This window comes from Anser brachyrhynchus, assembly GCF_964034855.1.
Source record: "Anser brachyrhynchus genome assembly, chromosome: 4".
NCBI lineage: Eukaryota > Metazoa > Chordata > Aves > Anseriformes > Anatidae > Anser > Anser brachyrhynchus.
Window position 1 is genome coordinate 65,832,928 of NC_137698.1, and position 71,593 is coordinate 65,904,520.

General features: G+C 43.2%; 1 protein-coding gene and 3 long non-coding RNA genes across 6 annotated transcripts in view; 3 read left to right on the top strand and 1 right to left on the bottom strand.

The window, feature by feature from the left end:
* Positions 1-8,708: 8,708 nt before the first annotated feature.
* Positions 8,709-10,110, top strand: LOC308193785. Its single transcript, XR_013949918.1, has 2 exons — positions 8,709-9,322; positions 9,579-10,110. It is a non-coding gene; the product is annotated as an uncharacterized lncRNA (long non-coding RNA).
* Positions 10,111-28,046: 17,936 nt separating this feature from the next.
* Positions 28,047-51,656, bottom strand: LOC308193765. Its single transcript, XR_013949907.1, has 4 exons — positions 51,080-51,656; positions 32,839-32,933; positions 31,442-31,579; positions 28,047-30,262 (listed from the first exon to the last, which is right to left on the bottom strand). It is a non-coding gene; the product is annotated as an uncharacterized lncRNA (long non-coding RNA).
* A 1,657-nt stretch (positions 51,657-53,313) lies between these two features.
* Positions 53,314-56,417, top strand: MSX1 (msh homeobox 1). Its single transcript, XM_080588963.1, has 2 exons — positions 53,314-53,893; positions 55,420-56,417. Exons 1-2 carry the CDS (start codon positions 53,425-53,427, stop codon positions 55,848-55,850), a joined length of 900 nt encoding a protein of 299 aa, XP_080445089.1. The 5' UTR covers positions 53,314-53,424; the 3' UTR covers positions 55,851-56,417.
* Positions 56,418-67,781: 11,364 nt separating this feature from the next.
* The window catches only part of LOC308193696, a 4,537-nt gene continuing 725 nt past the window's right edge, over positions 67,782-71,593 (top strand). Inside the window, exons 1-4 of one of the 3 annotated variants that reach the window (XR_013949860.1) lie at positions 67,790-68,221; positions 68,323-68,488; positions 69,789-69,900; positions 71,584-71,593. The exon at positions 71,584-71,593 is cut by the window's right edge and continues 725 nt beyond it. This is a non-coding gene — a long non-coding RNA (uncharacterized lncRNA). Of the gene's footprint in view, positions 68,489-69,788; positions 69,901-71,583 lie in introns of all 3 variants that reach the window. The other 2 variants (XR_013949858.1, XR_013949859.1) reach the window with 2 other exon arrangements.

Genomic DNA, 71,593 nt, shown 5'->3' on the forward strand with positions numbered 1-71,593 from the left:
TGAGAGAGGGTAGAAGTAACACAGCCAGGAAAAAAAATAATTTAGTTTTCAGTTGGATCGATTCCCTGGTCTGAGTCATTGTTCAGCTGTACAAACTCTCGTGCTGGCACAATGGAAGGAATGACAAAGGCATGGAAAGGGCCTGCCAGGGTAAGGAGAGGGGGATGTTCCACAATGAGAGTAGTAATGTTAGCAGCAGTGCTGGCTTCGCTGGCTTCACGGGGCTGAAGTGGTGGCTTCAGTTTCCTCACAAGTTTTACCTTAGTTTCACATTGTACCGGAGCTGCTTTAGTATTGGTAATGGTACCTCCTTTTCACCCTGTGCTGAGCGTGCATGTATTCAGAAGGAAACATTCAGCTGTGTGAACAATATTGTCCTCTGAAGCATCTGTGTCCTGTGGCTTGGAATTTAAGAGTTGCAAAGCCTAAGAGAAAGAAGCCTCCACAAGAAAGGTTCAAAGAAGGAGCAGATATTATTCGGGTTTTAGGTAGTATCCAGAGATGAGAGGTACCAGGAATCATTGTGTTCTCTGCTTCTTTAGAGGGTGTGTGAAGTGATAGAATTCAACAGGTATTTGGAATAAAAAAAAACTCTAATTTGAAGTACCTTGGGTATAGTTATTATCTGATGAAAACACAAAGTCATTAAAAACAGCTACTTGTGCAGATGAGATGAGTTTAATAATAATGACATTGTTCTCTAAGAAAACTTCAGTTTTCTATCTATCAAAGAACTATCAAAGTACTGTTTTTTTCTGATCATTTAGTAACATGTCCAAGAATATTGGTAGAAATGATCTGGTAAGGAGATTTCTGTGAATCACTAACTAAAATTTAGTTTATTATACTTCATGGTGAACCTGAAAGAGTGATTATTACTATTTTGTTGTTGTTTTTAGATGAATAACCTCTATAGTTTGAATGTTTCCAATTAAACTCAAACAGGATCACTTCACATTGTCTGCTGGATGCATCATGTCAGACCATGTTTTGGCCCCGAGTATATTTCCCTGCTCACAGAGAAAGGGAAAAAAAAAAAAAAAAGAAAAAAAATAGGAAGGATATTTCCAAATTCTCTTTTTCAGCTGGGAGTTCCTTTCCAAAGCTGTTGAGCCTGGGGTCTGAGACACAAAGCAGAGATCCAGCAACAAGGGGTACAGAAGAACACTGTAGATTATGAAGAAGCCGTGCCATGTTGCAGGAGACCCCATTGCAAGCGAGTCAGAGCTCTCAAGAAAGGTCTAAGAACTTTGCCGAGCTTTGTCACAGCCTTTGCAGCTGTGAAACATGAACCTTGGGCAGCATTAAAGAGCACAAGCAGAAGACAGAACACATCTGATTCGTGCATCAAACTAAGCTGAATGTAAAGCTAAGTAAGTAATTGGGTTCCATTTAGGTTTTGGATGCTGGTTCCAAAGCCCACTGAATTCCTTTACTGGCCTTTGGATTTATTGCACTTGTACTTGCATCAGTATCATCTCATAATTTCTGTAGACAAATTTTTTAAGCTTTTTATCTTGAGCAATGGTTTTGTGTCCTGATTTTATTATAAACAGGCAGTAAGGTCCATGTTACAGATCACTGTCTTGAGAAGCAGACTCCCCTGCAGGTTTATTTTGATCTATCATAAATGTTACAGACCCTTTCTTTTTTGTAGTCTGCTGGTACGCCCCGATAAATGAATTATAACAAGATCTAAACACCAGGAAACTCCAAACTAGAATCATGGTATCATCTTTGTAGTATTTGTGCATTATGCTGCCAGAAATTAATAATGGCTATCACTCTTTCACTCTGTGATTCTAACAATGGCTCCCTGATTATTAAATCAGCTGGTGAGCTAATATTCTCCCCAGAATACCTTTTAGAAATTCCAATGACCTATTTTTGAGTCTGCCCTTTTATCACACATTTAAAACAAAACAAAACAAACACACAAACAAACAAAAACCAATACCATTCATATTCTTTAATTTAGTGATGATCCTTAATTTTGTGATCTACTATAAAGTGTTTTTTATTTTTGTTTTCCAATATAAGATGTGTTTCCCACCACATTTTTTTTTCATTAAAATGTATCATTTGGGAAAATACATTATGTGTTTTGAACTGAACGATAGATTTTTCTGAAAGAGGAAAAGGTTTTATGAAAGAGAAAAAGGTGGGAAAAACTTTCATTAAGATCTACTTTTTTTTTTTTACATTAGTGAAAAAAAATATGTCCAATAAGCAAGGGTTCTTCTCTTCAATAAAAAAGCGACCATCAAAAAAAAAAATTTTTTTTGGTTGAAATCACTTAGTAATTTTTAAACAAAATTTTCTAATGTTAATTCACATTTCCTTGTAATTAAATTTCCAGAGTGAAACTCTTACAAAAATGTCTTTATTTCACATTTGCTTTGTGAAAACAAAAACTGAAAAACTGAAAGTCTTAAAATACTGAAATGTACCACTTCAACAGTGCTTGAACAAAGAAATTAGATGTTTTGATTCTGAAAATTCTTTATTTCTCTTTTAGATAGTACTACAATATATATGAAAAATCAAAATGAGCCAAATTACTTATTTTAAAATTAATGCTTTGTTCAACCTAAAATATTTTTTCTGGCATTTTCTTTCATGTATTTTGTTTATTTTGTTTTAATCTGGAAGGTTATATGGCCAATTGTGAAACAAATATGCTGAAAACCTCATAAAATAAAAATTCTAGGTTTGCCTCAGTTCTAATACTCTTTGCTTGCCAATACAAAAGCAGGTCTGCCAAGCCTGCTTACCCACTCAGGCTAGTGTGGCTGTGGCATTTCAGTTTTGTAGACGATAACAGACAGACTACAATAGTTATCATTATACCCCTGATCACTCTGCCTGTAATGATTATATTTAGGGACCAAAAAATATCAAAAATTGATGAAAAAGCTTGTTAATATATGAAGCTTGCATAAAAGTTGAATGTTTCCATTTTTAAGCAATCAGCTTATCATGGTGCTAGAGAAAAGGCAGCATATTTTTAGCTGTTGAGCCAAGTGTGGGGATAATCTCTGCTGCTCTGTATTTACGATCGTTATCTTGTTTATCTTTGCTTAAAAAGTTCATGATAGGCATCCAACTAGCTATAAAATGATAAAGTTTATCATAAATGTTGAGAAACATGCTGACCCTTAGGCTATGCAATGTTGTGCTCTATCTGTATACAATAGATCCTAAATTAATCACATTTTACAATATTGACTTATTGTTCCCCTTATGAACTATGTCACAGAATAACAAAGTGTCATAAACAGTACAATGCCTGTTTCCTTCTTAACTGTTATTTTTAGTTTCTTATAATTTGTTGCTTTTAAAACTTTTACTAGAGAAATGTAGAACCTGTAATAATCTCCGGGGTTCGAAAGTTTCTCATACTCAGATCTAATGCTCACGTTGAGCAAACTTGAGCATGTATCTAAATTCTTGCATGTTGTAAACTAGAATACAAAGGAGATGTGTTGCCAGTCCACAAGCCTGCAAAGCAGAGAAGAACTCAATTCTCAATTACAAATTTCTGGTTGTTTCTGTATATAAGCATCTTAACATGAGGCTCTTTAACAGTTTTCCTTGGTTCTTTGCGTATGTCTTTTGCCCTCCCTTGGAAATAACTGTATGTCTGCTTCTCCAATCTAAGCACCAGAACTAAACTAATCTAAACACATCCAAAAACTAATAATACAGCTGTCATTTTGTAGAAGTTTCCTGAAAGGACGTGAAACAGACTACCTGATGTGTGCCGGGGAATCTGGAATCTGCAAAGAGTGTGGGATCATTGCTGACAGTCTGACATTCCTGGTTCGAGCGGGTAAACGCCAAGTCCAGTTTTTCCTTCCTGTTTCTTATGAAAGGACACATATGGCTGCAGTCTTACTGCTTTTGGCCGTGAGCTCCTCAGATGTTTTACAGTATTCACAACTGTATTTGGTCATTAGAATAAGTATAGGGATTGTAAAAAGGTAAAAGCACATTGTCAATTAGTTGTGTTGGTGAACACACTGGCTAGTTCTCATTTTTCCGAAGAATGAATTCTACAGAAACTCTATATTCCTAGCTACAACTACCAAGAAGACTGTGCAGCAAGGATTGCAGGCTTGTTCCAATATTCTAGCTATATTTCACTTCCTGTATTTTATGAAACAGAGAAGGGGACAGTGAGAGAATCCAGAGTGAAACAATCAAAGCAAGAGCTAGGAGAATGGTCTGTACAGAAGCATTTTAGATTATTTATACGTAGGACAGACCTTCTTTTTTCTAGTCAGGTGGAAAGGATATAATAAAGAGAATTGAGCTATTGGAGATAAAACTGCTATGGAATGATAGAGTTCTGTTACATTCTTTATAAGAAAAAAGAGAAAAAATCAACAAGAAATCTGGAATCTATCATGATTTAATAATGCAAAAGGAAAACCTGACATTGTGACCCAAAGGCCAAGAGTTTACATTGACCTAAAGAAAAAAAATCACCCTTTCTTTCCCCCCTCCTGATTCTCCTGAGAGTTAGCCAACGGGTTCTATCTTCACCTCCCTCTCTTCCTCATATAGGCCAGTATCTTATGCATTCACAGGGCAGCACCACAACCTCTTCACTACTCCACAACTTCTTGTACAAGATAAGGTTGATTGGCCACATCTGCCAGCCAGCTGTGTCTGCTCTGTGAGATCACGGAGCAGGAGAGAAGCCACAACACGATGTTCAAAACAGAATCCCATCGTGAAGCACATTCCTCACTGTAGCACATCACTGAGGCCTCTGCTCTGGCTTTGCATCGACTGTTACAGGTATTTCTCCTGGTACATCATCCAGTACATTGTCAGCTCATGCACCAGTATACAAGAAATGTCAGCTCTGCGTAAAGTTATACATTTCGTAAGTCTGAGGCACTAAACCCAGGAACTGGGAAGAAACAGCCTAGATTCTGTTGGACTGTAGCTTACAGTGAAGATGCTGCAACATCAATCTTGAATAGAGACAGTAGGGGAGTAATTTGGAAAGTATAGATTTTACTGGCTTTTAGTGTCACCTAAACCTAATGAAGGTTTTGTAGCCTCTGAGTTTTAGGTGTTTGGTGCCCAGGATGGAGTATAGATGTCATGTGTTTAGTGTATAAGCTTTCTATAAAGCTTCTGGCGAGGGTTAGGTGGCTCTGATACTTTTGTCATCACAGTGAGGATATGTTCTTTCTGCCGTTGCTCAGCTCTGGCTCATACATGTCACTTCAATCTAGGAGCTGCACAGACACATCAGTATGGCACAGGGCATGAACTAATATAGCTTCTAGGCAACATCTGGCTAAAATGCTTCTATGAATACATTAACAACAAAAGGAAGACCAAGGAGAATCTCCACCCTTTGTTAGATGTGGGGAGAAACATAGAGACAAAGGATGAGGAAAAGGTTGAAGCGCTTAATGCTTTCTTTGTCTCAGTCTTTAGTAGTAAGACCAGTTGTTCTTCAAGTACCCAGCCCCCTGAGCTGCTAGACAGGGACAGAGAACAGAATGAAGCCCCCATTTTACTTAGTAGCATGGCTGAGTGGTGGACTTCAGTACTAGGTTAAAGGTTGGACTAGATGACCATAGAGGTCTTTTCCAACCTGAATGATTCTATGATAATCCAAGAGGAAAAGGTTGGCAGCCTACTACACCACTTAGACACATACACACACAAATCTTTGGGGCCAGATGGGATCCACAAGAAGGTAATGAGGAAGATGGCAGAAGTGACCACTAAGGCACTTTCCATCATTTATCAGCAGTCCTGGCTATCTGGGGACGTCTCAGTTGACTGGAGGCTAGTACAAGTGACACCCATCTACAAGAAGGACCAGAAGCAGAACCCAGGGAACTACAGGCCTGTCAGTATGACCTTAGTGCCAGGGAAGGTTATGGAGCTTATCATCTTGAGTGCCATAATGCAAAACACAGGACAACAAGGTGATCAGGCCCAGTCAGCATGGGTTTCTGAAAGCCAAGTCCTGCCTGACTAACCTGATCTGCTTCTACGACAAGGTGATGTGCTTAGCGGATGAGCAGAAGGCTGTGGATGTGGTCTACCTAGACTTTAGTAAAGCTTTTGACACTATTTCCCACAGCATTCTCCTGGAGAGACTGGCTGCTCATGGCTTGGATAGAATTATGCTTCACTGAGTAAAAAACTGTTTGGGTGGCTGGTCCCAAAGTGTTGTGGTGAACGGAGTTAAATCCAGCTGATGGCTGGTCACTACTGGTGTCCCCCAGGGCTCAGCATTAGGGTCAGTTCTCTAATCTCTTTATCAAGGATTTGGACAAGGGGATCAAGTGCACCCTCAGTGAGTTTGCAGATAAAACCAAGTTTGAAGGGCATGTTGATCTGCCTGAGGGTAGGAAGGATCTACACAGGGATCTGGATAGGCTGGATTGATGAGCCAAGGCCAACTGTATGAGATTCAACAAGGCTAAGTGCCAGGTCCTGCACCTGGGGCACAACAACCCCATGCAATGCTACAGGCTGGGAAAGAGTGGCTGGAAATCTGCCTGCCAGAAAGAGAACTGGGGGTATTGGTTGATAGGTAGCTGAACACAAGCCAGCAGTGTGCTTGCGTGTCCAAGAAGGCCCACAGCATCCTGGCTTGTATCAGAAAGAGTGTAGCCAGCAGGACTAGGAAAATGACTGTCCTCCTGTACTCAGCTCTAGTGAGGCTGTGTTCATTTTTTGGGACCCTTGCTGCAGGAAGGACATTTTGGTGCTGGAGAGTGTCCAAAGAAGGGCAACAAAGTTGGTGACGGGTCTACAGAACAAGTCTTTTGAGGAGAGGCTGAGGGAACTTGAGTTATTTAGCCTGGAGTAAAGGAGGCTCAGGGGAGACCTTATTGCTCTCTACAACTACCTCAAAGGAGGTTGTAGAAGGGTGCAGGTCAGTCTCTTCTCCCAGGCAACAAGCAATAAGACAAGAGGAAATGGTCTCAAGTTGCACCAGGGGAGGTTTAGTTTGGATATTAGGAAAAATTTCTTCACTGAAAGGGTTGTGAAGCATTGGAACAGGCTGCCCAGGGAAGTGGTTAGGCAGCCTGTTCCAATACCTCACCATCCCTGGAGGTATTTAAAAGAAGTGTAGATGTGGTGCTTAGGGACATAGTTTAGTTGTAGATTTGGCAGTGCTAGGTTAATGGTTGGACTTGACGATCTTAGAGGTCTTTTCCAACCTGAACGATTCTGTGATTGTAAGGGAGTAGAGAAAGGCATTAGTTACACCCTTCTCTGAAGCGTAAATACTTCTATGCTTGCATCTGAAGAGGTAACTTAAGATCCATGTTTCAGAAATCAGTCTTGAGATAAGGACTTGTTTGGCTTCAGAAGGCCCAGGCCTGTGTTTTAAAATATGGCCAAATGGGGAAACACAGGTACCACTCCATTGATTTCTGCTGCAATCAGCAAAGAATGCAACATTGTTGGGGTTGGAAATCAAGTGCAGAAGGAATACCCACAATGTAATGGTGGTCTGAGCACTCAGCAGAGCTTAGAGAGACCTAGGTTCAGTGTTTGAGGCTGGATAGTTCTTGTGCTCATGGCAGAGTATTCATACTACTAGGCTGCTACACAAAGTGGAGGAGAGATGGGAGCAGAAACCAACTTTCTTCATCTCACTGTATTTTGAAATTAAATTATTCTATTGACGCCTGGCTCATCTGCTGTGGGAATATCAAAGATATCAGGCTTTGCATGTGCACAGAGCCAGAATTTACCAGTCATATCATCAGTGAATTTGGTGAGATGTCAAAATGCAATGATAGTCTTTTTGGATTTCCACTTTATCATCAGATACTTCAGTTCTGCTTTAATCTTAATTTAGGTACTCAAGCCCTTTATTGGATCTCCTTTTATAATTATTATAATTATTGTTCTAAATTAGTCAAATGGTAGAAATTACTTTTTTTTTTTTTTTTTACCAATTCATTTGGAAGAATGTGCTCATTGAATCATTGGTCAAATTTCAAGAACTCCATCCCATAAAAAGCAACAGAACATTTAAACAAACAAAATTACTTTTATTTTTAGTTTCTTTACAAATCAGGTATTGAATAATTTCTTTCAGAGGTTTGAAAGAAGGTGGGAAGGAGGTTTTGAATTTTGCATTTGTCATACACAATGAGCTGAAATTCTTCTTTATATTATCCTGTGTAAATCGGGAGCAGTTCCAATGAAATCAATTGAGTCACGCAATTGTAAAATTGGTTAGCAATCACAGTCTGGCTGAGTAGACCCATGGCATTAATCACTTTTAAAGATCTGGTCCCTAAGTACTTAATTTCTAGGAAACAGCAGAATGTGACATTACAAGGATCCTATTTAGAGACACACACTCTGCAGATCAAAGCAGGAACTACTGGAAATGCTTTCTGAAGGTATGTGTAACTATAAAATGTTTTGAGTGGCTGCCAGTATTTTGTAATCAGTGTTGTAAAGTTTTGTGATACTCTTGATGTCTGCAGATGTTATGTGGCCCGTGGCACAGAGCTGATGTTCTAAATTACCAATTATATACCTAATGGAGCCCCGAGAACCAACTCCTGCCCTCCTTTGGGTACCGGGGCAGTCTTTAAATGCCAGCAAAGGACCGATGCTATAAATAAAACTCTGTCTCCATAGCGACAGGCAGTTCAGTGCTCAGCTTTCAACACTTTAAGAAGGTAATTACTGTCTTTTTTCTTTATATTTTTCTATTCTTGGTTTATAACAGCAGTAATAACCTCCTGAGTTGGGCATTTCCTGGCAATTAATGACTGACAGTGTTAAGAACACTTGGCTTTACCTCAAGCCCTCAAATCCTCCAGTCGGTCATTAACTGCCAGGAAATACCCTTCCCCATAGTCATTATTGCTTAATTATGTAAACCTGGATTAGAAATTTAATTAGATGACTTTAACATTCTCTGATTCTCTCCCCTTCTTTTTCTCCCATATCCTAAGAATCGATATTTGCCACACATATTAGATGGTGGGGCTGACTTTTACTCCAAAATAGTGACAGTATAGCAAGCAATATATACAGTCTCTGGGAAACAAGACAGATTCCTTTTTTAGCCCTTGATCAACAGAATTTTTCTACTTATTCTTGTAAAAAATATATTAGATCAAGTTGAAGGCAACTTCTAAGTCCTATCTGCTACTGCTTTAAGTGGTGACTGAGAGGAGTTCTCACTGGGAACTGGATGACTCTTCAGTCTGATGAATGAAGGAAGGCATGTAATGGACATCTCGGAATCTCTGCCTTAGCTTCTTGATGCCAACTGTACCTGCTTCAAGCAAGAGTGTTCCAGGTATTGCTATGTTTTGTCCCATTACTCTTAACAGCCCAAGCGTATAATTGCTGTAGGCAAACACTTAAAAATGGGATTAGTGGCTCTGGCTCATTTCTAACCAGACAGCCCTTGAAATTGCTTTCCCAGATCCATTTCCTTTATCTTGACATGGGACCAAGGATTATCTAAATAATGGCTAATACAACACCCAAGTGAGGGTGTCAAATAAAGATGCTCCTCCTTATTTAACATGTCATTATTTTTTAATCCACAGTTCTTAAAGATCTCCTACACAGCATAGCTACTGCAATGCCAAGTCCATTGTGATAGAGGAAAGCAAGTTGGAATGCATTACCTCCCTAGCCTCTGTGCCATTGACTACTGTGGATACCTGAAGCACCTTATATCAGCATCATCAGTATCTTGTCAGTACATTAATGAAATTGCCTAATTATGCCTTCTGATTTTAGTCCCAGAAGCTTTATTTGATCCCTAAACATGGATAGAAAATGAAGCATACCATCCCCTTATATCTGGACAAAATAGTATTCAACCCTAAAATCCATACTTGTAATTTGGGGAGAAGCCTTCCTAAATTGTTGATTTGTTTCTGACTTCTGTGCAGGCTGTATGGCTCCATTTAATGACTTAGTGTCTCTGATACTCCATACAGCCATAACTACTCAGATGCTTCATAAAGTACTTCAGTGTTAATTGTTTTAATGTATAAAGGGCATATAATTTGGATCAAAGGGCACTTTCTATAAAGTCTTGTGTTGCAGCACTGGTACAAAATATTAGAACATGACCTATATGTCAAGAAGTAATAAACAGAGAAGCAGCAATAATGTGGACATGAAAAGTAATTATTATATTACTGAATCATCTCTTTAATTTGAAGTCCTTTTAAAAAAGCGCACTATACAGACTGCATCCTCCATCAATCCCTTGAAGAAGCATTAGCACGTTATGACAATGAAACACAAAAGCATGAGTGTCTTTTGAAAGGTCTTTAGTGTGAAGCATTCCATTCATTTCAGCTGTGTATTTTAAAAGAAACAAAAACAAAATCCCCACACAAATGGAAATAACCTAAAAACAATGCAAAATAACATCATTTTTAAAACCCTTTCCTCCTTTTAAGAGTTTATAAATTTTTAGAAAAATCTGTTGAAAATCCCATTAGAAAGGTAAATTATGGATTCTAGAGCCAAAGTTTTTATATATGATTTTAATTAAGCTATTAAAGTATAATATTCCTTTTTGTGTAACATATTACACCAACTGAGATATGTATGCTGGTATCATGTAACTTTTTCTGTGGTAATTAGCTAACTAAATAAAGCTGAGACTCGCCTGTTTTGCAGGTGAAGGAGGATTTTCTTCTGATACTTGAGGTAACTGATTTCCATCTGCCATTTTAAAGGCATACCACATAGGATGGAGTTCCATTCTTTTACTCACTTGCTAATGGAAAAAATGGGACAGGTACAGAAAGCTGAATACTTGCAGTTTGCAGTGGTCTTGGTTTTCTCTTTCTCCTCCTCATGTTCCCTTCCCCTGTACCTGCTTTGCACAGCTGTAAAGCTGGGCTTGACAGGAACCACATTTACTTTTATAGCATTGCAGGGGCACAAAGCCAACCTGGCTCCTCCTGGCAAAAAAGGAGAGAAAATAAAAGTGACTTTAAAACTGCTTTTAAGAAATTCACTTATGATCATGGTGAATTGGTTCAATCTATATTATCAAGTTAAAACAGGTGATAGAATTAAACAAGCATTCCTTCCTTTCTTACAACAGGGTGAATCAGAGAATAGAGCCCAAATTTGGGATGTGATAGACAGTTGTTCACGTCATGATGCTGCTACTGACATGAGTATACAGTTTTGTGCCTTAGTTTCCCAAATACGTAATATTGCTTACTTCCTATATAACAATGACTCTGGCATATACTGACAAAAAACATTAAATAATCATTGAGGCTTATCATACTTTCCAGGTAGTCAATTCAATTTTTAAGAGACTATGAATAATCCATTATTTTGATGATTCACATCTAGGATTTGAATTTAACTGCAGAAATCTGATCAGTTCAGAGGAGGGAATGAGAAGGCAGAAAAAAAAAAAAGTGTAGTTTATACATCAAAAGAGGTAGATCATCTTTTGAGAAGCTTCATAATCTATAACAGCTGAACCTCCGGCACAACAGGAATACAAGTTAAAAAAAGCTGTTAACTTCAGTGAAACAGTGCATGTTTCATATTTTGATAGTTTGCTAAAGCATCAACATCAAAATGCAAAGTAACACTTCCTCATATTAGCATTCTATACACTTTATCTTAGTTATTGATGGAAGCATAAAACCACATTTTAAATAGTGTATTTTGTGAAGGCTGAGTGGCTAAAATATTCATTAAATGGAAAGAAACTTAATAGTTAGTACTAACAGGTCATTGCCAAGCAAATTGGAGTAGACAGACAAATTCAGCTGATAATGAGATTGCTAATCTAGTTTGCCACATCAGAATTTAGAGTGAATAGTAATGACTGGGGGAGGCAGGACAAGTAGTACAGAAAATGAAGATTTCTTAATAACATTTACAGAAGAAAAAATACTTTTCTTCCTGTTCTCCCAGGACAGGTATAAAGCTCAATGGGAGCAATGGGAGGTGTTGATTTAGCAAGGATTACAGGACTGATCCTCACATTATACAACAGAATTTATCCCTGTCAGGAATCACTTCAGACTCTTTTTGCAAGACTCAGTGATGAATGAAAAGGCTATTAGCTGCTGTGGTTCATATAATCTTCTGCCTCTCTTGCATTTCAAAAAATGTATTCAGCTGAGATGGTTTAAGCATTTGTCTGCAAAGAAAAATATTGCCAAGATAGCCTATATTGCTTTGGTTTAGTTGATATTGTTCCAATTAAGTGCATTTGTGCTGTTGTGTCAATGTCCACACAGCATGGTACTATATTTCCACTGCAGACAAGGTATCCGAGCCTTGCTTGGTATTGTCTCGAGCTGCACTATATTCTGGATAGTTTTTACAGTATGCTGTAGGGTACCTTTTGGCACCTGAACGAGCAGTGCTGGCAGTGACAGCTTTCTGCCCCAAAGTCACCTGGAATATTATTCCATTTCCAGGTGGTTCTTCACTTGCATGACTGAAGCACAGAAGAGCATAATGCTACATCCTTTATCTAACAGGGAAGCAAGCTGCTTCATCAGAGGGCTGCAGTGTCAGTAGACAGCCTTGTTTCTCTATCTTCAGATTCTGATAGTTCATGGGAGAAGATTTACAGATGGGTGAAAGGAAATAATCCACCACATGAGAGTGTCTTTACATTGTAATCTGTCTGAAAAATCATGGAGGAGAAGTTTTCCTGTGCAAAGCCCAGAGTAGACATTAAGGGGTAGTGCTGTCACATTTTGAATGTTTGTGCTGCTCTCATTTCTTTGATGTTTGATGTCATCCCCTGGCAGGCCCAGGCATGGCCACGATGTATGTGTGGAGAGGCTGGGAAGCTGGGTTTCAGAGTTTCTGCATCAAGTTGTCCAGGGTACGTGTTCCCCACATGGCAATGAGGGACCTGTGACAGCTTCTTTAGCTTTCCTGATAAATCATGACATTATAAACTGCAGGGAAAAATATATATATATATATATATATTTATGGTGTCTTATTTTTATTTTTATTTTTAATTGACTAATGTTGTGTTTTGCTTTTTTTCTCTTTGTTTTTATTTTTGCTAGGTAAAAGTGGAGAGATTTCTGCAAAATTTTCTGTGTTTTTCATCACATTTTCACGGAAATGTTATGTGTTATTATATGTGGTCTATTTTTTTTTATTATTTTTTACACAGCTCTAATTCTTGGAAACAGGCAATAGAGTACTGGACTTTACAGCTGGAGCATCTCCTTAACCTGCCACAAAAACTTTTGGAATAATATTGACCTCTGTGTCTCTGAAATAAAAGCAAGCCTCCTATTTGTTGCCCTTCCTTTGAGCATGAAGGAAGCCCTCTGTAAGAGGTAATTCAGGACAAGAACGTGTCGGATACTGCACGAGGCCCAAGTGTCTGAGCCACACAGTGTGGAGGAGCAGCGTGTACGCAGGGCTGCGCGCTCTGCAAGGCAGGCTGTGAGGGATGCAAGCAATGTCACTATTGGTAAAGGAACGGGAATGAGCCAGCTGATTAAACTGATAGGAGCCAAACAGTGCGGTGCAGCCTTTGATGGGTGTCAGAGGTCACCTCCATACAGTTCCCCAAGTCCCCAGGACACACAACCTTGCTGACCTAGTCACTAGATCAGACAAGAGCGCTGAGACTCCATTGGCAAACAACAACCTAACAGATTTAGATAACTGATAGACTACTAAGCAAATGCTGTAAAAGGGAGTGAAGGAGAAGGAGCTTGTCAGGAAGGAAAGACTTAGGGAGAGATGGAAAGAAGTAAGAGAGAGAAATTACTTGTTCAGAAAACGTCTACTTCTGTGTCTGTGTTTAACAGCAGTACTGGGATGCATGAGAAACTGAGGACAAACATTGACAAACATCAAGGTGTGTCAAAACTCCTTGAAATTGGTAAAGTCTGTATTCATTCTAATTCTTCATCTGCTAAAGAATTTATGGAATTTTAGGTATTTTTTTAGCTGTCTGGGGGGGTTTCAGTATTTACATACCATTTTAAAATGAATGAGGTATCAACCTAAAAATATAGTCAGCTACACTGTAGACATTCATGCACCCATTTATCTTTATTTTGTAGGGCAGATTTGCTTTGCATATCACAGCATGGTGCAAAAGAGTCCAAATCTACCTTCAAGCAGTTGTTATGCAGAGATATTAGCTCTGATTCCTAAAACAAGCTGTATTAGTACAGCACTGTGCCAAGCTACTAAACTTCATCTGTTAGAATGGTTAGTTATTTAGGAGCCAAAACAGCCCTGGTGTGGCTACACTGGTTTTGGTACGACACTTATCCATATCATAAACACTCCCTGATACATCAGTAGACTCAGAGTCTGTGCCTTCCCATGTGTTTGTGTAACAGGCAATGAAATATTCACCTGTTTGGGCTGGTTTTGATATGACCATGATAATAAACATACCTGGTCTCAAAAGTTCATTATGGTCATGAAATGATAAAAAGGCAATGACAATTTATTTATTTATTTATTTATTTATTACATTTTAGGAGCCATCTGAGATATTTTACTGAGGCATACAGTGCATAAATAAAGGTGTCAAGGGCTGTAGCAGACATCTTAGGGTGCCTGAGTGATTCACGTAAGGCTGGAAGATATGACACAGAACCTATGTGAGACCCATATCACATCCTTCTGGAAGGGTGATTGAAGAGGAAAGATGCCCTGTGTCATCTCAGGATGCTAGGAGCCTGTTTTGGGTAACCTAATCACTGGGGCAGGAAGGTTGTCCATGTCTTCATTTCACAATCACATTGTCAGCACAACAGTGAATAAAAAATCCACTCAGGTGGCATGAGCTACCTGCCTCTCCCCTTGTGAGCTGACATGCTGCAAACCAGATGTGAGCTGGAAGCCATTTAGACAGGTTTGAGTCCTGCTGAAAAGTAACGTAATGTTGAGAAGCAGTGCTTTGCTTGGGCACAGTTCTGAGCTAACACATCTAAATGGCTTCCAGAGCCCAGCTGGCTCACCAGCAAGTCTAGCTGGCAATTGTTTGCACATGGCAAAGTGGTCAGACCCAAAGAGGATGTGTCAGGACTCTGCATCACTTGTCCATCAGACTTGTCCACTGGGTTTGCAAGGTAGCTTGTGATCATGAGTGAGCCAAGGTGAATTGGATGGGCAAAAGCTCATCTGGAGTCTGCAGGAGTCAGTAGCAGGAAAGTAGAATTTCTTGTGCTTAAACTGAGAATATTTGAAACAAATATGCGGAGTGAAAATGAATGGGATCCTTTTTACATTTGCTTTTTATAATGTAAGACACCCTGTAAGAGGAAAATTTGAAAAGTGTTCTGAGTGAAATTAAACTGTGCAGATGAGATACAGAAGTTACCCAGCACAGCCCTTCCATTCACCATCATAGATAAAGTAATTTTTCAGAAGCTTATGTGGTTTGTTTAGTTAAACAAATTTCCTTAGAGACATGATTGACTATTTTTAAGCTGAACACTCACAGTAACAATTACCTGTGTTCTCAATGTCCAAGAGCCTCAATAAACAGCCCGTGGATTTATGTCTTAGTGAGAACCAACCTATTAGTTTCAGCCATAAATCTCATGTGCCTTGTGTGCAAAGTGAATTTTAATAAAAATCATATAAGGAGCCAGACTTGCTAGGCAGGGTTTCACGTGGCTGCCAACATTTGAAAACAATTAATAGAGACCTTTTGGGGGAGGGTAAGTAGAACCAGGTCTTTAGCTCCTGTTGAAATACAGTGGACGCAGTGAACTTGCCTGAAGGACAGAACAGAGAGGAGTGTCCCCCACCCTCCTGAGCAGTAAAATACATAAATAAATAAATGGAGGCCATCACTTATAAATAAGGGCAAATGGAATGGGAAGGGTCATTCCTCTGAGTCTGCAATCTCATCCTCTCCAACACCCTGCTGCCAGGGAAAAGACAGTAAGTACCTTAAAATTAAACAGCAAAATAAAATAAATATACATCAATAAATATACATCTGCACTCCCTGTCTGAAAATAGGTTCTGGTCCCAAATGAACAGAAGTAACATCTGTGCTCAGTTTCAAAACCCTTGCCTTAGGTGCTGCTTGTGCACTCCTCTTCTGAGTCTACAGAATGTGTTATGTTGAACAGAGTCAAAAAAAAGTCAAATCTGAGAGTCAGTGCTCATTTTTATTCTTCTGGTCATATTAGTTTTATAAGCAAATAGTTCATACCTTGAAAAATAAATATGAAATATTCAAAGAGAAAATGCTAGGTCCTGAGCTTCAGATGCTTTGTACTGTCTCTGCAGCCCTGAAGGCTGAAAGGTTGCTCCAGAGGGGAGGCCAGGGGTTTCTGCAACACACAAGGAGCCTCCCAGGGTCTCAGTGTTATGTCTGCCCAGTCCATACAGGACTAGCAGCTGGTGTAAATTAACCCAGCTCACAGGCTAGAATACCTTGCTACAATACACTGAGGAATGGACGTCTTATCACTAGGCTGGTAAAGGATCTGGGGATTGAAAGGTACCTTTCCTTCCCATCCATTCATATCAAGTTTAACCAAATACAGCTGAGTACAGGTCCACTTTATTCCTAAAACCAATAAATATGTAGGCCTGGTCCAGGTAGGAAATGCTGGCGGTGATAAAGGGATAGCTACATTCTACCTGACTGCTCTTAAGGAAAACATGACATGTCTGTTTTGAGTTACAGAAAAGGCACCTACCAGTACCTATGTATACTGTGCTGCTACTCACATACTCGTGTTTAAATCCAGGTTGGGATGTTTATAATAAAACTAATATTGTAATTACAGATGGAATCAATCCCTTTCCTTGGAACTTCTTGCTGGAAAAAAGTGGCAGACACTGGTTTTATGGTCAATTTTCTTAAGCAGTCAAGTGTGGATCCCATTATCCACTACTAGGTATATATATATATATATATATATACACACATATCACATTGAAAACATTGAAGCTTGGGTAAATCATTCAGGAATAAAAAGATCAAATCTAAATGGGTTGAATTTGAGCCAGCTCTACCACGTCCAAACAGGAAGACCTAGGTCCAACCAGCATGTCACTGGGGCCTCAGTGCTGTGAGTATTGTCAGTCAGTCAGTCAAAAAGTGCCTTCCTTGGGTTCACACAGTCCTTCTCAGAACACAGAAGGAAGGACCAAGCTATTTTCCTCCCCACGTAGCTCTTCTGCAATACTTTCCTATTCTTGCAGGAGTATGGTAGGGTATTTGATTGACTTTGCTAGTCTCAAGTAGTGGCAATGAAGATGTCTTCACATCTTAAAGCAAAATAACGATTAATTAGAAATATATAGAAAACCTGTACTCTTCCTTGGTCAGGAAGTACTAAATACTGGTTTCTGCCCTCAGATGTAGGTACACTGTGCTGATTATAGTTACTGCCTGCCAGGTATATGTAATTAAGCTCAGACTGGACTGAAATACTCGTATGGCTAGACATGGGGGAGGCAGTGGGAGCAGAACTGTCAGGAGCACTAAGAGAGCTCGAGGAACAGGGTTGAGTATAGAATCCCACTCGTGCACTAGTCCAGGGTTTACTTAGGATTGTAACATATCCTTTAAGACTGTTAAAGGATTGATCCAAAACCGGGAGGTGTTTTTCCATCTACCTCTGTGGTCTTTTGTACCTGGGAGTCTTTTGCTATCTTGCAGTAAATGCTCAGGTATAAGCTGCAGTTTCAACCTTTCTTTTCTTGTCTCTGGAGATCCTATGGAGATTGCTCAAATTACCCAAGAGTTTAGGGATAGTATATTGTTTTCTTGGACTTAACTTTGTGTAATTATACGCTGGTAATCCTGGTTTATTTCTGTTATCCCTTAATTGAGCTGTAAGATTTTTTAAGCTTAAAAAAATGCCACAGGCTTTCTAAAGCCTCTAAATTAAAATGCAACAAAACAAAAAGAACCCTCCTCAGTTAATTCTATTGACCAAAAATCTGTCAAATTTCATTGTAGAAGTAGTTTTTGCATATTTTTTTTTAATTATGAAATCCCAAAGAGATCCTTCAAAACAATTATATGGATTTTCTTTTTAATTTTTATTTATTTTATTTTATTTTCAACTGCCCTGGAGTGCTATGTCTCTATTTTCTCACTCTCAGCCTAAGGTATGTTTTTATGACTAAAGTATCAAAACCCTGAAAACAGAGGTTCATAACAGCAATCTTGATAGATCTTTGGCTGCATGGGTGGGCGCAGCTCTGGCAATTGCTTCTTTTAAAGTCTCATTCATGCTATCACTGCTGTAGCAGTGGCACCTGTTAGCGGTGCTGCTGCAGTCTCTCAGCGTTTCCATTATAAACCTCTCTTTTCATGAGTTCATTTCTTGGCTAATAAAAGTTTCCTCACAGCTGAAACTTGGCTGAAAGTAACTTTGCCTGGGAACAATTATTATTAATATTTTTTTATATATAAATTTCCCTTTAAAAATCTTTCTGTTATTTTTAAATTAAAAGCGAGAGAGGTTTACAGGGTTCAGATGCCTACACTGTGCATATACAAGTAGGTCTGGCAACCCTACTCACAGGTAGATGCCAACTAGAAATTACAGGACATGATTGTCCTGTGGGTGATGCCAGCTGAAAAAAGGGTCATGACCAAGTGCAAACTGCATGGAAAGTCTGTGGCTTCTGTGTACTTGGATGGCACTGGGTCTTAGCAAGTGTGCGCATCCTAAGCCAATCTTTTGGAAATAGATGTATACAGGAATTTCAGGTTAGCTGAAGGAAGAGCACAACAGTGTAGGAGCTCCCTCTCAGAAGTGAGTTGTGCCAAAAGTTGCTAGGGGAGTAAGTTAAAGCAACCTAACGAGCATAGCCTTAGCATGTGGTGCCCATCAGGTGTGCCTGTGCTTTCGCTGGACACGTAGTATCAAGTACAGACGAGGACAAAGTGCATCCTGCCTCCTTATTGCGCATTACTCAGGATTTGCTGATCTGTTTTTCCCCTGCTGTTCCCACGTATCCTATCAGACGCCAAGTTTCCAGCAGCACCCGTCTCCCCACTGCACACTGCCTTCCTCTCCCCCCGCATCCAGCACAGGGTGAGCGTGCTGGTAGCAAAGCCCCTGCACCCTGTGCTTCTCATGCCCTTGTTGAAAAAAGCTCTTCTCTTTTCCCCTTCCAAAAAGCTGGTCAGGAGGAGGTCATCATATTCAATTGGTATTTCTAATGTAGATTGTCTGTTTGGGGAGCCTGAATCTCCTCCTGCTGTCCCAAATAATTCTGAGCTAGAGAAGATGCAGGGCGCCGAAACATTTAGCAGTATTGACCAGCTCTTCTGGGCAGGAAGTGAAACATAAATTAGAAAATTCCTACAAATCCACAAGGGCAGGATCCCCACCAAGGAATTTTGGATGAACATACTTCACTGCAGCAGAAAATATTCCCAGTTCAGAGTGGGGTATGCAAAGAAAATCTCCGACACTGCCTTCTCATTTTGTACAATCTCATAACCAGATTTGGATAGCAAGCAGAACTTGTGATAACAAGAGAGAATTTTTATTCTTTTTTTTTTTTTTTTTTAATTAAAAAGAAACCACGCATCAAGTGACTGAGAATCAAAGCATCAGCCCTGAATTTTTGCAGCAGTGGTCTTGGACATTTTGGATGTAGTGATTGAATTTGCACGTTTCCCAGTACGTAGATGCCAGGCATACCCTTCAGCTCTGCCACTCCTTCTCCCATGCAAATCCATTCCTCCAGCTGGGCAGGGATATGGGCAGGCACAGGGCTGCTCAGGTGGGGTTGGGAAGCAGCTCAGTACACCATGTGCATGCTGCAGGGAGATGTCCCTGCCCTGGTGATCCCTGGGCTGGGCATGTGCTGACGCTGGCCGCCCAGCCTGCCAGCAGCATCCTAGCCACTCGGCCTTTCCCTCTGTTGGTTTATGCCCAGATGGAGCATAAGGAATGCCCATGGGGTTAAACTGCTCAGGGGTGAGGTGGAGTACCAATTCCAGACCCCTCGCTGAGGGTGGGTATTTGAACCAAGGTCTCAGACCAGAGTTAGCCTTCCCTGCCCAACTAGAGTTACCCTGCTTGCTCCTTAAGAAAGAGAGGCTGAATTTCTTTCTTAAGAGACAATAAGGATGCTTTTCCAGAAACTTGGATACCCAGCTTCCAGTCTCTCCTCTAATGCCAGATTAAGTGCCTACTCTCACACAACGTAGCATCCTGATCTCACAGGAGGACTTAAATTCCCCTGGCATCCCTTCATGCCCAAGCTACTGACCTCCTTTCCTCTCTGTGCAGGTGTGAAACTCACAACCATTCCTTTGCTTTTCTTGCCCACACTTAAAACGTTGTTAGTTAAATCCAGCCATTGAGTGAAGACAGAAACTCAGCTTTTCCATTTTTTACTTTATCAAGGAAGAAGGTAGTTGCCATCTGTATTTATCAACCCATTTTTTTCCCCTTTCCCTTTCCATCCCCCTTCCCCATTCACTGCAAAAGTGTGAAAACAAAAAATACCAAGCAAAGCCTGCTCCAGCAGTCTGGCCTGAGCTCCAACATGCCATCTCAAGTAAGTTGCTTCTCTGCCTTGGTTTCCCCATTTCTAACAGGAAGTTATGTGCATCATAAGAGAAATTGTAGTCTACATCCACAGGAATTTACTGATTTTTACTATCTGATGTCCTGGTCTTCATGTGTATAAAACATAAATAGCACGTTACCGTTTTCTTAAAGGAAAGGGGCTGAACCCTACAATGCTGCCTAAGAGAAAGAGCAGAATTTTATAGATCTTTAGCAAACAGGATCGTCTTTGCCTTACCCCGACACTTCTGGTGCAGCGTTATGGATGTGGACTTTCCCAGAAGTGCCTCTGATTTACAGCTCAGCCTGTGGAAGAGGAGGAATCAGGCCCAGACTTCAGATGATGCTATTTTTAACCACCAACAATTAGATGTTATACAGTTAACTAACAACAGGGTGGAAAAAACTAAGAGGAATTGTAAATATATCCTAATAATTGTATTGCAGCATAGGATTTATAATTACTAAATGTGTGATAACTGCTTCCTAAATGCCCATGCTCTTTAAACAACCCAATTTATAATTTAAAAAGCTGACAACTCTTAAAGTGTTTTATTTTATCTTGTCTGAAATAATTGAAGAGTAAGTTATTGAAAACCTTTATTTTTCATTAGCCTTAAATTCAGCTACAATTAATGTGCCCAATTTGATTATAAACTGCACAAATTAAACAATAAAGAGCTGTCTAATGAGAAATTAATTATGAGGAACAGAAGAGGAGCTGGGCTGGATAAAAGCAATAAGTTATGGCCTATGGCAGGATGTGTCAGGTTTTAAAGGAGACAAAGGGCTTTTTCCTCAATGTGTGCCAGTGCTGATAGGGCTCATCACAGATCAGTAGATCCAGAAGCCATAACAGCGCGGTAATTGAAACTGCCAAAATCAATAGTGCTGACAACCTTAATTAAATTAAATATGTCTCTGATGAGCTCAAACAGCATGGCAGCGGACCACTTGACCCTTTCTGGGAGCCCCGCTTGATGGAGTGCAGCGTGCAGCGTGATGGATTTCACCCCCGAGGACCGCCGGAGCCCTCACGCTCCTGGAGAAAATTGCTCCGAGAGGAATGGGCTCCCCGGCACAACTCTGTCTGTGGCTCCAAAGTGCAGCGCAGACTTCTTGGCTCGCTCCAGCTTCTGCTTCCCCTGCGAGGCACGGGGCTGCTTTGCCGAGCGCAGCATGGAGGAGTTTGCCATGCCCTCCACCGAGCAGAACTAACAGCTTTGTTTTCTAAACAGACAAACAACTTCAACTGCATCTGGCTGGCTGCGAAGCATTTGTCACTGTCTTTTTATTGCAAGTGGTATATCAGGTGACCAGTTTGGGATTAAATCTAATTCAGGCTGATTTTTTTTTTTATTTTAATGTTCTGTCTTTTTAAAATAAAAAGCGACTGGACAGAGATGTGTATCACCCTAGAATTATCTGAAAGATGTCATGAGATTATGAGGGAAAATATGAGCTATAAATGTACAGGAGACAAAGAAAAATTCTTGCTGCTGAAACCACAGGGCTGGAATCCCAGCTCAGCTCTGTAGTCAGCGTTTGTTTTTCTCGCGAGGAAACTGCATGAGTAAATATTTTTGCAGAATGCTGTTCTCTTGACCACGTAGTGCTGACTTCCTAAACAATATGAAATAATTGCACCTCTAGGTTTTCAAAATGTGTATGTCAGCATTAACAAACTGTTCCTTCGTTATAAGCCTGTCAAAGATCACAGGCTGAGATTATTGCAGTAGATTCCTTTCAAATGCTGAAGTTGTTGCTGTGACAACTGCTGGAGAGAAGAGATTGTCAGAGGTGGACAAACTGGGGGGGTTTCCATACCAAGAAGTTTTAAATGGTCCACCTCCCTGTTTAGGAAAATGCCTCAATCACGGCAAACACTCCCCAGCTAAGCACAAAGGTCTCAGAAAAGTAAATGTAACTTTGCATCTAAAAGCACAAGGTTTTAAATCCTGCCATAGAGCTTCATATATATAAATTAGACTAATCTCAAAGAAACGTGATCTAGATACTGTAATTCTGTTCCATGTATAACATTTTATGAAAGACACCTATTCAATATATTTCAAAGCATTGCTATCCTGCTAGGAGCTCATGCAGAAATTTATGATGCTGGAAAAATTATACAAAAGATGATGTCCTTGAATCACGAGCAGGCCCTCCCTCTTGGTGCGGTTTATTGCATTGCTAATTCAAATATGGCTTTGTGTCAGGCAAGCTGTTTTATAGCAGCCTCTTTAATCCAGCCTTGGAAACTTTGTAATCCAGTGCATAAGAAAGCAGTTTGCAGGAGGTGGGAGGAATTCGGATTTCAAAAATGCTTGAACCCAACTTTCCCTTTCCCTTCCCCTTCCCCTTCCCCTTCCCCTTCCCCTTTTCTTTTTGCTAACATGCAGTGATAATTCTGAGGTTACCAGTAGATGAGAAAATTTACAACCCATGAACATGTATTTTCTTCTGCTGTAGTTTACCCAATATGTGCTTTTGCCCCACGGTGCTGCATGGTGAGTGCAAGGTGGCTGACCCTTTTGCCAAAGAGGATGCTGGTGAGATGCATGAAGGCAGCTGAGTGAGAGGGAGTGAATGTAGCATACAGCACAGCTTCCCATCTTCCCAGCAGAAACCAGTAGAATTTTGCTGCCTGAAATACAATTTGCTGGGGCAAGGCTCTTGGGATATTCTAGACTTGTGCTGCCAGATGGAAGAAAAGGCCCTGAGCAAGCCTGCATCACACTTCAGTCCCTCTCTGCTAACCGACTGAGAGCAAGCTCTGGTTTATAATGATGGGGAAATAAGGCAGGATTGAACAAACCATGAAGTCTGTAGTAAGGGAGAAGAGAAGCAGTGATACCACCTGTCTTGTTTGCTGGTAATTAGCACATACATTAAAACATAAATCTGGTTGAAATAGCAGTTTGTCTTAGCCTTACCTCCCTCTGTCCTCAGTGGCTGTCTGGGAACCCTCCATTAAGTCAAGGCTTGAATTGTGGTCTTGGATGTGTCCCCCAGCAGCTCTGGGCTTTTGGGGTCTCCTGCTTTATCAGCAATTCTGACTGCTCTCCCAGCCTGACCTTCTCATCTGCATTTTACTAAGAAAGACTAGAATTACCTTGAGGAGTTTGAGGAGTTTTTATAAGCAGCAGTTTTTAGGACTCTGTAAATCTCATCGCTTCCTTGCAGACCCATTTTTGTTTGCCAGAATATTTAGGACATGGCCAACAGCAGCCAAGGTCCTGCCTCCCTGAGTGATGGCTCCCTCCAGAGGCTCCCTCCACAAGGGCATGGGTTCTCTGAGGCTCAAAGGAAAGAGCTGAAGAACTCTGTCCCGTGCCCCTACACGATGCATCACCCTTGCACTGGCCATCACCATGTTGCTGTCCTGAGCTCAGTTTTGTTGACCTGCAATCCAAGAGATGGAGGGGAGCAGCACCAGGAGCAAACTGCTGAGCACATCTCAGCCACTCCTTCTTTTGGACACAATGAGAACACTTTCAGTGGGGAGTGGAGGCTGTTGGACATTTCTGGAAGAATTCATGAAGTTAGTGAAAGTCTCAAGTGCTCGGATCAGAGAACAATGTCAATTTTGCATTTTTTTCTTGGAGGTCTGAGCTGACAAAACAGGAACTCAAAAGCTTCATCCTCGAGGTTTTGCACTTTTAGTTTCTCTTGAGCCAAACATTCAAAGCTTGCTCTTGTTGGGAAAACAGTTTAGAATAAATGATTCTTAATCTGCTTATTCGAGATAGGAATACACTCTGGAGCCAAGCTTTTCTGAATGTTCTGTTTTTTTTGGCCAACCATACTATATGTCCCTAATCTTAAAGAACCCAAAGTATTTTCTTGTTGCCAAAGAAACCCTTTATGTTTCAGGCAGATCTGATTAGCTACAGGCACCTTCATCCTTCAGTTCTCAACCCTCCCCTCTGTCTTGCTGCAGCTGACCCCCAGGTGACCATGGAGGGCTACCCTTGCCACTGAGATCAGAATACATACAGCCCCTGATGGAAAGCAAAAAAAGGAGAGCAGCGTAAAGGTTTTGAATTGAATTTCCATTTGCATATTCTACTAATAATTTGGCGTTTATCTCCTATATTGTTCTCTGAGCTCTGAAGCTTCTGATTAATCTCAAGAGATGTGTCTGGGCTAGTCTTGTGTCACCAGCCTTTGCAGTGGGGAAGAAAACTTAGATAGTAAGACAGATAGCTCGGAAGGAGCAATTTGTATAAGGAGGAGAGCCGACATTGATCATGTCACAGCATTACTACCAGTGACAAGTACACTTCAGCTCTGAGTAGAAAAGACTCATTTTCACAAAAGAGCCTTGGCTTGAATAGCTGTGGAGAGCAAAAGCCACGAAAATTAGTTTTCAAGAAGCACCGTTTCAAGACACACACACACACACACACACACAAAAAAAAAAGGAAGAAGAAAATCCTTCTTGTTTCCTAACCAAAAAGGATGCATGGAGAATCTTCCACATAGCATGTGCAGGAATGGTTTTTAGGGTCACTGAAAAAGAAGACACCATGACTGTAGATCCATGTCATGGCACAAAGGTAAATGCAGGTGCATTGCCACAGAGTTCCTGTCATTAATGTCCTGGCTGCAGCTGGTCTTGTCAAAGTCCTTTCATTTTCCCAAAAACTCTTCTCTGCCTTGACATCAGCTAAATGTGAGCAATGTGTGGCACCTGCTGTTCCAGTCACTGTTTCCTGTACGGTTTTCAATTGTCCCATGTTGTTTGTTGCATTTATCCCATCCATGAGCCGACACTGTAAGTATACAACTTTTACATTACATTTGTACAGGGCCAAGTTCCTGAATTACTTACCTTCAAATGTGATCTTTCTATTTTTAGTCAGTATTCAAACATTCATATTTTGGGTAGAGCTGCATGAAAAATGAAAACTTCTGTACTGTACATCATATACAGTATAACCCATTAACATTCACTCTAAGCAAAATTTGGCTTGAAATAGAGCTTTAGGTGCTGAAGGAAAGTCAAGCAATTGGAAAGGTAATTTTGCAGTCTGGCCCATCTGGTAAAGGTACTTGTGCACCACATACATTGTAAGTTATAAGGTTGAATCCATTTAAAATATGGTCATAGCTCCTTTGCACACTTCTAACATTTTCCATTTTTCCTGTATTCCAACATTACTAAAATGTGATTCCAATGGACCTGGAATCTTCAATCAATTCTAAGATTTTTTTTAGTGTAATTTCTCAGGGACTGCTTATTTGAGAAGCTGTTCTTGGCATCTCCCTCTTTACAAATGGAGCCATCATCATCCAAGGCACATAAGACACATAAATTCCAAGAAACATTGTGATTCTCAAATTTTACTTTTTTATTTTATTTTATTTTATTTTATTTTAATTTTATATTTTATTTTTTTTATTATTTATTTATTTATATAAAACTTCCACTTTTCACAAACCACAGGTTTGTTACCATCTAGTTATCACTTGAAAATGTTTGTTAGTACTCTCCATTTCCCACCAGCTTGTCCTAAGGTACCAAACAGAGCAGCAACCAGGACAGGTATCCATCCTGTTGATATACAAATTATAGAAGACCTTTTACTGAGTTTCCTGAAATACAGAAAATTGCAGCAGGGCAGAAAAGCTGGGGTTGTGGCCTGAATGCAAAACACACCACTACAAATAGTCCCTGGTCAAGGCTTGCCTGCTTGTCCACAGCTTTCTGGAATGAGACCTGAAAAGCCACCAGTTTTTCTCCTTCGTAATGGGTGCTGCAGTGCCCACCAACGAGCAGAGGCAAGCATGGCAGGAAGAAAGCTGTGAGCCTTGGTCTTTTTTTTTGGTACCAATGCAGGCACCAAACAGTCATGTGCTCTTCCAGGTGTCACTGAGTTCAGCACAATGACTGTGCTCTTGTACTGAAAGTCTAGTTTAGGTAACAGGATTAAATATTTCATTAATGACATCAACATGCCTTCTAATTGTAGAAGAAAATACTCCAGCATATAATTTTGACAGACTATTTTTTTTGAAAAAAATCAGTTACTATATTTCAGTGCAGAATACAATGATGTTTATTTATTATTGATTATTGATTATGATTTATTGAATTTTTTTTCCAAAAAGTAGAACTGAAATGTTCCTTGGATACTTTTCTGCTTTAAGACTGTTCCATAGAAACGCAAAGGTTATTTCTGGTCTTCTGCTATTGCTAAAATATGCTTGCTTTTTTTTTTTTTTTTTTTTTTACTATTACTAAATAGACCTTACTATTGTCTTTAGTTTTGTCTGCTTATAGACACAGTTAAATAATGTCACTGTTGTTGTTTCATTCACTTTGATTTAAATTCTGGAAACTTTTGATGCCCTGATAGTGTCTTTTGACAACACAGAAATGCAATGAACTGTGCATGCCCTGCAGCACAGACCTTCAAAATTTAGAATAACATGAGTTCACACTGAAGGACATTTTATTGCCTTATTATTATACTATTACGGGAAATAGTCTTAGGAGGAATGGGAATATTAAGAAATTATTGTTCATTTGAGTCAGAGGTCAAATCAGAGACCTTACTGCAAATGTATAGAAATTATCTTTACAGCTCCTAGAAGGTTAGATGGAGTTCAAGGCCAAGCATTCATGCAACTGAGAAAGGTCAAATTATACATATGATAATACTTGGTGACAACAAAGCCAAAGGTCAAGTCTGAGGCATTATTGTTGAACATACAGAGAAAATTACCATTCAGATATCATATGGCATTCCTGCTGGCTCAGAGGCCAGATTCTTATCCTGGTTCTGCTGCTGTAAATTGAATGATTCCCATTATACACCTGTGCATTAAGAAGACTGGGTTTGTTCTTGAATTTTTAGCCATAATTCAATGAAGTTTCCAGTAGTGAAAGTAAACAAGATCTCCTTCATACTCTGTCATTTCCATATCAACATTTTAAGATTTTAAAATTTCTGACTTCTCTTCAGAAGATAAATCAGCTCCAGGAATTTCAATTTTGCTACTGCAATATCTACGCATACTGAATTTCTTGACAAACAATAACCAAGGAACACTCTTTTAAAAACTAAATAGTTAATAAGAAAACTATCTATTGTAATTTACAGGAAAAATACAGATATGCTTATGCACATTTTAGACAAGTAATATTTTATGTATGCCACACACTGTTTTTCGGTCTGCTATCAGAGTAAAACTTTCAAATGTCCTCATTTTGAAAAGGTCTTAATTTAGTTTGTTACCTTGGATAAATGGAAGAACAAATGACTGATTTTTAAAAACATTTGTTCTTCTAAGTTGTCTAGTATCTTCTTGAAAATAGACCACTTGTGTAACTAGCTGGGAAGTTTAAAGAACACGCTTAACTCTTAAAGCAAACTCTTTTGTTGTAAGAATGTATAGCGTCACTTTAGACCAAGTAAACTGGTCCTCCCCAAGACAACAGGAGATGTTCTGATCATAAGGGAAATGACAATTTGGGAGCTTATTAAAAGAGTGGGATAACTTGTATATTTAATATATTGTTCTTGGCATTTTGAAGCAATGTAATGATTTTTCCACTGATATAGTTAATAAAGGCCCATAAATGCAATGCAAAAAAAGTATTATCTGTGTATGCTGCTCCTCTGTAATGTTCTGTAAATGGTTGTTGTGGTTTAACCCGGCTGGCAGCTAAACACCACACAGCCGTTCGCTCACCCTCCCCCCTCCCTCTCTGGGATGGGGGAGAGAAACGGGAAAGTGAAGCCGGTGAGTTGAGATAAAGACAGTTTATTAAGACAGGAATATAATAATAACAATAATAATAATAATAGTGATAATGGTAATAGTATTAACAATAATAATGTGTAAGAAAACAAGTGATGCACAATGCAATTGCTCACCACCCGCTGACCGATGCCCAGCCTATCCCCAACCAGCCAGCCCCCCCACCCCGGCTAGCCACCCCTATATATTGTTTAGCATGACGTCAGATGGTATGGAATACCCCTTTGGCCAGTTTGGGTCAGCTGTCCTGGGTCTGTCCCCTCCCAGCTCCTGCTGCACCCCCAGCCTGCTCGCTGGCAGGACAGAGCGAGAAGCCGAAAAGTCCTTGGCCTGGTGTAAACACTGCTCTGCAACAATTAAAACATCAGCATGTTATCAGCGCTCTTCTCATCCTAATCCAAAACATAGCACCCTACCAGCTACTAGGAGGAAAATTAACTCTGTTCTAACTGGAACCAGGACAATGGTACCACAATATTAATGTTTAATAATAATAATACAATGTAAAGAAATGTTGCTGTTAAATGGAAACAGGTACATATTAATTATCTTGTCATTTATTCAAATGTAATACTCATTAGTCTCTGGAAAGTCTTAACGAGACATATAAAACAAAAACATCTCCACTGGAAGACAAATGTAATATTTTACTCCATTCCTGCTTGAATGTCCACTTTTACAGTGATGTTATCTTTTAAAATTGCTTTCACAAAACTGCATATTCAGACACATAAAAAAAATGTATCAGTTATATAGCGAACATGAAAATGACATGGATGAAGAAAAAATTAACTTATTTTTATATCAGTGTGTATATATATACAGGTATGGACACACATGCAGTTTACTTCAAAATCAGTTTAATTTCAGAGACACTTGGTTTCATTTTCAGCCATTTTATTAATAGTAAAACATGCCTCACTAGAGAAAGAAGACATTTTCAAACAGTGAAAAAAATTACAGTATTAAAAAAGTTGAATCCAGTATTGTAGATTGTGATTGAATGAAGTGGTGTGTCTCTGCAAATGTTATTGAATTTCATACGCTGATTTCTGCTCTTACTATGACTTCAGCAGGAGCTGTTGCATACTTATGCCAGCAGACCCGTCCATCTTATTTAATATTTATCTGCAGTATCTGTTGAATTATGTTACCTTCTGTTCCATCCTCTGTGCATATTTTTTCCAATTCACTACATAGCATCAGCTAGTCTCTGTATTCTTGTGGCTCAATATAATTATATACAGACAATGATCATACAAAACCACTCAGCAATTCTGGTCCAGGCTGCTATCAGAAATCTTAAAGACAGCATTCGAATCACATGCGATATATGACTCTTGGAGTAGGAGTGTGGCCAGGTACTGAAATACTTTTTCAGAAACCTTGACATGCAGGAGATACTAAGTACCTGGTGCCAGAAATGTTATTCTCCTTTAACATGGATCAAGCCAGGTTCCCAAATCAAAGATCAAAGTATCCGCAAACTCACCTGTTGATTAGAGAGAGAGAGAAAAAAAAAAAAGAAAAAAAAAAAGTTGCTTTGGAATGGCAAATCCACAGAGGGAAAAAAAAAAAAAAAGTCTTTTTTCCTGACTATTCTCATGTATTTCATGTGGAAATTTAATATTGCCCTTGTCCTTTAATTCTGATTTACCTGTTTTTAAGACTAACAAATACCCAGTAAAGATATCTGAAAGCTATCTCCGTCTTTCCTGAAACGAGCATTTTGAAAGAGGCTTATCCTATATCTAGCAAATTCTAATCCCTACCAGCTAAACTCTGGAAGCAAGTGAGGAATGTAGGTAGAAAGCTTTTCTCTTTCAAAGTCGCAGGGTAATAGCACGTCCTTTCTGTTCCAAAGTCATAGTGAAGACAAGTTCCTCTTGATGAAAGCGCCACAGTTAATCCGTCTCAGGATTGGTGTCTCCATGTAGCACCCTGGGGAACTAGAATAAAAAGAAGTGTTTTTCGCCTGGTGAGCTGTAGAGTTACAGTGCAGGAAATCCTTGTTGTACAGTACACTATATTGTTTCGCTAATGTATTTTTTCTGTGCTCTGAATGAAGCGCTTATATGCAGTGAAATTGGCTTTGAGGCAACGGATGAAACTGGAATGGTGTCAATGATCTGCCTTGCAGCAGAACAAGTGATCAGCTGATGGATCATGTTAAACCACAGATGGCTGGATCCCACCACGGCTGCTCCTGCTGGCAAGCCCATCAGCATGGGGAGCTCCTCTATTAATGCCTGTGAGGCTGCTCTCTGTAGCGAGGATACTTCCAGCACGCACTTTCTAAGGAGCCAGGCTCTGGTCTTGGTGATTAATTGTGATCATTTGTTTAAGAGAGTAAGCTCTTATTTTCCTCATGACCTATTTTTAATTATGTTGTTCACAAACCCCACATATTTCAGTTTATTGCTTTTTTTTTTAAAGCCATTCAGGGTAGGAAAAGGGAAGACTGGCTTCTTCAGTAGAAGTCATTTGAGAGTGTCTTTTCTCCCTTTTGCTGTTTTGTTTTTCAGACAACCTGCTATTGAACGTGAGACCTGATCTCCTGACACAGCCCTGAACTTCAGGCCTCTTTATCTGTGCTGCAGTACGGGGAGAGTCCTCACCAGGCAGAGGGCCGCCGTGCAAGCAGTGTGCGGACACGCGCAATGGGAGAGTTCCTGTTTCACTGATTTTATCACTTTATTGCTCAGTGTTATAAGGTCTCTCCACCCTCAATGAAAGCTGATATTCTATTGTTTTTTTGTTGTTTACTTGATACTACAAAGCTGTTCAGATACAAGGAGTAAGAGCGATACATTTTTAAAAGGCATATAATTACCATAAAGTATTTGTGTGGTTAGACAATTAAGAACACTCAGGCTATTTCCTCAGCTTCAGAGAAACATTTTCTTTGGATATTCTCTTTTGCATTCTGAAGAGTTGCTTTTATATTTAAAACCAGGCCAATATATAAAAAGCTTAGCTCTGGATGATGAAAGGTTTTCAAGAAGCAGTTCTTGGGGACTAGCTGGAGAATATTTCATCAGTGTTTATTGCTAATCAATTTAAGCTGTCATCGTAACTGATGTGATAAGGTTTCTGGTCAGCTAATGCTGGATATAATCAAACCTCACCTTCCCAGGTACCCTTATACAACAGGTATGAGGCTCTGGAACTTGATGGCCAGGCAAACGATGGTGTGGTTGAAGGTCCATCATGGCTGTAAGGGTCACCTAGAGCAAGTCAGCCTACTCTTCATATCACCGTCATCTCTGTCATGAAAAAAAGAAGAGTTGTTGTCATAGGTGACTCTCTTCTGAAGGGAACAGAGGGCCCAATATGCCAACCTGGCCCAACACATAAGGAAATCTGCTGCCTCCCTGGGGCCCAGGTGAGAGACATTACCAGAAAACTTGCTCACCTGGTACAGCCCTCTGATGATTATCCATTATTGGTTTTTCACATTGGCAGTGATGAAGTAGCAAAGAGGTCAATGACCAAGGTCAAGGAAGAGGGACTTTAGGGCCTTGGGGCAATTGGTTAAAGGATCAGATGCACAGGTATTTTTTCCCTCTAACCTTCCAGTAGCAGGAAACAATATTGAAATGAGCAAGGAGACCTAGCTGATCAATATGTTGCTGCAAGGCTAGTGTCGCTGGCAGAATTTTGGGCTTCGCAATCATGGGATGGTCCATGCAACACCAGGCCTGCTGGCACTTGGTGGTATACACCTTTCTCTGAGGGAGGAAGGATTTTTGTGCAAGAGTTAGCAGGGCTGATTGATAGGTCTTTAAACTAGATTTGAAGGGGTAAAGGGATAAAAACAGGCTTGCCAGTGATAAGCTATAGGACAGCATGACAAAATTAAGGGACTGGATGCTAATGAGATCCCTCAGTCTGCTCCATGAGTTGCTGGGTAAAATGAAGCACATTTGAAATGTTTCTACACCAATGCACACAGCATTAGGAACAAGCAAGAGGAGCTAGAAGCCTTAGTTCAGTCCCAGAGCCACAACAGCATTAGTACAAGTGAAACCTGGTGGGACAAGTCCTGGGCCCTTGGACCCCTGGAACCTGGGGTTGATGGACCATGACCACAGGAATGGCAAACTCCAACCAACTCCAAACTCATGCAGGATTTGATGCTCCAGCTGGATGCATATAAGTCTATGGGGCCTATTGGGATTCATTCCAGAGTACTGAGAGAGCTGGCTGATGTCATTGTGAGAGCTCTGTCAATTGTTTTTCAATGGTCTTGGAAATCTGGAGAGGTCACTGTCAACTGGAAGCTGGCAAATGTCGTTCCAATTTTCAAGAAGGGCAAGAAAGAAGACCCTGGTAATTATAGGCCTGTCAGTCTCACTTCAGCGCTTGGTAAAATTATGGAGAAAATTATTCTGGGAGTTGTTAAAGAACACCTGAAAGACAATGTAGTCATCTTTCCAATGTATCTGGTCACAGCCAACATCAATTCCTGAGTGGAAAGTCTTTTTTAACAAGCTCAATTTCCTTTTATGACAAAGTTACCCACCTAGTTGACCAAAGGAAGCCAGTTGACTTAAATATCTTGGATTTCAGCAAAGCTTTTGATACTGTTTTTCATGGTATCCTTCTGGAAAAAATGTCCTGCATACAGATAGACAAATATATGATATGATGGGTGAACAATTGACTAACAGGCCCAGTTCAAAGGATTATAGTGAATGGGATTACATCAGGCTGGCAGCCAGTCAGTATTGGGGTTCTGCAGGACTCTGTTTTAGAGAGTTTGTTTGTTTGTTTGTTTAGTTATGTTTTTATAAATGACTTGGGTGCAGGACTTGAAGGTATACTAAGTTTGCAGATGAGACTAAATTAGAATGAGCTGTTGACTCCATCGAGGGTAGAGAGACCTTGCAGAGAGATCTTGACAAATTAGAGGGATGGGCAATCACCAACAATATTAAGTTTAATGAGAGCAAATATCAGATACTGCATCTGGGATGGGGCAACCCTAGCTGTGTTTACAGAATGGGGGACAAGAGGGCAGAGAGCAGCCCAACAGAAAAGGATCTGAGGGTTCTGGTTAATGGCAAATTGAATATGAGCCAGCTGTGTAGCATGCCCTAGCAGCCTAAAGAGCCAACTGTACTCCAGGGTGCATGAGGCACAGCATGACTAGCCTGTCAAGGGAAGTTTTGGACACCATAACATAAGGACATAAAACTATTAGAGAGTGTCTAAAGGAGAGCTATGAAGATGTCGAAGGGTCTAGAGAGAAGGATGTATGAGGAGTGACTGAGGTCCTTTGGTTTGTTCAGCCCAGAGCAGAGCAGGCCGAGGGGAGGCCTCATGGCGGCCTGCAGCTCCCTCACGAGGGGAGCGGAGGGGCAGGCGCTGAGCTCTGCTCTCTGGGGACAGCGACAGGACTCAAGGGAACAGCACGGAGCTGGGACAGGGGAGGGTCAGTCTGGGTGTTAGGAAAAGGTTCTTCACCCAGAAGGTGGTCGGGCACTGGGACAGGCTCCCCAGGGAAGTGGTCAGGGCCCTGAGCCTGTTGTAGCTCAGGAAGCATTTGGACAATGCTGTCAGACATGAGGTCTGATTTTGGGGTGGTTATGTGTGGAGTCAGGAGGTGAACTCAATGATCCTTGTGGGTCCCTTCCAACTCAGGACATTCTAGGATTCTGTGAATCATGTAAGGCTCATAATGGTGATACAAGCCAATTCCTTCCAGGGTACATTTGGCAGATGAAACACCAAATTAATTAATACCTAGCCTTAACTAACCACCCTCAAATTATTTTATAATGAAAAAACAATGTATATATTTGTCAAAACATCAGTACAATATAGGAAAGCCGATGCTTATTTTGCATGCTGATGTTTACGGGAAGTCTGCTCTTTGCCTTGGCACTCGAAGCTTTGCAAAAGCATCATATTCTGGCCAACCTTTTCTACCTTTTCTCTCCACCTCCTTCCCTCCAAGAATCCTCTATACTCTGTTCAGCTTTTACATCAAATTGTTAGACAGGCATTCACTCTGATGGTGAGGAAAGCAAAGTGGCTTAATTTGTTCTTAAAAAAATAGTGAATTTCCTCATGTTCGGGGCCTGTCCTAGTAAACCTGGCTCTGTCTCAAAAAAATTAGTGTTCTCTGTTTTGCAAACCTCACCACATTCACTGTTCAAAAGAACAGTCTGCGTGATGACTGGGGAAATCAGCTACTCTAATGTCTCATTATTATAATGCAGCTGTTAAAGCAATTCCTTTCCTTTCTGTTCAAAGCTTTCTCTATCCTCTAGAGCAGAAATTTGTCTGGAAAAAAAATTGCTACAACTCCATTTATAGATGCCAATGAGCTGCTGTAATATTTGATCCATTTATTTTGATTGCATACATTCTCCTGAATGCATGTATTTTTGTTCTTTCGCCTGACAATTATGTCCTATATATTTATTGTTTTAGTAATAGTGTCCTCTTCATCTTCTTATGATTGTTTTTTTATCAACTGGTATAAATACATTTAGGGTGAGCAGTTAATCATGTTTTAGGATCAAGCCTCTCATGCTACTAATATGAGGATCTCAAAGTGCTGAAAAATGCTCACTGATTTTGCTGCAGTAATATTGCAACTTTTTCTGAGACTTTCAGTTCTAAGTGTATTTGATCATCCCTTTTTTGTACTCACACACCTAACTGAGATTGATGAATAAGTCACAGATATGTTAGGTGAATAATTTATTTAATTATTTTTGATAGCATAACTGAAGGGGGTGAATCCCCCACAATAGGAAAATGTGACCTTCAGATCTTTTAAGATCAGCTCTTCTAGCCTCAAGTCTGTTCATTTTCTTCTTTTCTGCAAATGGAAACTGCTATGAAAAAAAATATGTCTATAACTCACTTCTATATTCTGGTGTGTATTTTGAAGTGCTGTCATCTTCCATTTTGACCTGACTGATAATTAGCACACTTGTATCTTTATGGAGTCTTGAAGCAATATATGAAATATCAAAGAATTAACAGCAAAAGTTAAAGATGCTTGGTGTCTTATGTTTAAAACAGTGCCAGAAGAAGTTTTGTATATTTTTGAAGAGGGGGTTGCTATTTCTTTCAGAGCAGCTGTATGATTTTATTTTTTCATAACAGCTCTGCATGTATTAGTCTCCTACAGGGCAAATTGCTTTATTTAACATGCCACAGAAAGCTACTGCTGTTGCATCAGGGAGATGGAATGCTTCTCTTAAACTGTAATGCCAATAATTGCTTTTGGACTTCCACACAAAGAAAGTTTTGGTCTTCAAACTGTCTGGAAGGGTTTGTCTGTAATTGCTGTAATGTACAATCACTCCTAGAATGAAAAGGAAAATGACATATATTTAGAAAGTTCAATAAGAACAGTGCAAACAAGCAATGCCATTATCCAAGGCGGTGAACAAGCCTCATGTTCTGAGGCTGAGCCTCAGAAATTGTTTTATTGCACATGGTGAGCAGGCACATTGTTAATATAAATGTATAATGAAAGCAGTTGGAGTAACCACAAGAACACCCTCTGAAGCATCCATGTTTGGTTAAACATATTTGTCTGAATTCATACCAGGCTACTGGGCTGATGGATTATTAATGTTTGGATTCTCCCCCTTCAAACTGATACACAGCAGAAGAGAGACATCCCATTTATACATAGAAAAGTTCACTACCTTCAACGTCCAAAGGCAATTAAAAGGCAAAGTAGTGTGTATTTTCCAATGGTCACAACTGTTAAAATTTTAGATGTATTTTGAGAGAGATATCTTGGCCAAATCTCTCTATATTTGTTAAGACACCTTCATGAATTTAACCCGCTTCCTAACAAATTTAGGGCCATGCCATTGACTTCAGCAGCGTGTATAAAAATATGTAGTAGTAGTAGTACTAGTAGTAGTAGTAGTAGTAGTAGTAGTAGTAGTAATAATAATAATAATAATAATAATAATAATAATAATAATAATAGAATACAAACAGAGAAGGAAGTCACAGGTAGGGAGGTAAATCAACAGTGACCTAAAATTATCACTATGGATTAACAGGATTTAATGTAGTTTCCTCAGAGCAGTAGGAAGCTGCGTTAACAGTCAACTCCAGTGTAGTTAACTCTTAGCAGACACAGCCTATAGAAGTTAGAAGCTGGCTACGGATGGGAGAAGCTGGGGACTCCTCTCCTGGTGCTGTGTAGCTGCAAAAATAAATGGAAATCCCAAAGGATGAAGGAACAATTTTTATCTACAAAACTTGACCAGATATGAAAAGAACTGTTAAAACTCTCTGCAAAATAATCTTATGGGAGGGGAAGAAAATTTTACATCAAATGTTTACATATGACTTCTGCTATTGCCTCATATTTTACAGCCCTTTCCACACATGAAATAATGATTTTCTTGTCATCCTGCTAATTGCTATGGAAAATAAATGCATTATCATAAATGATAAGCCATCTTCAAGTAAGAAATATTTAACTGAAGCACATGAATTTCAAGAGATATCTATCATTATCTTTTCATTAAAAAAAATGTTCTTAGTATTAATACTAAGAGAGATTAAAAAATCTTTAAAATTTAATTTTAGTAAAATATGTCAACATATTCCTGATAATATCCACATATTTATGATATTTTTTCTGACATGCTAACTTCCAAAACTGATTTTTTAAATCAAGAATTGTTTTTTTAAAATGGCTAACATCATCTTAATATGTGTGCAGCTCAGACCAGCTAATGATTTCTCCTGCTAACTAAATCTTCATTTCTTAATGTTTTCTGGTTTCACTATATCAAGGTGCTGAAAGCAAAATATAGTCCTTAGGGCAATTTAGATACAGATCTTTCTACACTGTGATTGCACCTACAGAACAACATATTATACTGGTCTTTCCATGGGTTCATTGTGGGGATTTGTGTTGTAATTACAATAATCCATGTGAAAGTAACACCATGTTTTATTTTAGGAGGCACTGCCCCAGTACATTACATGAGAAAGTTAGAAGTTGAAATACATTTATGAAAATGGTGTAGTTTGTATTGATCAGCTGCTCTCTAAGATATAAGCATTCTTTAAATCACGACAGAGCTAGACCAGGAACTGCAAATAATTTTTCACTCTTTGCTTCTTTATTTGATCTGATTAAGTTTGCCCCACTGCACAGATGTCCTACAGAAGGAATCTGAGAAGCAGAATGTAACAAGCGTTTTTCTAGTTGAACTCTTTCTACTTTCCCCTTGGCTGCTCCTCATCTCCATCTCTGTCATCGCCTGGTCCTCCCCTGCAAGCCACATCTCAGCACCCTTGTGCTCCACCACCTGAGCAACGCCTTGACCTTTGATGGTGTTTATTGATAACAACTTTGAGTGTTTTGGCAACTGGTAAAGCATGCAGTGGCCTTTGTAAATTATACTGTAGATAGCTCTGCCTGCAGTTTTATCCTTGTAAGAGTGACTGAGGTACAGGGTCAGATGGCAAATGGTGGCTTTGAGATGTGTTTTCTGTCAGCATTTGAAAACATCAGTGTCTGTGTGATCTCTGGTGGGGGGAATGTCTGAAACAGCAAGTTTGGGTCTTCCTTATAGAAATGTTGGCATTTAAACACAGATATGTTGTGTTCCTGAACTATTTTTAGGGTATAGAATTGGGAAAGATGCACACAGAAATCGAGGTTATTCTGCAGGGGGAAGGGTCTAGGGTGTTGTGAAAATAATTTATGTTTTGCCTACAAAAATTCAGAGAAGGAGGAAGGGGTGAGATGCTGTAAAAGTATTGTAGGTTGACTCAAATCTTAATTTTAAATTTGTCTTGGAATACAAAAAAGAAAAAAGAATCTGTAAGTCTTTCAAACAGAAAATTGAGCTTAGTTGTTGAGTTTCTGTTTTAAAAGTAAGCAATGTTAAATAGTAGTTTAAAATAGAAAAAATATATATATTCTGTTGCCTTCTGAACTGGAAAGAGAGGAGTCTGACTGAAAAAAAAAATAAGCAAATGTGATAGCATTTGATTTTGGCTGATCCAAGTGTACGTTTTCATTGAAAAACTGTTTCAGACAGTAATTATGTTGCTAGAACTGCTCAGGACTATTACCATATGTGGAGCTTTTTTTTCAGACCAATTTCTTTATAAAAAAACATTCTTACAATCTACAGTTCCCTTTTCCCCGTCCCTCATGACAACAAACCTATGGTACATCCATATTCATCTCCTCATTTTTTCTTTCCGAAGTTCTGCTCAGCACATCCTGCTCCTAATGCAAACTTGCTTTGCATCTGGGTCTGCATCCTCCCTTCGTTCCCTCAAACCCTGAACTACAATTTTCTTTAATCCTTTCATCCCTTCTTCTAGCAACCCTGCTTCTCTGCATCTCCTCTGGTTCAACCAGGACATTTGTGAGAACATAACATCAGAAAACAACAAAGCAGGCTTGGAAAACTTCAAGTAACTTATGTACACAGGCTGTTCCAAGAGGGATAAATTTCCATTTGGTTTAAAATGAGGTAATTCTGTTAACATGATAAAATTAGCAGTAATTTAGAATTTTTCATACCACAGTTTCAAACTGGCTCACACTTGAGATGTAGCCTGCATGTGTGTGTAAGGGAGAAAGAAAGCAAAATCTGGGGTGATTATTATTGTTAATATTTCTCTCTGAAACATAGCAAAATCTAACAATGCGGAACAATGGTTTGACTTTTTATCTGAAAAAGTCACTAATCACTTTACTGCACAAAAATCCTGCCCCCAAAATAATCGTATTTCTTATGGAGGTGCATTATACCAAACTTGAACAGAAAGTTCTAGTCTGATACATAGCTTTAGTCCTCCACTGAAAGCAAGTCTTGGTTCATCCTGGTTTATACTGTTGCTACACTACTGACATCTACCTGAAATCATCTACTGATCGCAGATAGATCCGTCTGCTTTTTCTGCTAATCCTCTGTATCTCACACTAATTGCAATTGCCAAGGTAACAGTCTTTATTGTACCCCATGGAGAGAAGAGCAGTCTTACTCTGGACTTTGCAGCCAGAATAAGTTACAATATAGACCAGAAACATTTAACTAGAGATGATCCAGTGATGTGTGAAATCATTTGTTTTCAACTCTTCTATTCCAAAAATATATATCTTCATTCCTGTTTGCCTCTTTTGATTTGATCTTCAGGCCTTTTACACCCTTACATCTTCGCTAGGATTACACTATGAAACATTCAGCATTTTACAAGATTGCACCCAGATTTGAAAACTTCCTTCCCATCAGCCTTTCCAACCCCCACTCCCCAGATTTACACAGATCAAAGCAAATGAAAGAGTAGCAGTGGTAGTCCCACTGCTTGGGTAGGCACTCTGATCTGCTAAAATCTAGATGTGGAGCAAAGGAATCTTAAAAAAAAAAAAAAAAAAGGAAATATCCCAAAGAGTGGTTCTCAGGCAGCTCTTTTGTATGGGGATCATATACTTGACACCATGCCTTATGTGGAATGCACATCAAATCACCTGGAGACTCCACATCAATGGTAGTTATGTGCATGCATGTACAACAAAAAGAATAGACCCTTAAACCAGCTGGGTGCATGAGAAAAAAAAAAAAAAGTCCAAAGAGTGTAAATCTAGAGGACTACATCAATTTTTCCCTTTTTATGCTCTCTTATACCTTTTTGTTCTTGTTGTTTTTCAATGTTTTAATGGATGGATTTTTATTTTTTAAGGACTCTCCCAGTGCAGCCAGCACTTTATTTTATAAGGTTCTGTCCTTAATCTAACACATCTGTGTTATCTGATCCAAGATTGCCCATAGGACAGAGGGCCAGATTCTCAGCTCCCATGCGCTTGTGCCATGGACTTCAAGGGGGTTGCACTAACTGCAACAAGTCGATGGCTTGCTCGTTTGTTGTTGAACTCTTAAATGTTACCATATTTTTCCTTTAACTGTTATTGAAGCCCGTACCAAGTACCACTCAGATAAAATGATTTCCTCTGTGCTGAGCTGATTTTTGCTCCAGGCTGGCATTTACTAATTTCAGGGAAGTTTTGCTATCACAGTGAACAGGAGCAAAACAAGCTGTTTGTAGGAGCCAAGAGTCTTCAGTATTTAGAAAAATGAGGTTTTTACCTCAGAACTGAGTCCTGGGTTAAGGCCCATTTGCCTCTTTTAATCTTGGAATGACAGGAGTGTTATAGTAGAAAATAAAACAAAACATAAAATCAAAAATAGAATAGGAAACTGTTTGTATTCCAGGATGAAGTGGGTAAACTCTAAGTTTACCTTCTGCTGCAGACTTAATAGTGAAAGGCAGTGCATTTCCCTGTCCCCAGCTATACTCTCATACTAAACCAATAAGTTGGATGGACCTGCTTGCCAAACCCAGTAAAAGCTCAGTGAGAGCCAAGCATATCCTCACGGGCTCCAGGCCTTTCCTGCTACTCTTCCACCAGCTGCTATGAGATCAGTGCTGTTTTTTTTTTTGCTCACTCTGCTGCTGAACCACCAGGCTGTGGCAACAGTCCATCCCAAACAGAGATTTCTGACCACACTGAGGAGCAACATGTAACAGGACCATCCCAGAGACACTGGAAAAAGCAGGCGCTGCTATTGCCAAGTACGGCCATCCTCTCCCCTTGGGAGCCATCAGCCTTTCCTCCTGACCCTTCCTCCTCAAGTTGCTTTCAGAGATGCAAAGAAATAAGGATGACAATAAGGACAAGCAACTCCAGACCTCATGCACCCAACCTCAGCTTTGTTTCCACCCCACGCATGCACCCTGACCCCATGCATGGTGATAGCATTTGATTTTGGCTGACCCAAATGCACACTTTTCAGCATGTGTTGCGTGTTTTTTAATCAGACTCTCTGGTATTGCAACCAACTTAATAATTACTCTGCACACAGTTGGCAGATACACTGAGCACACAAACTGCAGGGACATATTAAAAGAAGGAAGAAAAGTGACAACTCAGTGCAGCATGTGAAATAGACCACCGTAGATTGGCTGCTGTCTGATGTTAGCTCAGAGATCTACAAAGAATAAGTCCTCTCTTATATCTGGGAGCTAAGGAGCATCCATTGAGGTTTTTAGGCACGTGTGAGGATCAGAAGTGACTCCAGACCCAAATGTGGCTCCCATGTGGGATGCTGCTTTCAGGGTGCTCCCCTTCAAGTATGGTGTCCAGGGCAGAGGGATGCCCATCTGCAGGGCACAGGCTTGTTCTCCTTTGGCAGCCCCTACCTCTCCAGCTCTCACACACTGTTGAGGACTGCAGGCAGCCTTACAAGCCCAAATCCCAGAGAAAGCCATAAGAATAGGACAGAGAATCAACCATTTAAATAATTTGTAAATGCAGTCTGTGCGGATACTCCTAGGAGGTTGTCCTTCTTTTGAGGACCACTATTCAGTGGTAGACCTGAAGTTCACTGATGCTGGGACATGGGGAGCCAAGTATGGAGTAGTGATGGGCTCAAACAGAATCACTGTACAGCAGCCAGTGTAGTTCACACTGTAAAGGCAAACTCAGGTCTTGTGTCCATGCCATGATGTTGGAGTGTCAACAAGACCCACACCAGTGGGTCTAGAGACAGAGAACAAAGGCAGACAGCTGGAGAAGCAGCCCCAGGTGGGTTCGTGTACCAGAATGAAGAAGGAGAGAGGGCTTCGTGTCCTTACAGGAAAAAAAAAAAAAAAAAAAAAAAAAAAAGGATCAGGCATTATTTAACTTAACAGGGACAGTCGCAGAAAACAACAAGAACCTGGAGATAGAGTTATGCGGGAAGTAAAAGAGACCTCTTACTGTGTGGATAATTAACTACTAAAACAATCTTTGAATCTGAATGATGACTTCTTCATCTTTTAGTATTTCCAGCTACCTTTTTGGAAGCTATCTTTTATCCAAACACACACTTTTTTGAACTCAATACTGTTGTAATTGGATGAAATGAAACGGTCTGTAATGCATATAGGAAGTCATATTAAGCAATCTGATGTTCCCATCAGTCCTTAGACATTATAAATGAACCCAGAAACTTCTCAGGGTGATGATAGATGTGGAGACTGCAACTCCCAGAGTGAAACCCTCTGTTTCAAGCAATGCAACCAGAACGCTGAGATCAAGCCTGCCTGTTGCATGGTTTTGCTGCCTTCTGCAAGATAGCATCGTCTGCAAGCTGGCCTCTTATATGCAAATTAAGAGCAGCCCTTGGGCCCTGGAGCTTGGCCAGCTCGACCCTCCTTTGAGCAAGGCTCTTGCTTGGGATAAGCCCTCGGCTCCACACGGAGAGAGTGGCGAGGGCTCTCCGTTATTTAGTCCCAAATGATACAGGCAGAAACTGGGAGCACTCCATGTTTAAGGATTGTGCCCCACCAAAGGATTTTTGTTTTATTTGGATTTGCTTTTTTACTTCAGTAACTGAGTTGAGTAATTTCCTCAGCTCCCATAAAGATACCTGGAAAATGTCACTACAAGCTAATCTTTAAATAATGTGTTGCTCTTACGGTGCTGACCCAGGCAATGCATCCCAGCTGGCTGCTTGCATCCTTGTATCTGGAGAAGCCTCTGACTGATTCTGCTATTACTATCTCTGCTTCTCCAGTCTGTTTCAACATTTTCACAAGTTTTTCTCTCTCTCTGTAAGTGATTCATTGATTCATTTCTCTCAGCTGTGCAGACTGATAGTATTGCTAGCTAAAAGAATGAGCACTTCAAATATTCATATATCAGTTAAGCTTTCAGACACAGCCTAATTTAAAAAATCACATAGAAGCAACATAGAAGACCCAATCAGTATTTTACATCAGTCTTCCAGAGCATGACACAAACATAAATAAAAATATATCAAAGTAAAATAGATGCAAAAAGAAATCTTATGGATCAAACATAATTACTAAACATAGCTTTAATTGAGAAAAAAATAGGTAATCTTTACTACTTCTTTATAATTGAGAATAAAAAAGAGTTAAAAAGGGTAAAAAGAAGGAAATGAGTAGAAAATACGATCTTTCAAAAGCAGTGACTGTTTAATGTACCTGATTTGCTAGTTGTTGGGGTTTTTCTTCAATGTCTTACATGTTCTGCATAGGCTTTAGCAGAAAATGAATTTTGTCAAATGACTGAAGATAAGATTATTGCAGATTCTTAGAAAGGGGAAGTGTAAGAATACTTAAAACCCCCAAGGCCTGTTTTATATACTCCATTCTAAGAGTTGTGGATTTCACTGAGACCTACTCCCATGAAATTATCAGAAAGTTGAAAAAGTCCTTTACAGGCACCCAGGGATTAATCTGAAACCTGATGAAAGGAAGGGAAGGGAGGTACTGCCCTGGGCTGCAAAGACTTTGGATCAGTGCATGTTGGGCAAACAATTGGAATAGCCTCTGTTGTTGTTGTTGTTGTTGTTGTTTTTGATAGATGTCTTTTTCCACTGATTTCTACATCTAGACCAGCTTAGGAAGATATTGGGTAATGAGATATTGGCTTTCTGAGTGTGTCATGGCTGGGTCATGAAGGAAAGCAAGGGGATCTGTGGGATGAGATCCCAAATCAATCCTCTTTTCCCTGGAAATGTTTGGCAATACAGTGGGGAGTGCAGCAGGGACAACTAGGATTGCATCTCTCTGGGATGCCTTTTGCCTGGCAGCTCCAGTGTGTTGAAAACATGGGTTGGATGATGAACGTTTGGTAACTCGCTGCTTTAATGACTTCACTGCCTAGTGGCCACCTCCTCCGAGGTGGCTGGGACTAATAGGGTGTAGCAGAGCTGGGTGGGTGAATACAATGGGCTTGGGGCAGGAGGGGTCCGGGCTGCGAAGGGGGATGCAGTGGGGCCAGCCTGGGTACTATCTATCTGAGCAGCAGGGTTGATCCTGGTGGGCAGAACTGGAGGAGGACACTGGGGGGCACCTGGTCTCAGGTACTCTCAGGTACTCTCCATCACCAGCAGAATGGGCAATTCAAGAGACACCCTCCACTGTGGGGCTCGCTGAGCACCGCAGAGGCGAGACCAGAAGGGTAAGGGTGAGAGGGTCCCCAGCCCCCTGGGGGCCCAGCTCAGTGTTTGCCTCTAGCCCTGACTCCTGCAGTGGTTCCAGTGCTGTCCCTTGCCCTCTGTGCCATGGCTGGGAGCGGGCTGGGGGCGGCCGCGATCACCCGGCTCGGGGCTTGCAGGGCGACAGCACTGTTTGAAACCCCTCTGAGTAAAATTACAGAAAAGTCTCACGGTGCCTGTTTAAACAAGTGTGTCTGAACAGGAAAATCAAACAGACAGGGAGCGACTTCGATTTCTCCACTTATACGATGTTTGAAATGATAAGCGAGGATATATTTTCACATAATTGGGCTGTGTCAAGGTACCGGCCGTTTGATCAGATAGGAGCTTTCTATGTAGTCTCACATCAGAGGACTAGTAAACTACAAATTAAGGCAGGCTTCAGATTTTGTCTGCAAAGTAGCCAAATAAATTGAATTTTATCCCTAAAGGTCATGCTGGGGGGGCTGGCCAGGGGCAGATGGGGAACGCAAAATGAAAAATAATGTCCTAGGATAACTAAATCCAAAACACTGGAAAAAGTAAGGGAATTAAGTGGCTCTGAAAAGGTCTCAGTCACTACTGAAAACCTGTAAGTATTGGAAAGTTGCTGATTAGTGCCCATGGACTTAACAGAGAGCTGTAAGAGTCCAGACTTTCCTCACCCCAAAAGAGATCTGCAGGAAAGCAGAGATAGAAAGGGGCTGGGGAAATGTAATGAGCCATTGCTTCATTGACAACGTTTGGTTTGGTTTTGTTCCATTCCATCTGCAGGTTGCTTTTCATTTGAGTTGGTGTTTGCCTTCTTGTAACCATACCTTGACAGGGGTGAGACACCCTGGTGTGGGGTGAGGGCCAGGAAGCTCTGCTCAGTCCCCTTCATCCTTCCATCCCTTTCATCCCCACATCCCTCCATCACATCCCTGAAAAATCCTGTCCCTCTACAAGGCTGCCCCCTAAGGTGATCCCTCCTGCAGACCCATGGCTGGTCCCCCAGCCTTGTCCTCCAGGCAGATTCCCAGGATCCAAACAAAAATGCCAGGAGGGCTTCAGGGGACCTGTTTGAGTCACAGCCAACCCTACTGAAAGGGGGTCACTAAAAGCCAGATTTAGTCCTAAGAACAAAGTTTCTGGTGTCTTTCTAAGATGCTCATAGTAGTCTTTTCTCAATTTTTCTTCGCCTTCTTTCCTCCCTCCCCTTACTTTTCAAAATCTCATGTGCAACAGAGATGTTCCTTGTTGCTGATGGTGAGCTCACTGCTCCTGTCCCTTGTCAGCTCTGTGCACACTCCTGTAGCGTTTCCTTCTCTGTCCCTGTTTTTTTACACATCACCAGTATTTATATAGTGTGGACAAGTGAAGAGGAAATGAATTTACCTGTGATTTAGGATTTTCCTTGTAAACACTTACAGCTGAGACAAGTGGATGGCAATCTGTCCCCAGTCCCCCAGACCCAGCTGAGGGTGACTGCAGCATGGGGGTGTAGATGTCAAGCGTGTGTGCGCAACCATCACCTACTGCCAGTGCTTACAGCTGCACTGGTGACTGGCAAAAAGTAGGCTGCCATGGGAAATTTTGGTGTAAAAGAGGTGAAAAGGCTTGCAAAAGGCCAGCTGCAAATCTAGGAGAGAGAACTGAATGCACCCCTGCTCTACCTGCTGGCACAGGGCCTGCCCTTTGTGTCTCTGTAGTTAATGTGACACCCATAGCTCATTATCTCTCCTTTCATTTTATAGGGGTCAAAAAAATAATTAAATAAAAATAAAAAATGAAAAGAAAGGAAAAAATAAAAAATAAAAGTGGGTGTGAATACTTAGTTGGCATCCTTTAGGTTGTTTCAGAAGTAAAACTCAAGCTGACCCAAATCCAACCCCAGAGTAATGGCACTGTTAGCAGGACAAATCCTATGCAGCCCCACATCAGCAGCATTGTCACCAGTGGCAGGAAGACACCCAGCTCCTCTGCAGCGTGGCCCATGCTGCCAACCTGGCCCTTTGCGGCCAGCCTGGGCTTGTCCCTGCAGGGTATGCTCGATGTGTTGTAGGGCTCCTGCCCTCAAGCTGTGGATTGTGAGGAGAAGGCTGATGCTGTTTGAAAGGCTGCAAGAAGTTCTGCCCTGAGTGACAGAAGAGGAAAAAAAAAAAAGGAAAAAAAAAAAAAACAGCCGTTGAAAAGCAAAATGACCCAACACCACCAGAGAGCCTACACTTGTTGCATAAATAATGTCAAAAACACATATGCAGGGAATAACATGAAGGCAGCTGAAGGCAGACTGATGTCTAGAAATGTTATCTCTTCTGTTCCAAATCCTAATCAGCCCAGCAGTGGGCAAGCCAGGAACATTTTAGATTATGTCTACGCTTGTGGTTGATGGAAAATCTGAGAGGAACGTAAGCTTTCTAAAAGACAAATTCAGTTCCCCTACAAAATATTTGGGATTGCTCCCCTCCTCCTCTGGCAACGAGATTGTTTGGTTACATTGATTTATTAGAATGACGTAACTTGCAGTATCATATCTAGCCATCGGCTGCCACTCAGCAAGAGGATGTGGTGAGATCACATCGCCAAAATAATAAGGCGCGGGAGTTCCTAAACAGGAGGTTACATATCATCAGGACAGCTTCAAATACTTGGGGATGGCTTTGATAGTTGCAGGAGTGTGGTGTTGTTTTGTTTCTCCATAGACAGTGTCTGGAAGATACCTGACTGCAGTTACTCTGTTGTTGAACCATAGTTTCCTTTGCACAAGGAAATTAAAATCCATGTATATGTATATGCATGAATATATATATTTTCCTAACTGGCATTTTTTTTTTTTTTGCTTAAGATTATCATTTTCTAACAATCTTAATGGAGAAAGAAAATAAATTTTTGCCCCAATCCTGTATCCCACCTGTTCAGAGGGATATTTGGGGCCTCGGGTTCCACAGAAGTGAGTTAAAGTTGGGAGGCAGAGGGGGCTGTATTGTCTTGGGAAGCCGGGTGACACGGGCAGGAAGGTTTGAAGAGGGGTCCAGAAAAGAGCAGGCCACCAAGTCCAGCTTCAGTGCCCGCAGGTTGAGCTGCAGCTCCCGGCCCTCCTCCAGCTGCTGCCTCCAGATGCACAGCTGGAGGAGAAACCCTTCTGCACAGACATGGCCCTGCCACGCACAGGTGTTGGCTCTCCCTTGATTTTTCTTTCTGTGTCCCTTTTATTCTTTCCCCCAGGAGCTGATTGGTATCTAGCTGAAATGTATTTCCTTCTCAAAAAGGGGGTTTGGGTTTATTTTTTGGTGTTTCCTATGTGTGTGTGTTTCTTTTTTGTGTTGTTTTTGTTGTTGTTGTTTTATTTTGTTGCTGGTTTTTTCCCTCCCCAATTCACACAGACGTTTCTATTGAGAACAGACTTAGATCTGGACTTCTGCACTTTGCAGGGCTTTTTCAAAACATGGTGACGTTTGTTTCTTCTGCTCTATATGTTTTCTTACTGTCCTCTCCACAACATATTTTCCAGCAATTTGGAGAGATGTAAGGAATTGCTTTTACACAATAGGCACAGAAACGGGGGGATTATTCCAGTGGTCTTGCAAGTTTGGGGTATTTCATCTTCTTCAAAAGGGGAAAAAAAATCCCAAACTGTGTCCCTGTGAGCAAATGATTAGAAGAAGGCTGGGAATACAATAATTACCCCAAATGGAAACCCAGACCGCAGTCAAACAATACAGCTTTTGTAAACTGGCCTCGCCTGTAAAAAATCTAGGAAATCTCATAACTAGAGCTGGCGAAATCCTTTCTTATGCAACGATATGTAAAAGGCTCCTGAGAAATGAGGAGTAAACATGGAAACGCTGCAAAATAGCATGATAATGAACTTGCTCTGAACATCGGAGATCGCCTTGGCGGTACCAGCATGGATTCCTTCAACCACAAAGTATTTTCTCATGTTAAAGAATTTGGGACAAATTACGTTTCGTGACATTTCGCCAATAAACAAGCACATGAAGACAAATAAACCGGGACTCGCTGTAATCTACCTTGATCGTTGCGGAATTCAAGGGGTACCAAAGGAATTGGGAGTGAGACAGAGCGCGGCTTTGAATGAATGTCCTTTATGAGAGAGTGGAGAGAAGATCATTTATATCCTTCATATTTTATAGTTTTGCCTCTAGGAAAGAAAAGACCGGCGGAGCCCCGACTATCATTTACTCATAATGATCGCATTCAATCTAGTGATTCACAGTGAATCATATAATAAGGTTTCCATTTTGCGCATGGAGAAAAGAAGGAGGGGTAGTTAAACTTTGTTTAGTTCTCATTCATGCCCCCGGCCTCCTGTTTCCCTTGAACTGTCCAGTTCAAATGACTCACCCATGGGACGATGGTTTTTTTCGGTTTCTTTTTTTTCTCTTTTTTTTTCTTTTTTTTTTTTTTTAATTCCCCTCCCTCACGCCCCCCCAGCAATAAAAATCCCTGGAAGGAAAGCTGACAGGTTAATTGTACCCTTATTCATTTTTCCTTCCAGCAGCGTTTCATCCGAGCACGCCTCGCCGGGGCCCGGCTCTGTTTTAGCAGCCTCTCGGGGCCGTGTCAGGCGTGGGCCGTGCCGTGCCGTGCTGTACCGTGCCGTGCCGTGCCGTGCCGTGCTGTACCGTGCCGTGCCGTGCCGTGCCGTGCTGTACCGTGCCGTGGCTTTGCCCCCTCCAGCCCATTGCCGCGGAGCAGCCAGCCCCGTGCAGCCCCGCTGGAGAGGAGCAAGGAAAGCAGCCGCTTTAATTTTTATATTTTAATTTTAGTTATTATTTTACTTTTTATTATTATTATTATTATTTGCCATTTGGGTCTAAACCCGCATCCACCGCCCCTGGAAACAGTGGGGACACAGCCGGCCCCGCGCCCCCCTCCCGCAGTTTTGGGTCAGGACGAGGGGATTTCGGCATTTCCGACTCCGCTCCCCCCCGCTATCAGTGCAGACCCCCTCGGCACACGGCTAGGCACATACACAGCCCGACGGCTCCCTGGTAATGCCTGGGAAAGGCGCAGCCGGCAGTCGGATGCTCTCTTTGCTCTTGGGACCTTTGGCGTCTGCAAGCGTTTCAGGTAAAATAAAAATAGAAAGAAAAAATATAAAAAGCCCAACAGGAGTCCAGCGCAGGGTAAAGCTTTCGCGGGGGAAGGGGACGGCTCGGCAGAGAGGGGGATGCACTGGGGCGGGATTGGGGTCGGTGGGATGCTGGGGCCAGGCAGGCCACGGGGCTCATCCCATCAACGACTTTTTCTCCAGCCCTCAGCGAGAAATAGTCGGAATCACCCCAGAAAAATGCACGAAGGAGAGGTGTCGAGCGGGGGAAAGGTTCGGAGAAGGAAAGCAGCCTGGAGCGGGAGGGCGAGGTGATGCCACACAGATGCCGGACCCAAATGCGCCTGGAGAAGCGATTCTGTTCTCAGGGAGAGCTGGCACCTCTGCAGCAGCTTTAAAACTAATGATGAAATAAAATAGGCGTGTTGTCACTAAAGGGAAACCACCGCCTTAGCCATGGTGCTTTCACCAGCCAAGTTCCCTCTTGGGCAGAGCAGAGAGTCTCGAAGTCTGCTTGACATCTTGAAGCTTAAATAACCGTAAGGCATTGTTACTCCCTGGCAGCAAAGTGCCTCGTTACGCCTGATTGAGCTAATTGCTTTGAAATAGGATATATTATCTATAATTATAGAGATCTTGGAGGAGACGGCCAGCCCTTTCTTTCATCTTTTCCAAGTGCATCATAATGTCGCGATCAAATTAATTTGGGCCACTTGAAATAGGGCTCTCCTTTCAGCCCTGCTCCTCCGACCCTCAAAGAGCCGGGGACGCCGCGGCGGCTGGGGTTTGGCCATCCCAGTCCCCGCTCCTGGTAACCTCCCGAGGAACAGCCCAGGTGCCCGAAACCCTGAAAGTAGTTTGGGTTATGTCTGACCTGGCTAGAAAGGGAAAGGGAGAAAGAAAAAGAGAGGGAAAAAAATATATATAAGAGGGGAGCGAGGCAAAAGCGAGGTCTTTTGGCGTTGTCAGTGGAGAAGGAGCAGTGATAGGAGCAGGGGGAGCTGAGATTTGGAGGCTCGTAAAGCCCGCGGGACACTTTCGGCACTTACGGGAGACGTGGTTTTGGGGGGAGCTCCCCCCGGGCTGAGCCGCTCGGAGGGCAGCGGGTGGCGAGAGCGCAGGGAGCGCGCAGGGAGCGCGCAAAAAACGCGCAGCGGTGCCCGGCGCCGCAAGTCCCCCGCGTCCCCAAAGCCTCCTGGTGTCTTCCAGGGCTGGCCGCTCTCCTAAGAGCCGCCGTCCCGGGGGAAATAAAATAGAAGCAAGGGAAACAACAACAACCCTCTCCTTTCTTACTCCTGCCTTTAAGTCAAAGATAACGTTTACAAAGGGAGACAATGCCCTGAATTGGCTTAGCGCTGCTCCTGTCCTCCCTCCCCATCCCCCCCGCGCTCCTACCAGCGCTTGTTGTTGTATTCCCACTGAAATAAAATGCTAGGGGTAATGGCTTTGCCTTGCACATTCATTATATGAAACGGGACTGTTTAGGATGCTAATTGCCCAATCCTGTTATCTAGCACAAGTGCCTTCAGGGAAGCGCCACAGTTCCCAATAAAAACACTGCATTGGAACAAGCGCCAATAAAGTCACCTATTCCCCCCCCCCCCCGCCCTTTCGCTTCGGTCTCCTGTATAGGAAAACGAGGAAAATAAGAACGAGACACTTAAAAACAAGCGAGAGTATCAGCATGACAGAAGCCATACCAAAAAAGTTCCCAGTTTCCAGCGGTGTTTTGCTCACCCCGGGCACGGCGAGCAAGACGAGGAGCGATCGGGTGCTGAGCAGTTCCCATTAAACAAGGAAAACCGTCTCGGGAGAGATTTCGTTTTGTAAATTCGGTTGCTTCATTCCTAACCTGGAGCCTGTATATTTCATTCAGAAAGAAAGGAAAGGGAGAAAGGAACAAGAAACGAAAGAAACTTTACTGGTTTCCCGTTTTCAGCCCCAGAGCTTGCCAGCATGTGGATTAGAATCAAGTCCTCGTTATGGTACAGTGATTAAAATACCACCAAGTATGACAGAAACGTAAACACAAACCGTTCATTGCTGGGAGATAAATAAAGAGCTAATTATCTCATTCTGCCATCTCTCAAGGAAAGCGGGATCTCGCTCTCAGTGTGGGACACACGCTCGTCTCCTCAAACCTCAGCAACATCCCAATGCCCAAACCCTTCTGCCAAAGAAAAGGGGGGGAAAAAAACAGCAGCTCTATTTTTCCTTTCATATTTCCGTCAAAACAATGAGATCGAAAGTAGCCTAGGGGCTGCCCGGGGGTCTAATAAACACATCACTTTTTTTTTTTTTTTTTTTTCTTTCGCACGGTTGCGTTTGGGAGCAGGGAAAAAAAAATATAAGTGATCCTACCTGTAGGATCGGGGGGGGGGGGGCAACGTGAAACACAAATGCACCGCTATTTGCGCGTGTGTTTCCTTAGGCGGGGATGTGGGGGGGGGGGGGGAGGGGAGGGTTGCATCTTCGCGTCAAGCACCGGGGCTTTGGGAAAATGTCGTGTGATTGGTAGAGCAAACTAATTTTGTCAGGCTGAATGTGCCGATGTCCCAGGGCTAAGGCGCCTTGCTCCCTTGATGCGGGTTAACGTCCTCAATAGTCCCCCTCCAGCTGAAGCCTTTGATCCGACCGCTGCTGGCGCCTAAAAACAACATCACTTGTCTGCCTATTAGAGGCACTGACTAATCGTGACAGATTGTTTATTCTCGCAATTAGCAATGCAGCCGCTTCTCCGGGCGCTGCCCCCCTACCCCCTTTACCCCCCCCCCCCAACCCCGGCCCCAAGCCCCCAGCCCCCGACCCCCAGCCCCCGGCCCGACGGCTGCTGCGGGATGCGGCGGAGCTGCCCGGTGCATCCCGCTGGATGCACAGCACAAGGTGTGCGTGTGCTTGGTGGGTAAGGGACACGCGTGGGTAGGGTACACGCGTGGATAGGGCACCCGCGGGGCGCCACCTCCAGCAAGCGGGGGGGTGCGGGTGTCGTGTGCGCGCGGGACAACTCAATGCAACCAGATCCCGTTGTTTATCAGTCAATAAAGCGTCTATGATATCAATTCATTTCATACTGTATACGCTCCTAATCTCCCATCTTTATGGGGGCCGGCTAAAAGGAAAGGGAATTCGCCGTCCCTCCCCGTTTAGATAATTACCCTTAAATGACTGCGAGAGCCTCCTGTGTTTCCAGGAGATTAGAGCCCTGCAGCTATCAATAAACTTTTCCCAGCGAGCGGCCAATCGCCTCAGTAGAGAGCGGCTCCCTTTTACTGCACATCCGTCCTGGGCGCGGGGATAAGGGCTCGTAAAACAAATTTACAAAACAAAATAGCCCGGGCTTTAATGGGGCCGGGGCTTAGATGTGCCTTTTTTTAGGGGAATGAATATTTCATGGCCCGGAGACACGCACGCATCCGCACCAGAGGTTGCGCGCACGTAGGCGCACACGGGCGCAGACCCACGCACCCACCCAAAGAAAACCAAAAGAAAAAACCCGAAACAAGCTTTATTTTATTATTTTTTTCCAAGGTGTAGCCAACCCTAGAAACACAGGGTCAACGCAGAGCTCTCACACCCGGTACAGGGCCATGTCAGGGGGTTGCAGGAGGAAAATCCCAGCCTCGCTGCCTCCACCGGCGTTTCCCCGACGTTAGCAAGCCCTTGCCCGATGCCCGAGCCTCCGTCCCGTCCCGTCCCATCCCCTTCTCCCGCGTTACGCCCCGCTCCAGCCGCCGGCCCAGGCCGCCTTCACCTGCGGCTGGGAGCCGAGCGGGACGCCCCGCACCGCCCCGACGGCGGCCGAGCCCTCTCCCCTCCCTCCTCCTTCCCCCTCCCCGCCGTCGGGGCCGCGGCCTCAGCCAATGGGCAGCCTCGTCCCGCCCCCCCCGCCCTCCGGTTGGGCGGCGCCGCCTCCCGCTCCCCTTTATCAGGGGGCGCCGCCCGCCGCGGGGCCGGACCGCGCCGACGGCTCCCGCGCCCCGACGCCGCCCCCCATGAGCCGCGGCGGCCGCCCCCGCGCAGCACGGCGGCAGCGGGCCCCCTCTGCATGGCCCCGGCTGCGGACATGACCACCGCGCCCACCGGGGTCCGCAGCGACGAGCCGCCCGCCTCCGCCTTCGCCAAGCCCGGCGGCGGCCTCCCCGTCGCGGCGGCGGCGATGGGCGGGGAGGAGGAGAGCGACAAGCCCAAGGTTTCGCCTTCCCTCCTGCCGTTCAGCGTGGAGGCGCTCATGGCCGACCGCAGGAAGGCGCCGGGAGGCAGGGAGGGCCCGCTCGCCGGCCCCGAGGGCAGCGGGGTCCCGGCGGCCGTCGGGGCGGCCGCCCGAGGGAGCCTCAGCCCCCGCCTGGGCGCCCCGACGGCGGAGGCGCCGGCGTCCCCGCTGCCCCTCGGCGGCCACTTCGCCGTCGGGGGGCTGGTCAAGCTGCCCGAGGAAGCGCTCGTCAAGGCGGAGAGCCCCGACAAGCAGGAGCGGAGCCCCTGGATGCAGAGCCCCCGCTTCTCGCCGCCCCCACCCAGTAAGTAGCGGGACCCCGACGGCGCGGGGGAGACAGCTGCGGGGCCGCCCGGGGCTTTCCTCTCTGCTCCGGCCTCTCCCGGAGGGGTTTTCCCGGCGGGTCGCGCTCTCTGCCGGGCCACTTGGGCGTTTCCGAAGGAATGAAATGCTTCAGATGTCGCCGGAGCCCGGGCGGTCCCGGCGGTGGCTTCAGAGGCGAAGGAAGAGCGGTCGCGCCAGGGCGGTTTCTTGTGCCAAAAGTTGGCCGGGGAGGGGAAGGAAAAGCAGAAAAGAAAACCCCGAAAGCCGGCCTGGCTGCCTGTTAGCAGCACTGGGGCCACGAAGCGACCGTGCGCAGTCTGCGAGCGGGACTTAGCCTCGGCAGGGGACTGAGGTTTATTTTTAGGGATTTTAGGTTTTTAATTTATTTATTTTTTTCCTAAAAGCGGCTCCGATTATTTTGTAGGGACGCGCACTGATCGCGGTCCCGGTTGCTGCGGCTTCGGACTTGTTCGGGCTTCAGCGCCGCGGGCTGCTCTCTCCGGCGTTGTTATTTCGGCAGTCCCGAGAGCCGCAGTTCCCGATGGTTTTGCTGCTGTACTCCGGAGAGATCCCAAATTCTCGAAAACACGATCGAGAGCGGAAAGTCCCGTGCATCCCCTGCTCTGAGCCCGGCGGAGCGGCGGCCCCTGGCCGATACAGCCCGTCCCGGGCCGCATCCTGCCCCCAAACCTCTCCCGTTCCCGTGGGAAGGGCTTGGGCTGAGGCTTCGCGGAGTTTTTGGGGTGCTTTTAGAGCTGTGAGCAGAGCTGACCACTTCTTTGGGGAAAGGAAGGCTTCCCGAAAGGACTCGCGGAGAGAACCGCAGTGGTTTTATTTACTTAAATTGCAAAGTACAAGTTGCTTTTGCTAAGTAAACCCGGGCCGATCGAGGCTGAGGACCTTTAGAAATCTTAAATAAGAGGAGAGAAGCAGGCTGGTGAAGAGCTGTAGATAGAGGCTGAGTGCTAATTCCAAGCTCATAATTAATTGCATGCTTAATCTGGTTCCCAGGGGCCTAATGAAGAGGGTGTGAGTGTAAGAAGCCAGCCGTTTTTGTTTTTTTTCCCTTAATCCAGTCAAAAGGACAGCATATATATATTTTTTTTTTTGAGGGATCATTCCCTTCGTTTGTGTGGGCTTCTAATGAGAGGGGAGCGGTGAGGCGAAGGCAGAGGAGGCGCGCAGAACCCTGTGCAGAGGTTTGCCCTGGAGCCGCAGGGCTCCTGGCCGTGAAGCACAAGTGGCTGCGAGTGACTTTGGTCCTGAGAGCCTTGAAAAAGCTTAGTGAAGCACCCGTTGGCTCTACAGCAAGGGGAGATGTCAATTTGAAGTGCACCCCAGGCAGGGAGGTGCTGGAGTTTTTGGGCCACTTTGCTTTGGGGGGACCTCACTGTCCCCGCCACCACTGCTGCAGGGTGGGGGCTCTGCGGGGCGAGCGTGTCCGGGCGCTGCTAACCGAGCTGTCTCTCTCCTTCCCCGCCTCTCCCCCGGCTGCTGTCGGTGCAGGGCGGCTGAGCCCCCCAGCCTGCACCCTGCGCAAGCACAAGACGAACAGGAAGCCCCGGACACCCTTCACCACGGCACAGCTGCTGGCCCTGGAGAGGAAGTTTCGGCAGAAGCAGTACCTGTCTATCGCCGAGCGCGCCGAGTTCTCCAGCTCGCTCAGCCTCACCGAGACCCAGGTGAAGATCTGGTTCCAGAACCGCCGCGCCAAGGCCAAGCGGCTCCAGGAGGCCGAGCTGGAGAAGCTGAAGATGGCAGCCAAGCCCATGCTGCCGCCCGCTGCTTTCGGCATCTCCTTCCCGCTGGGCGGCCCGGCCGTGGCCGGCGCCTCCTTGTACGGTGCCTCCAGCCCTTTCCAGCGGGCAGGGCTGCCCGTGGCTCCCGTGGGACTGTACACGGCGCATGTGGGATACAGCATGTACCACCTCACATAGAGCTGAGCCCTGCCCAGCCCAGCCCGCCGGCCCCGCACACGCTCCCTCCCCGCTCCTCCAGCTCCGTGCCCTCGCTGCAGACTCCCCCACGGGCCCCGTGGCAGAGACTTCTCCAGTCCGACTCCGTTTCCCCCCCCTCCACTCCTGCTCTGCTCTCCGTGGCCATCCTGGGAGCTGCTCCACACTCTGGCTGGGAAAAACTGGAGGCATCACCCCAGCCGCTCCCCAGCACCGGGTGGCCATGGGGCAGCCCTGCCCTGCTTCCCCCCGGCCCGCCTGGCAGCCTGGGGAGAGCCCCCGGCATGGGGGAAGGAACTGTGGAAGAGAAATGGCAAAAAGGGGGCTTGAAAGGACTTTTCTCTCACTTTCTGCAAAGCGAGGTTAAGAGGCAGAAGCGTAGAGGCGCCTCTCATGTCCCTGTGTAGCAGCACTGGCTGTTACCTGTGTTTGTTCCTCCACCGGCTCCTGTGGAAGGGGCTCTGTGTACTATGTAATATACTGTATATTTGAAATTTTATTATCATTTATATTATAGCTATATTTGTTAAATAAATTAATTTTAAGCTACCGTTGTTTCATGCAGCTTCTTTGCTCCTTGCCCTGCCAGGGTTTGACACTGGATGAAACGTGTCTGTGTGTCACGGGGACAGGAGAGCGGGACCGGCCGCACCAGAAACTTTTCCTCCTTCCATGGCAGGGCTCTCAGCTCGCTGTGTGCCCTGGAGCTGCCCGGTGAGGTGCTCCCAAGGCTGGTTGAAGGTGGAAATCTCTTCCTACAGACCCCAGCCCCTCTGTTGCAGCCCCTAATCCGGGGCCGTGGGTACTGGGGTAGCATCAGTCCGGCCCTGCCGGGCATCCCTCCCCAGACAGAGTCAGGAGGAGCTCCCGAGACTGGGAAGAGCCCGAGGACTTCCCCCGCAGCTCCTTCAGGAGGAGGGAGCACGGCGGGCTTTGGGGCGGTGGGATGGAGATGGGGCTACCGCGGCCGGGGTGGTGCGGGAAAAGGGGCAGAGGGGACGGGATGATGGGGACGGGGTTGTTAGGAGCCGGGGGGTGGGAACGGGGCTGTTCGGGGACACAGCAGCCAGGGGCGGGACCCGCCGCCCGCGGGGCTGGCGGTCGGGACCGCTCGGCGCCGGCTCCTGCCCAGCCCCGGGGCTCCGGGCGCCCCGCAGCCCCCAGCGCCCGGCCCCGCTGGAAACCCGGCTCGGTCACCGCGGCCGTGCAGAAACCGCCGACCACGGCCGAGGCAGTGCCGTGCCGTGCCGTGCCGGGCAGGACGGTGCCGGGCTGTGCCGTGCCGCTCCGCACCGCGCAGCGCCCGCCGACCCCGGCAGCACCGCGTCCCCCCACCGGCTGCGCCCCCAGAGCCCCCTCATTGCCCCCCTAGACCTGATTTCGTTTGGAGGGTCCTTAGGCTAGGGGAGAGGGTGGATTTCCCTTGTTACTTTTTACCTTATTGCTTTATCTTTATGTGCCGGGAATGGGCGCTGAGAAATTGGGACTCTTTGTATTTTTCTTTCTTTCCTTCCCTTTTCTTTCTTTTCTCTAGCGCTCTCTCTCTCTCTTTTTTTTTTTTTTCTCTGCTTTCATTTCCAGCAATTTAAAACGTTAAGGTTGAAGCAAAGTTAGAAGGAAAATAATTGCTGTAATGAGGCTAGGCAATCTTCTGCAGGCACTGTGGCTCCAGCGAGACTGTAGCTGGGGGCGAGGCGGGACTTTTATCATCTCCTAAATATCAGTGATGCTTTCAATAACTCAGCGAAACAACATACCTGAACCTAGTCACTTTCTCCAGAGCTCGCTGCTCTAATCCCCCTCTTCTCATCTCTCGCTCCGCTCTGGCCGCTCAGTCCTGGCTGGGCTGGCGTGAGTTTTGTTTTTTTTTTGTGGGTCTTTTTTTTTATTATTTTTGGTCTGGCTTTTTTTTTTTTTTTCCGATCATTTCTTTTCTGTGTGCGAATGACGGTGTCTGTGATCCTGACCCCAGCGCCCAACGCCGCGCCGGACCGGGAGAGCGCGGTGCCGGCTTTTTTCCCACGTTGCGTCTCCGGCAGAAAAGGCTGGAGATAAACTTAGCCTCTGCGCGATTAGACCGCGGGTTTGGGGAGAAGATCTAATCGCACAGGAGGCCAGGTTTATCCTGTAAAGAAGCTCTTAAAAAATAAAAAATAAAAATAAAGTAGAGTTGAAATAGCGAGCACCGCCGCGAGCTGGCTCCCCGCAAGCCCCTCTCCCCTCCGCCGGCACCTTTGGGCGCTGCGGGCACGGCAATGCGGGGCTCCGAGCTAGCCGGGACCCTTTCATCTCTCCGCTTTGTCTGTATTTACCACCCCCCCTCCTTTTTTTTTTTTTTTTTTTTACATTATGTCAACTCGGGATGGATATTCGAAGCGCAGGATTCCTATTGAACGTGTCTTTGCTTTAAGATTTCCCCCTGACCCTTGGGCTAAAGTCCTTGGTTGCTCAATTAAACCCAGATGAGAACAATTAATAACTAAGTAATGACAATAAGTTGGGAATCACACGGATGAACGCTCCATGTGAATAGGAAAAGCTCACACAAAAGAGCAAAAAGGATTTGTCGGCTCTTTTTAAGGGGGAATTGGCTTTTCTTTTTTCTTGCCTCTGGCTTACCAGCAAATAAAACTCACTTTTGTGTCTTTGTCGCCTTAAGGAGCTCAGTGGGCAGTTGGAAGTGAGAATGGCTGTTTTCCTTTCAACTTGAGGGTGCTGGCGCCACGCAGCCCCAAGGACAGAGAGTAGCCAAAGCAAAGTTTCCTAATAACTCCCTCTCCCCCGCCACCCCCCCCAGTCACTCTGATACCCCCCCGCCTATCTGCACACACTCCGAGAGAGCCTGGGCAGACAGGCGAGAGAAAACAGAGGGGCCCCGAGCACATACGTGTAACACACACACACTGATGCGCCGGTTTCCACGGAGGGAAGGAAATTCAGGGCACGGGAGCCAGAGCATGGCGAGTGTGCAAAACACACCCACACCAACCGAGGAAGCCATTTTTCTACTTTTATTTCCACAAACGAGCCCGGTTGTAGGGTTTGGCCGGCGGCTGTGAGCATGAAACCAGCCTCTTCGGGCACTTTTGCCCGCAATCGGTTCTTTGCATCCTTGCGCTCCGAGGAGCCCGGCTGCGGGGCTCGGGCAGAGGGGTGGGCAGCCGCGGGTTGAGAGCCTCAAAAGGAAGGGAAGACTCTTCTTGTTAACCCCAGAGAACACGGCTGCTGGAAAAACCTGCTAAGCAAACCTTCGGTGAAACCACGGCTTTGCTGTCTGCTCCGAATTCCTGGGAGTTTCGGGCTCTCCGGCTGAATTTGCGATTTGACTCGAAACGCAGCCCGGTGCCCTGTTGCCTTTGATGCTTTATCTCGCGATTTCCACAGTGCTCAAGTGAATTAGGAGCTAAAAGCCCGTTTTGAAAAAGTGAGGGCAGGCTAAATTCAGCGAGAGAGTTGGGCAGAGCAGTAGCAGCCTCCTGCTGCTCAGGATTGTGCCTGGGAACACAGCCCTCAGCCAGCAGCGGCAAAGCAGGGAGCTGCCGAGCTTTGCCCATTGTAAAGGCCGGGCGGAGGTGGGGGGGGCAGCCTGCTCCTCAGCTCCTCACCAGCACTGGTACGCTTAAAGCAAGGCTCAGCATCTGGCCTGAGTCCCCTCACATCAGCCCTTCCTCCCAAAGGGCTGGAAACTGAAAGGTGTGCTGAGCAAAGAGGCTGGACACCCACAGGAGAAGGGGCGCTGACCCCCTGGTGCCTCCCCATTTCAGGTAAACATCTGCACTCAGGTATTTCGTAAGCAGAGCGAAAATCCCAATCGACGATTTATTAGTGACTCAGAGATAATTGCTCTTCAGCTCTCCTCATGATACGTTTGGTTTTATATTAGACACAGAGGTGGCCAGAGACAGCACGAAAAAGCGGCCTCCTAAAGAGCCTCATGGTCAGGACACTCCTTGGAGCCGCAGGGCAACCCAAATTAAATCCAGCAGAGTGGGGACTGGAAAGTAAGGCTCCCATTGCTTGGGATATCCTATACTGTACCCAATGAGCTGTCGGATGTGACGAGGTGGTTCTCTTCCCTCCCTAGTTTTCCACAAAAGCAGGCTGATGTGGCTTAGGCACTGAGCTGCCAGAGAGTTTGTGGCAGAACGAGACACCTTCTCGCTGCCTAGCACAGCGTGGGGGCCCAGAAGTGTGTATATATATGTATATATATGTGTGTGTGTATATATATCTTAACCCAGGGAGCCTGTGGATTTCTGAAGTTCCATTTCCTTAGCTTTTAACTCTCCCCACACCTTGTGTGAAGCACAGTGGTATCTGTCCCTGGCCGGAGCAATCTGTTCCGCAGCAGGGAGCCCAAAAATGAGGCACGGCAATAATGGGCATCCCAACCCACTGCCCCCAGAAGCTGGCCCGAGGCCCCTCTGCACCATGTACCCATTGTCTGCCCAGCTCTGGGGCAGGAGAGCCTGGAGGCAGTGCCAGAAGCAAGAGCTCTGAGTCATTTAACTACAAGTATTAAATCACAACGGAGAGATGTGGTAGTGATTTGCTTACAACAATAAATCGGTCGACGTTAACTCCGCTTCATTGTACTTCTTCATGGCAGAGATCTTTTATTGCTCCGGGCTGGCCCTGCTTCCCACCCGGCAGGGATCAGAGGGAGAACAGGAGGGGGAGCTACCTGGAGTCGGTCCCCCTCGGGAGACCAGGAATGTGCAGTAAAGCCACCGTGCAACGCTCCCCATTTCATCTCTGGACACTGCTGAGGACCCCACCCCTGGGCTCCTGGCTGCTGTGCTGCAGGGTCTCGGTTGATTCTCATGGTGGTTCAAGCACTTGTAGCATATCTTCTGGCTTAGCACTGAGGAAAAGAAACAAACCTCTTCAGCAGGCTCACGGGACAATCAGAGCTGTTCAGTTAAATAGTACCAACTCCGTCCTTGATAGTAAGACCGACCTTGGGAAGGAGTTTGTAGGAGCAATGTTCAAAATCTGAGACTGATTCTGTGTTCAGAATCCAACCTGGAAGCTGGGGCAGACAATGGGGCAGCGGGGTCAGGATGGTCAGCATCAGGCAGGACTGAGATCTGGGGACACGGGCATGAAAAGATGCAGACCAAAGTAAAGGTGCTTTCAGCCTAATTGAGCAATGCTTTTGTTGGAGGTGTTTTGTGTCTGACACACAGCACCAAGCAGGGCAGAATGTGCACTTGATGTACTTTGGAGAAGGAGGTACCCTGTGACAACAAATACATTCAAGAGCCTCTGACCACCACTGTCCCTGCCTGGTGGAGGGCTGGAAAGAGAAGGAGCACCCAGGGAGGTAGGATTTAGAGATTTTGCCATTACTCAGGCTCACTTTGCATGCAAGAGCGTAAGGAAGTGGCAGCTGGAGATGAGGACTGGTAGAAAAGGATGACAAAATTATGTTAACTGGAGGACTGCAAAATGGTGTGGGGAAGCTCTCAGGAAGGGAGGAGAAGAGAATTATTTCCAAAAGGCAAGCTGGAGGAAAGAAATAACTTTCTTTTGATCCAATGTTTTGTGTGCATTGGGCATTATTATGCAAATAACAGCTAACATAAATACAGAAGTAATGCTGGGACGCTTTAAAAATAAGGGGTCTTACACTGTAAATGCATTTACGTGTAAGAAAATGGACCTGTTCCCATTTACATCAGCAAAGGACTGGAAGAGACTTTCTGGGATTCCTAGACCTGCCCTCTTATTAACTCAGGCTCATGTCTTGGGGAGCATCTGCTCCTCACACTTTACTCACTAAAAGCCATAAATGCTTTTCAAAACCTTGTAATGAGCTTTGGACTTACTGTGAATGCCATATCCATGGTAAACCACAAGAAGAGTCATTGGGATGTCATGGATGTTGTCAGTCTGACTGAAGATTTTTCTTTCTGTGACATTGTCAATCCTCCCTTTGGGTAGGAGGCTACATAAACAACATGCATTAAATTCTATTTATAAAACAGAAAGCAGGGTTACAAAATACGATACATGTGCTGTGGGGCTGGAATAGGCATGGAGAGAAACAGGAGTCGGCATACTCACTTCAACACTTTAAGCATGAATTGCCTTGAATTAATTACTTCCCCTGGAGGCACCCACCTGACTGTGCAGACACTGCAGGTTACTGAACGGAGATGTTCCCAGCTGCCACTTAGCTGGGAACCTAAATGCAAGACCCTCATCAGCTGAGAGCCAGAAGGCAGCGTGATTGTATTGGATAAAAAACATATCGGTGTAAATTGCAATTCAAACAGCAACTTCCTTTAGTGCTCAGCACAGCTCAAACACTTTAGCCACATCCTTTTTATAGTATGAGTATTAACTGTATCCAATACCTATGTTCAGAAAGCTTAGACGTGAGCTTTTAATTCAGAATTTTAATTTAGACATTATTCAAAGGAAGATTGGCAGCATCTTTAGTCAAAAGACTCTTTGAGGGTCATTTCTTAACAGAAATGTCATTAATTCCTTTTTTTCAGCTATGATACCTGAATTAGGATGAACCTAACATCCTTATTAGCTCAGAGTTCAAATGAGGATCTTTAGTCAGCTCTCCCTTTAACTCAAGAAACCTGGTGCAGGCATGTTAATTTTCCCTTTAAATAATCACATCTTTCAAGTACATACTCAACATCAATCCATGTTGAAAAAAAAAGAACTGGAGAGAAAATAGAAACCTGCAAAGAGCATATAATAAAATGAGAAAGCTGAGATGGACTCGTAATCCTAAACTATTCTTACTTTTTAAAACACAGGGCTGAATTTCTTCAAATGTGAATTGTTTTCCCTTCCTCCAAGATGGCTTTAATACCAGACAAGTTTGAACTTTCTAATGACATTTATTTCTGAGCTATGTATATTTGAGAATTTCACTTTGGATAGTTGGAGGCTGTGATCTTTTTCAAGCTTGTATAATGTTTAACATGACTGAACTGATTTTCAAAACAAAGAAATGCAAAAGTATTGAAAAATGCCCAGAACAAGAATGGGCATTTCCATTCCATAAGGAATCTGTTTGGAAAAAATTATAGAGAGTTATTGGAATTAGAATCTAAGTTTATCTTAAGTTTTCTGGAAGGGAAAGTTATATTATATGAGACAATTAACCATTGGCTTCGGGTCTGGTCCAAAGCCCAATAAAGTCAGTGGCGTCTTTCCACAGGCAAACTAATAGACTTGGGTCTGACTCATAAACTGTAGAGCTCCACAGAAGATAATAGTTCTACACTGCTTATGTGAAAGTTAAATATAGCCCAGTGTTTGTGAGTGTGTGTATGTATTATGATTAATTTAAAACCCTAGTTAAGATTGGGTTACGGTTTCCATTTAATTCATATGCATGTGTTTGTATTTGTGTGCATGTACATGTAAGGGCAGACATCTGTGAATGTGTAAGCACACATACAGCTAATGGCACGGAGATGATTGATTCAAGTATATACACATGATGGTAAATATCAGCGTTTACTGCAGTAGATATCACTGCTGCAATGTATATACCCTGACAGATCTGAACAACAGTTTTAGAAACAGCAGCATCTGTTTACATTGAACTGCAATAAAAACTGAAGGAGGCATCAGTTAGTATTAGAATTTTATCTTTTCAATGTCCAGAAACAGTTTCTGTGCCTTTGATGTAGGCTGTCAAGCACTACTGGAAAATTGCATCTCTCTAATTACCGCATTCAGCACAGAGGAAAGGGCATGACTGCCTGGCAGGATTTGTCAGTGGGGACCCTGCAGGGACTTGCTTTTTGGGTACTGATAACTAAAGTTAGCTCGCATTCAAAAAAACAGTAAAGCAATCTCTTGCACAAAGGGGTGAAAAAAACAGAAGGGGCACTATTTTGGATGGTCTTGTAGCAAGTAATAGAGCTCTTGTCTGTTCCAGATATGATTAACCCTTATCTTCACTGGCTGCTCCCTTCAGACAGAACTCCCTGCATCCCCCATGAGAGTTCAGCCTGAATATAAACTGAGTGACAGCAACGCCACTGTTTACACAGGGACAAGCAGGTTCAGGCCTGCAGCGAGCACCTGATTAACCTGCAAAATGGTTGTATTGTGCCTGATGAGGGGGCTTCACATTTCGAGGCATTTAGAGGTGGTACTGGCTTATCTACTCGGCCTTAAGACCCTGTTCCTCATTTCTTCCCTTAGGTGACAGAGGATCCTCTTGGCTACACGTCACAAAGCATATTACTGCATTTTAAAGCTGGATCGGGTGCCTGATGACATTTAGAGCTGTGACCTTGCTGATGGCCGTGGCGGCAAAACAGAGGCTGCAGGGAGGGATGGTTAGAAATCCATAGGGGACTGAAGCCTGTAAGGTGACAATGCCACCAAGAGGAGAGTGGACTTTCCCTTTTGCAAAACTCTTCATTGTTATGAGCAGGATCTCTCTCTCTCTTTCTTTCTTTCTCCTACTATTATTTTTTTTTTAAAGTCTAATTGCAACTGGGAAATAAGGGTTTACTCAGGTTTGTTTGTTTTTTCCTCCAAGTGAGCAGAAAGAAAGCATTTATATACTTCACATGGTACACATATGAAAAAAATGTCCAACTGTTGACAGTGTGCATTCCGTTTGTGCACCCAGAAGAAAGGTTTGCTAAAATAATTGCAATTTTTTGTAATTTTCCTACCATGCTGTGGTAGCATCCAGAGTAGAAGTACTTCCAGGAGATCTGCACAAGAGCCATACACAGCCGGAGGGGAGAGAGTTTGCTGAGAAGTGACTCCAAGAACAGCAGCCAGATATTTGCAGGGAAAAAAAAATAGCCAGCTGGCATGGAATGGAGCTGAAGTGACCAAAGCAATCATATCTTCCACGCAGAGTCTGCCAAAGTACAGGTGGAGGGAGGGAGGTGAAGAGCTAGAAACACATCCCTAAAGATGTGGCTTGCCTTGAAGAGCAGCAAGAACTGTGCAAAAGACACTGTGTGCATTGTATTGTGCCTGGCAGCAGCATTTATTTACTATGGGCAAAATAAGTGGGGCATGGGCATGAACATAAACATTGGCAAAGCTACTTTACTGGCAATTTGTAAGGAGAACTTCCAGAGTGCTTAACGCATCCACAGCCCGGCCCAGGGGGACTGAAGTGTTTATGCATATTTTATGACAGGCTCTAGGAAGAGCTGAAGAGCTCAAAGGTTATCTAATATAAAATGCAGTGTACTGAGTGTGGTACAAGGCTTTTTTAATTTAACCTTAAAGGTGCCTTCCTCTCACTTACTGAGCACACTGGGCATCTGAGCATCTGTCTCAGGTGCTCTGCTCTAAAACACCTTAAGAAAAGAAAAAAAAAAGTGTTTTTTAGGCAGCACAACATCTGTATTTGGTGTCCAAAGATGGTCATTGAATGCAACCATGTTTTTTTCATTTAACTATTTCCTGTGTACACTTGTTGAACCTAAGAAACAACTCAGAGAAACTCTAACATGAAGAGAATTATACTGTGTTCAATTCATCTTTCCATTTTATTCTACCTCAACATTCATTATCTTTCAATTATACTCCTGTCCCACTGTCCATCTTTGAACCCATACTTTTGTTCATGCACTTATTATTGGATATATATAGTTGTTAGAACATCCAGTAACATGTAATTGCTTTTTACTGTGTATTAATTTGCCTTTTCTTCTAGATGGGAATTTGTATGTGTTATATTTGGCTCCAGTCCTGCAAACAGTTGTGCCCATGAATAACTTTACCCACATTAGGAGCTCCACGGGTCACAGCTTCTCTCTCACCCACTGAATTCTGTGAAGTTACTCATGCAGTTAAATTACGCATAAGCGTATGTGTTTTCTAGATCAGGGCCTCTCCTTGTAAGTTAGATCTTTATAATTAATTTAAGACATTTTTTTTTATTTTTTGTTTTTTAATAAAGGAACCAAATCCTTGGAAAGTGGCAATAAACTGTGCATTTTAATGAAAAAATGCACCTTGGTTTACCTTGGTTTACTAATTAATAACTTTTTTTTTTATTGACACTAAAAATGAAACAACACTGACTTGTTACTAAACCATTTAATAAAATATTTAATATTTAATAATTTGACATATTAAAATAAGCATCAGAGCTCAACCAGCATAACATTCTTGAATGCTATGTTCACAGAAGTTACCATTGTATGTGTTAGCCTGTTAGTCAGCACATAAATGCGCTGGGCTTTGATCCTAAAACCTCTGCCAGTTGGGCATGGTTGTGCCTGCCCACAACCCGCTAAGTGTCCTGGAATGTAACAAGTGGTTGGATCAGGGCCTTAGATCTGAAGATCCCCTAGGCTTGAAAGTGCTCATTTAAAATAATTCTCTGTTTTCCTTTCCTTTTGAATCTGTTGCAGCTCTCCTTGAATGGGATGCTAGCTCAAGCACCCTCAATGAGCTGTGATCGATGAGCAATTTGGTTTCTGGAAGGGTACAGTTTATCCTCTCAGAAGAAGCCTCATGTTACTTTACCTTTCATATTGTCTTTGTTTTGGGCATGAAAATGCAAGCCAAACACTTCTTTACCTTTCATATTGTCTTTGTTTTGGACATGAAAACGCAAGCCAAATACTTCTACATGTTTCTAGTTCTAAGAAGGAGCACACCTGTCAAGATGCAAGCCATGGAGCTCTCCCCTGGTTGTAGACCTAACAGTTTAGCGTCCTCACAGAGGCAGACAGAGATTTGATTGTGTTCAGATCCGGAAGGCCAGTTCCTGGTGATGTACCTGCTCTTGACTTGAGCCTTTGCACCTGACTCTTCTCCTGACCCTTGTGCCTGACCCATGCCTTGTCCTGCCCATCTCTATTTGCTCTCTTACCTTGGGCAATGTGCTTAGCTTAGAGGACTTGGTGGTTTGGCTTGGTGGGCGTGCTGTCACCTGACCCTGTGCAGGTGACATTCACCTCTGACAGCGAGTGTGAAGGCCAAGTTTCTGTCTGAAGGACAAGTTTCTGACTTGTCCACCAGCTCACCTTCTGCTCCACGACTGCTCAGTTCTACAACCTCCCTCACCACAATGGACCAGCACCACTTTGAGCCATTTCAACCCAGGTAACACCTGTAATATTTCTGCTCCTGACTCCTTAAAAGTAGACTTCTGTCCCCAGACCAGACATTCCCAGAGCTAGTTTCTTTTTGCTCAGTTACAAAACTTGTCCTTCCTTACCACCACCTCGCTTGTGACACCAGCTTCCTATGCTCTTTAACACCTGACGTGGATTTCACTGGGGTCTTTTGTGAATGAAGTGGGTCTAGAAACCCTGCAGGAAAATCAGATGAAAACAAATGTTCACAGCTCTCTAGAAATTGGTGTCAGCTCCCTGATACAGAGAGTTTTACAGCTCTATAAATCAGGCTGAAAATGTAACCAGAAGCCCTGTTAGCTTTCTGTTTCTTTTAGCACATCCGTTTCTTGTAAAATTCCGATTAGAGGGACTGGTCTCTGTAGAAATCATTCACTCTGAACCCAACAGGGCTATAAATCAAAGAGCTACAAATCACCACAATTTGCAGATTCTGGGTTTCATCATTTTATTGCTTTTGGAGAGGTTATGTAAATGTTTTTTGGATAATATTGACCTTTGCATCCTCTATCGTATTCTGGGATGATGAAGAAAACTAAAACATTTCCTGAGAAGGAGAAGATATCTCCTTCATATGACTAATACAATATTGTTTCTGTAAAGGACTGAGGCAAGAGTGCTTTCTCAAATGAAGAGTCTCACCAAAAATCAGTGGAGACTACTCCCATAACTTGGGGCTACACGAACAATTATTTTATTATGAAAGCAGCAAAAACAGGGTAGAATTTTACAGGGGTTTCTGTGAAAAGGAAGAATGTGATTCAGTGATGATCATGTGAATAACACCATTTATGACTCCTCTGCCCCAGCCCTAGTTTGGCTACACAAAAATGGTGATTATCTGCTCCAGCAGGCAAAGATTTCACCACCTTGGAATATGAATGACAAAACTGTTCCCAACAAATTTTGCCCTCCCAGTGACAGTAAATTCAATCTAGGCTAGCAAACTCCAGATAACCCTGAGATGAGTCACACCAGCCTGCTCAGCAATGCATCAGACCCAGAAGTGGCCACAGCTGTGATTCAGCAATTGATGTGAAAAGGGAACCATTAGAGGAGTCCTTTTAGAGCAGGCTTTGTCATGAGTCAGGTTCTGTGCTACACTTTTACAGGCTCCAATCCTGGAATAATCCTTCATCTTTACCTACCTGATTCCTGAGGCATCAAGTCCAATGTCATCAGCAGACCTGTAGGACCTTATTGCAGCATATTTCTGCTTACCATCCAATTCACCTCATTATTCACCAAGTACTCTGAGCTTCTGCAACTCTCAAGGATCAGGGAAAAGACAATCATGCAAGGAAAATGTCTTTGGATGCAGGCTGAATGCATTGAATTCTTTCTTTTAGGTTTAATATCACTGTGACAGTGTGCCATTTACCAGGGCTAAATTGAATACATATGGATTTTTAATTGTATGATGTTGTGTCTGAGAGCTCCAGCACAGACCAGATGCCCACTGCACAAGATGTTATACAACACAGAAGAAAAAATGGTCCTTGCTATTGTAAGCTCGTAAGTCTTTGCGTTACCTTTGCCAGGACATATGTAAATTTAGATTTCTCTATATTATATGCAGATAATATATAATGAAATGGGAAAATTTTCAAAGGTGCAGGTAAGTGCGAGACATCTGACCCTCAGAGTGATTTTTAATGCTTATTTGCCCATGTTGACTTTGAAATGGGCCACTTAGGCACCGAAGTGATATGATTACATTCTTCAAAAGCTCCTTTAAATACTGGAAAATACTCTCAGAAATGGAACCATGTCACTGTTTTTGACATGATTACCTTTAAAATTCAGTGTAGTGTTTAAACAGATCCTTCATTTCTATTCCATAGTCTATTAAGCCAATTAAAGGAATTAAATAAGAATTGAAGAGTCTTTTAAAGGCTGTTTTAAGATTCCTCTTTGAGCACTGTTACATAGTGTTACAGTAGGACACCATCTGCTGTCCAAGCGGAGTCCGACTGCAGCTGCCTCGACAGCAGAATGCAATATCCTAGCTATAAAAATAATGTGACTTGTATTATCTTGGTAATGCTTTTACAAACTAAATTCCCTGCCAAATTTGTGAGTCTGCATTGTATTTTCTTTAGGACAACTGATAGTATTCAATCTTTTTTATTCTTACGCAGTGGGAATACATAAAACAAAAGCTCCTTCATGAAGCTAAGGTTTTCCTTTTTTTTCTTGGTAAAATGACATTCAGATATTCAGAACATTGAGAAATAAAAGCTGTAAATGCAAATAAATAGTAATACTTTGAACTTTGCATTTGCAAGGAAATTGGGCAAACATTACTGGTTAGTATTACTCCAAGACCAGTATGGGCAGCCAGCTGCTTGCAAGCTATCGGTGACCGCCCATAGATGATGCTCTTCCCATCCCTGTCTAACTCTTGGGAAAACATCCGAGGCTTCGTTGGTGTAGCTACAAATTAATTATAAAGGAGATTTCCACACTACGGCCACTTTATAATTAGGTACTGAGCTGAGACCATCCACATATTTTTCATAGGTCTCTGAATCAATTGCCAAGTGTTGATGACTTTGGATTACTGTCAGCGTGGACCACTTCTGAAAAGACCTTGCTGTGGGAGACTCCATATTCAGTTAGAGGTCTCTTGTTTGTACTAAATTAGTCTCAAGCTGTGAAGGTAGATCATCAGGCACAATTATACCTGTTGGCAACCTGTAAAAATCATTGAGTTGCTTACATAGTTGGTATTATCTGCATTCTTTCTCTTCATACTATTTTGTAGAGAGAGAGAAATTTTCTTTAAAATGGCTTCTGTTTTCTTTCATTTCAGAATTGTTTTTCTCTTCCTGCCACTCAAAATGACGAAACTATTCTTGAAGAAAAGTGTTGGGTCACCATATTGGTATCATAAATACAACGTAGTCAGGATATGACTGCAACTGGTAAGCTGTTGTATGAGTCAGTATAGAAAAGCTGTGACCAGGAGATGAAACGAGATATGCAGGAAAAAAAGGTTGTTGGTATCACTGAATGTAGACTAAAGGCCTCAAACATGTCTATAGGGGAACAGAGCCTTTAAATTCCTCTCTTAGGGCTATGTAATTAGGGTTTTGGGTCAGATGAAGTGGTAAGTTAGGAATAAAATTGCCTTTAATTCCTCAGCTAAGCCAATGGGCAATTAGTAAATAATTTTGATGCTACCCTCTAGAGGGTCCTATATTTCCCTAGTGCCTGCACAGGAAATCTCAGTTTGATGTCTCAGTGGAGATGAATCTAGGTCTCAGTGTGCAGTGCACATAGACACATCTGAGCTCCTAAGAAGCTATAGCAAATTAGTATTCTTGCTCAGTTTTGAGAATCATCTAGACATTATCTACCAACAAACCACTTACTGTTATAGGACAAAAGCTTTGGCCTGTGTACTAGTCACCTCTTCTCTCTTCCGTCTTTCAGCTTGGCTCTAGAAAGAGTGGCACATACAAAACCTGATAAGGAGCAGTAGTTTATCAGAACTAAGCCTTTCCATCCTCAGTCCCTTTAGCTGCTGGTCCAGGAAAATGCCAGCAAGACAAATTGTACATACTTAAGGGTTTTCCATGTCATTTCTTCAAATATTTGGAATTTTTTTAAGAATTAAATTAAAGGCAAAGTTGAAGTCACTCAAGAAAGAATTATACTAAAACATGAAGAAAAACTTTAAAAGTTAGGAAGAAAGAATGGAAAATTTTATAGAAATTTGCTGCATTTTTCTTTAGAAATGCATATTAATAAGTGTGGTATCATTACGCCACTAAGCAATTTCCATATTTTTTTGCGGATAAGACGAGATAGATGGATAATGATCATAAGGTCCATTAAAACAATGCCCAGATATGCTTTTTGGACAGAATCACTTTCTCTTCATTCAATGTTCACTGCTGTAGAAGATGAAATTGATAAATATATCTGTTAGGAAGTTAAAGATCATACACCACTACTCCACTGCCAACAGAGAAATTCTGTGAAGGAGATTAAGGTCAATTCTGTAGCACATAGTTCAACAAAACAATGGGATTCTTCTCATTTTTTCACCATTTGCTCAATTTCACCACTTAAACCATTGTTCCTAGTACCCAAGTATTAACAGATGGCTTTCTGCCTGATGGATTTCCTGATGTTATATCTATGTTATATTTACAGACCTGGATGCAATGGACCCATGCATAAGCTTTCTGCATAAGTCATTTGCCATCTGCCTGCCATTCCCAGTCTTGAGTAAAGGCCTCAAACATGTCAAAGGTTCCTCAGTAAGGAAGGGAAGAAATGTTTCTCTGCCTGCTGTGGGTAAAATCAGAAATGATGAGCTGAAAATACCCAAGAGACATTTAGGTGGGGTATTGGGAAAAAATGTCTAATGGAAGAAAGACAGAAATAAATCACTAAGGAAACTGTGCAGTGTCCATAATAAGAAATTATTTAAGGATGCAGAATAGCATCTGTCATGAGTAGGTTATAATCTGATCCTGCCTTTGAAATGGGAATAGGAGAGTGAACTAAAGGACTTTTTAAGGTCCTTTTCATTTTTGTTGGTTCTGTGATGTTTGCTGTTGTTATTATTATTATTAAATTAGCTGTTGTTCCTGCAGCTTTCCCTGC

Coding starts and splice junctions, on each gene's coding strand:
- MSX1 (XM_080588963.1), top strand. CDS start 53,425: ATGGCCCCGGCTGCGGACATGACCACCGCGCCCACCGGGGTCCGCAGC. Junction 53,894..55,419: donor CTTCTCGCCGCCCCCACCCA/GTAAGTAGCGGG, acceptor CTGTCGGTGCAG/GGCGGCTGAGCCCCCCAGCC.